The sequence below is a fragment of the Populus alba genome, chromosome 19, assembly GCF_005239225.2.
Source record: "Populus alba chromosome 19, ASM523922v2, whole genome shotgun sequence".
NCBI lineage: Eukaryota > Viridiplantae > Streptophyta > Magnoliopsida > Malpighiales > Salicaceae > Populus > Populus alba.
The window spans coordinates 12,643,439-12,715,085 of record NC_133302.1 but is presented as its reverse complement, the minus strand read 5'-3'; the positions used below and the strand labels follow the sequence as shown (position 1 = coordinate 12,715,085).

At 32.9% G+C, this 71,647-nt stretch overlaps 5 protein-coding genes across 14 annotated transcripts; 4 read left to right on the top strand and 1 right to left on the bottom strand.

Annotated features, from left to right (window-relative positions):
• Positions 1-12,914: 12,914 nt before the first annotated feature.
• On the top strand, positions 12,915-19,202 carry LOC118042922 (5-amino-6-(5-phospho-D-ribitylamino)uracil phosphatase, chloroplastic). Of its 2 annotated transcripts, XM_035050683.2 has the most exons (11): positions 12,917-13,142; positions 13,240-13,338; positions 13,421-13,489; positions 13,628-13,732; positions 14,384-14,438; positions 14,888-14,961; positions 15,925-16,008; positions 16,091-16,231; positions 16,656-16,721; positions 18,305-18,414; positions 18,864-19,202. In XM_035050683.2, the coding sequence occupies exons 1-11, from the start codon at positions 13,008-13,010 to the stop codon at positions 19,030-19,032; spliced, it is 1,107 nt and encodes a 368-aa protein (XP_034906574.1). In that variant the 5' UTR covers positions 12,917-13,007; the 3' UTR covers positions 19,033-19,202. The 2 variants fall into 2 exon arrangements, with proteins under 2 accessions (XP_034906575.1, XP_034906574.1); XM_035050684.2 differs by lacking the exon at positions 13,628-13,732 and having other exon boundaries at positions 12,915-13,142.
• Positions 19,203-26,875: 7,673 nt separating this feature from the next.
• On the top strand, positions 26,876-30,030 carry LOC118042921 (uroporphyrinogen decarboxylase). Its single transcript, XM_035050682.2, has 6 exons — positions 26,876-27,176; positions 27,315-27,436; positions 27,911-28,021; positions 28,274-28,462; positions 29,041-29,166; positions 29,291-30,030. The coding sequence occupies exons 1-6, from the start codon at positions 27,062-27,064 to the stop codon at positions 29,804-29,806; spliced, it is 1,179 nt and encodes a 392-aa protein (XP_034906573.1). The 5' UTR covers positions 26,876-27,061; the 3' UTR covers positions 29,807-30,030.
• A 3,326-nt stretch (positions 30,031-33,356) lies between these two features.
• On the top strand, positions 33,357-36,393 carry LOC118042918 (CBL-interacting protein kinase 18). 3 transcript variants are annotated; one of them, XM_035050678.2, is made up of 3 exons: positions 33,357-33,588; positions 33,799-33,852; positions 34,568-36,393. In XM_035050678.2, exon 3 carries the CDS (start codon positions 34,894-34,896, stop codon positions 36,211-36,213), a length of 1,320 nt encoding a protein of 439 aa, XP_034906569.1. In that variant the 5' UTR covers positions 33,357-33,588; positions 33,799-33,852; positions 34,568-34,893; the 3' UTR covers positions 36,214-36,393. The 3 variants fall into 3 exon arrangements, with proteins under 3 accessions (XP_034906569.1, XP_034906570.1, XP_073262925.1); XM_035050679.2 differs by lacking the exon at positions 33,799-33,852; XM_073406824.1 differs by lacking the exon at positions 33,357-33,588 and having other exon boundaries at positions 33,642-33,852.
• Positions 36,394-44,959: 8,566 nt separating this feature from the next.
• On the top strand, positions 44,960-49,957 carry LOC118042917 (uncharacterized). 6 transcript variants are annotated; one of them, XM_035050674.2, is made up of 13 exons: positions 44,961-45,193; positions 45,288-45,452; positions 45,579-45,686; positions 45,769-45,903; positions 46,027-46,095; positions 46,173-46,269; positions 46,362-46,464; positions 46,841-47,051; positions 47,839-47,952; positions 48,604-48,735; positions 48,973-49,053; positions 49,389-49,505; positions 49,699-49,957. In XM_035050674.2, exons 1-13 carry the CDS (start codon positions 45,050-45,052, stop codon positions 49,774-49,776), a joined length of 1,554 nt encoding a protein of 517 aa, XP_034906565.1. In that variant the 5' UTR covers positions 44,961-45,049; the 3' UTR covers positions 49,777-49,957. The 6 variants fall into 6 exon arrangements, 4 of the variants coding, with proteins under 4 accessions (XP_073262924.1, XP_034906565.1, XP_034906567.1 ...); XM_035050677.2 differs by having other exon boundaries at positions 44,971-45,085; XR_004686524.2 differs by lacking the exon at positions 49,699-49,957 and having other exon boundaries at positions 44,960-45,193; positions 48,604-48,776.
• Positions 49,958-50,540: 583 nt separating this feature from the next.
• LOC118042919 (phosphoglucan phosphatase LSF2, chloroplastic) lies at positions 50,541-53,914 on the bottom strand. 2 transcript variants are annotated; one of them, XM_035050681.2, is made up of 5 exons: positions 53,532-53,914; positions 52,122-52,327; positions 51,780-51,950; positions 51,341-51,553; positions 50,541-50,832 (listed from the first exon to the last, which is right to left on the bottom strand). In XM_035050681.2, exons 1-4 carry the CDS (start codon positions 53,827-53,829, stop codon positions 51,350-51,352), a joined length of 879 nt encoding a protein of 292 aa, XP_034906572.1. In that variant the 5' UTR covers positions 53,830-53,914; the 3' UTR covers positions 50,541-50,832; positions 51,341-51,349. The 2 variants fall into 2 exon arrangements, with proteins under 2 accessions (XP_034906572.1, XP_034906571.1); XM_035050680.2 differs by having other exon boundaries at positions 50,541-50,855; positions 53,532-53,912.
• Between the last annotated feature and the right edge of the window lie 17,733 nt (positions 53,915-71,647).

The window sequence follows — 71,647 nt, the reverse complement described above, 5'->3', positions numbered from 1 at the left end:
GCTTAACCTAAATACAAATAAAGTATATATAGGTTAAACTGAAAGTACTATTCTACCCTTAATAAATAAAACTACATAAATATTATTTAACATCTCCCCTCAAACTCACCATGCGGTAGCTACATGCATCGAGAGTTTGCCAACCAGAAAACAAAAAGGAGAGATGGAATGCGCCTTGGTAAAGAAATCTGCAATCTGTAAGGAAGAAGGAACAAAAGGCAAAGTAATGGTGCCATGCTTGAGTTGATGACGAGTAAGATGACAATTGATCTCAATGTGTTTAGTTTGCTTATGAAAAACCGAGTTGTGAGCAATCTGAATAAAACTCTGGTTGTCACAATACATATGAGTAGGATGAGAAAAGGAAACTCTCATATCATCAAGTAACCAACGTAACCAAACAATCTCTTTGGTAGTAGATGTCATGGCACGATATTCTGCTTCGATGGATGATTGAGAAACAATATATTGTTTCTTGCTCTTCCAAGAAATAAGAGAATCACCTAGAAAGATACAAAACTCGGTAACAGACTTGCGATCTGTGAGATCACTACCATGATCAGCATCAGAGTATGCACACAACTCCAAGGAAGAGGTGGATAAGATTAAAAGACTCTGAAAAACTATATCCCGAAGATATCGCAAAATACGAAGAACAATTGCCTAGTGAACAGTAGTAGGAGAAGCAACAAACTGACTAACAACATGAACATCATATGCAATATCTGGACAAGTAATGGAGAGATATACCAAACTCTCAATAATAGTGCGGTATAAAGTAGGATCTATCAAAGGTAAACCATCAGAAGAAGAGTACCTTGCATTAACCTCAATAGGAGTATCTACAGTTTTGTTATCAATAAGTCTAGCCTGCTCAAGAATATCTGCAACATATTTCGATTGAGAAAGAAGGTAACCTCTTGGTGAGTATGCTACCTCAATACCCAAGAAATATTGAAGATAACCTAAATCTTTTATTTCAAATCGTCTAGCCAACTCTGTCTTCAAAACTGAAATACCATCAATGTCATCACTAGTAAGAATCATGTCATTAACATATAAAGACAGAATGATATGACCTGTATCATTGTACTTCATAAAAAGAACATAATCATGATTGCTAAAAACAAAGCCAAGAAAGGAGATCACAATAGAGAATTTCTCAAGCCAAGCACATGGTGCTTGTTTGAGACCGTATAATGCTTTCTTAAGCTTACAAACATATCCAGAGTCATGTGAAATACCAGGAGAGGGTGTTATATAAACTTCTTTTTGAAGATCTCCATTCAATAAGGCATTTTTAACATCAAGTTGAGAAATATGTCATTGCCGAATCAAAGCTACAACAATAAGAGTACGAATAGTAGTCATTTTTACAACCGGGGCAAATGTCTCCTAATAGTCCATACCATATTGTTGAAAGTATCTTTTTGCAATCGGCCTAGTTTTGTATCACTCAATAGACCTATCAGAATTAGTCTTGATTTTATACACCCAACGACAACCAACAACACTCGTACTAGGAGGTAGAGGAACCAGATCCCAAGTATCTGTCTTATGCAAAGTAGAAAGTTCCTTATCTATAGCTTGCTGCCAAAGCGGATCAAGAATTGCCTCTTTATAGGAAGAGGGCTCAAAGAGACAATGAATAGAAGCTAAAAAGGAAGTAAATGATGAAGAATAACAAGAATAAACAAAATTTGGTAGTCTTGTAGACTTACGAATGTGGATGGATTGACATGGAGGTGATCCACAATCTCAGATGATGTTTGAGAGGCAGTAGATGAGAATAGAGCTTCAGGTGTGCCAGAAAAAAAAAGTACCAAAATTAAAATTATCTCAATACCCCTACACTTAAAACACAACATTGTCCTCAATGTTGAAATAAAAGCAAAGGAACATAAGAAAATGACAGAAAATAAATTAAAATGCGAAAAAATAAAAGATAACGAAAAAGAAAGCAAATCTATTTTTTTTTCTTTTTGTGTTGGGTTGCCTCCCAGTAAGCACTTTTGTTTTATGTCATTGGCTTGACATGTGGCATGCTCATTCTTCATAGATTGGTTCAACTAACTCTACAGAAGCAGTGAGTTCTGCCGTCCAACCTTCATAGAAAGGTTTCAAACGATGCCCATTGACCTTGAGTACTTTGTTGGTTTCTAAACTTATAATTTCAACTGCACCATAAGGAAAAACATTAGAAACAACAAAGGGTCTAATCCAACGGGAGTGCAACTTTATAGGAAAAAGTTTCAAACGCGAATGATAAAGAAGGACTTTTTCTCCAACATTAAACTCTTTTCTTGTAATCATTCGGTCATGGAGACTCTTAGTCTTTTCTTTGTAAATCCTTGCATTCTCATAAGCATAATTTCGAATCTCTTCCCATATAATTCCAATCTTTTTGGGCACCAAAAAGATAGGCGCCACCCATTCACTGTCCGTGATGGGGTAAATGACTCCTCCATCATGGAGGACAATTTGCAAAGCTTGTAAAGTCAATGTTGATTCATGTATGTTTTGGGGTACACATATATGCCTCTTCATCTCTTTTATCTTGGTAAAATCATAGCCATAGCTCAAAGCTACGCTTAATCCATCCTCACACTCAAAATCAAAAACTTGTTGCACATACTTATCAACTTGGTCATAGCATGTGATAGAATAAACATTGCTATAAGGATATTTCATTGCATCATGAAAATTAAATTCAATTTTTTTATCTCCTACTTCCATAGACAAAGTATCCTTACTACAATCAATCTTTGTATTGACAGTTTTCAAGAATGGTCTCCCAAACAATATAGGAGTGCTGTTTGATGAATCACAAGAATCATGTTTCATATCAAGAATATAAAAGTCGCATGGAATGACCAAACTATCAATCTTGACTAGGATATCTTCTATCACACCAAGTGGGTAAACAAAACTACGATCCGCAAGTTGTATTACAGTGCTAGTTTTATTCATAGGTTGAAGACTAAGAGAATCATAAACATGTTTGGGCATAACACTAATGGATGCACTTAAATCGCACAAGGCCCTTTTAAAACTAGCATTACCAATAACACATGGGATAGTAAACGCACCTAGATCTTTTTGCTTCAAAGACATATTCTTTTGAACAACAGCAGATACAACTTCACCCATACTTACCATTTCATGACCTTACAGTTTGAAAGCTCTCTTGGTAGTACACAACTCTTAAAAACCCTAGAAAACAGTGGAATTTGGCCTCGATAGGGCTAGTGGTATACCACTAGTCCTGTTTAGAACGTCGTTTCCCTTCAAGAAACAAAAGGCCGAAACCTAATTCCACCAAAAAATATATTTTGAACAGTACTGCAGCAAGGAAAAATTATATTTTTTTTTCAGAAAAAGAAATAAAAATCACAACAAATAAAAATAATAGCACAAGAATCAACTAAAATTACTTCCCCGGCAACAACGCCAAAATTTGTTACGATGTCGCGGTCGCACAAATTATTTACCCTAGCTTCAAACACAACACATAAGATAATATAGAGCAAGCAAGGGGTTGATCCCACGAGGAAGGTTCAAGTTAGATTTTTATGCTAGATGATATGTAATTTGGGGGGGGGGGGTTGGACGTTATCTAGGCTAAAGCAAAAAAAAAAAAAACAGAAAACTATCAAACAAAATTTAATAAAATCAGAAAAATATCAAGAGAATAAACCTTGGTCGCAAGCACACATCCACCTATAGAAATCAAAACTGATCCTTGAAATGAAACTCCAGTTTATATTCTGAATTTTTATCTTTTCTTAACGTTGGTTAATTAACGGATCCGTCGTATAACTAACCCTAACCAACAAATAATCACAGTGTCCACATAATGATTTAATCCAATGGCAGCCTTAAAATCTAGATAAATTCATTAATCTTAACAACCAAGTTGTCTGCTTATGTTGCTTTGATCGAATGTTCTCCCTAAGTTTAATAACATAGTTCAACTATAATTATCAAGCTTAGTTGTTTCATAAGTTTATATACCACAACTCCGGTTTTGATATCAAACTTAGCAATAGATTGTTCACAATAATAACTTAGAGTCCGCTCTAGCAAATTAAGATAAACAATCATAGGAAACATGCATAAGAAAACAAACATACTCATTCATAATACAAACTGAAAATAAATGGAAGAATAAATCTCACAGTTCTTGAAATCTGAAGGTTTTCGTGTCCTTGCAACCAAGAAAATGAGTTTAGCCTTGCATGTTTGTTGAACAACTAATCAAAAATATGGAAGAATGCATGATTTAGGGTTTCTTATAGGAGGGGGGGCGTTTTTCTCTTGTTGGCTGGCTCCCCCCTTTTCTTCTCTCATTCCTTTTATATGCTAGGAAACCCTAATCTCTATTTTACAAAATAGTCCTCCCTTAAGTAGATAATTTACATTTAAGTAGTTCAATAACTATTTTTCTAAAAAAGGAGAAATAGCTTTGCATGAAATCTTCAAGCTTTGACTTAGAGGAGCTAAATTTCTAAAATAAAAACTTGAATAGCGGTTTAGATGCTTCAGAACGTAATTTGGACTCGTTTCTTCACGAAACTTGTTTGCTAGCAGAATTCAGTTTTCATCTTTGAAATATCATATCTCCCTCATATGAAATCCTTTTTGGCTGAAATTTGGAGCGTTTATAGGAATATGAGTCAGAAATCCAAACAAATTGAGTTTGCATCAATTGGACTTTTGTAGCTTCAGATATTCAAGTCGGAATGACCAAAGGTCAACATTGGCAGATTGCGAGATTTCACTTTGAAAGCTGCGATTTCCATGCTCTTCCTTAGTTTATTGTCTTGCCTTAGATTTCCAGAAAGGTATGGATGTTAGCTTTTTAATTCCACTGGATCCCTTCATTTTGACCTTTAGAGCTCACGCTCTGCACAAAACATCGATTGAAGGTCAAATATGCCAATTACCTCCAATTACCTCATTTTTACATCTTTCATCCAAAAGTGCCTTCAAAACATAAAACAAAGAATATCAAGGCATTTTATATATAAAACACATGCAAAACACTAGTAAAATATGGGTGAAACTATCAAATAATATGGTTACATCAAGGTGGATCCACAATTTCAGATGAATCTTGAGGGGTTGTAGATGAGAATGGAGCTTCAGGTGTGCCAGAAAAAAAAAGTACCAATACCTGCAGAGTTATGAGTACAAATTGATCGAACATGGGGAGAGATATCATTACCAGAATCCTTAGAAAATGGATCTATACTAATAACATCAGATTTAGTCAGGTTATGAGTAGTGGATGGAATAGAAAAGAAAGGTATATGCTCAAGTAAGACAACATGACGAGACACATAAAGTTTCTGAATTATTGGATCAAAACAACGATAACCCTTTTTACCTTCACTGTAACCTAGAAAGACACAAATATCGGATCGAGAGGATAACTTACTTCATTCTACATGAGGACGAAGAACGAAACAAGTACAACAAAAGACTCTAAATGAGGAATAATTAAGGACATACCCATATAACTTTTCAAAAGGAGATAGACCCGGACTATGAGAAGATGGAATTGTATTAATCAAACTTACAACAGTAAGAACAACTTCTCCCTAAAGCTCACTGGGAACAAAAGCAGACAACAAGAGAGAACGAGCAGTTTCGACAATGTGCCTATGTTTTCTTTCAGCAACACCATTTTACTCAAGAGTATTTGTACATGAAGTTTGATGGATGATTCCATCTAGGGCAAGCAATTGAAAAAAATTATTAGAGGTGTATTCTCCACCCAAATCACACCTAAAGCATTTGATCACAACAGAATGTTGAGTTTTGATAAGAGCTTGAAAAGCTGCATATATCTCAAAGAATTCAGAACGATGTTTCATTAAATAAACCTAACAATAATGAGTATGATCATAAATAAATAAAAAAACATAATATCAAATGGTGAAGAAGAAATAGAAATACTTCGATTAAAAGGTAAGACGGAAAATTTTACCAATTTACATCCACTATAATCAGAAATGTCACAAGTTTTCAAATTTCCTAAAGCTCGCGTAGATGCCAAAAATATCAAATGAGAAGACAAAATATGACCTAGACAGGAATGCCATAAATAAAAACTAGAAGATGAAAGACTCAAACGAAAGGAAGGCGAATCAATGATAGTAGTAGTAGTGGCAGCAGCAGCAACTAACACTTTTAACTCATCTAAAATATATAGTCCATTCTCCCTACGGCCTGTCCCAATCAGCTTCTAAGACTGCAGATCTTGTATACAACAAAACGAACCAGAAAACATGACTAAATAATCACTAGAATCACATATTTGACCAACAGACGCAAGATTCAATTTGAGTTGTGGAATAAGATAAACATTAGGGAAAGACAAATGAGGTGTGACAACAGAACCAACACCTGCGAAGGACATAGGAGTGCCATCAGCAGTCATAATAGGAATGGAGGACAAAGGGGATACGGAGGTAAAAGATGAGGAATCTGGAGACATATGATGGGAAGCACCAGAATCCAAGACCCATTTAGAGTGTGACATACCTGAGGAACTATGAGGCAACTGGCCTATGGAAGAAGAAACGGACATTGCTTGTGGCTATAAGGAGAGAAACTTTTGAAATTGCTAAGCTAAAATATTAGGATCGGTAATAGAGTTTGGGGAAGTTACTACTGCAGTATTGTGGTGTGGTGGTTTATAACCCTGAGGTGGTCTATGAGAATTAGATTGTGACTAATTGTCAGACTTCCAAGCTTGATTATGTTGTCTCAACTTAGGACACTGAGCCTTCCAATGACCTTTCTACTTACAGAAACTGCACTCATCGAAACCAACCCTTGTGTAAGGCTTATTTTGATGATTAGAGAATGGGTTAGAAGGCACTGCTAATATCGAAGGATTTGAAGCAAAAAGAATTCCCTTTTCAAAATAAGACTGAAAATGTATTTCTTTAGCCAATAACTCACTAAAATAGAGTCAACAGAAGACAATGGAGAACGATACATAATTAAACCTCTAAGTCCTTCGAAATCACTGCGAAATCTTGTTAAAAATTGTATCAATCATTGCTGCTCTCTATGCTCAATATAGGCACCACATGCCTTTAATTCTGCCGATTATGTAAAAGCCAATTGATCCTAAAGATCTGTCATAGCAAAATAAAACTCTTGAATACTCATTTTCTTCCGATGAAGAGCTTGTATGTCATTCTCTAATTGATACTGTTTTGTAAAATTTGATGTGTGAATAACCTTTCCCAAACCTCTTTTGTTGTCTCATATTTCGCCAATTGTATACCTATCGAATGCTCAACAAAATTGTTGATCCAAGTAATGATCTTTGCATTATTTGCTTCCCATGTATCTATCAAAACAACATCTCCCTTTTCAATATTCTTAGGTATCATATACCCTTAAGGAAATTTTTCATTACATAACTCCAATACAAATAGTTCTTCCCATTCAACCTCACACTCATATATTGAAGTGAATCATCTTTTTCAGTAGTCATAATCAACAGTCACAAAGAACCAAAATGCAAGAGCAACGGAAAACAAAATACCAAAATAATTACAGAAACTAAACGCAAATACCAAATTGCAGAAACTGAAGGGAAGACGAAATACCAAAATAATTGCAAAAACTGAATGCAAATATCAAATTACAAAGGCTGAAGGGAAGATAAAATACCAAATTTTTGCAGAAGCAGAAGACAAAATATCACTCCAAAAAATTTGGATCCGTGAAGCTATGTTCGAGATTAAGCTTCATTCCATAAAACCAGCTCTAATACCATGTTGAAATAATTAAGATCAAACACAAAAAAGAGGCTAGAATTCTGAATAATCTGTAGATTATGAGTTCTTAGGCTTAACCTAAATACAAATAAAGTATATATAGATTAAACTGAAAGTACTATTCTACTCTTAATAAATAAAACTACATAAATATTATTTAACACTGATATCAAAAAAACAGAATTCAAAAGGAGAGGTTGTATCAAAGGGAGAGAAATAACGAGATTAGTGCTCTAAAAAAAAAATCAAAAGTCTATGTCGTATTCTAGGGGAGATGCAACAAAAACTTGATGTGTTAACGACATTAGTTGATGCCTAGCAAGCTTCATAAAGAGAGGAGCAAAAACGCCGCAATGATGATAGACAAAAAAAAAGGATGTTACCTTCATCCAAAGTTATTGGCGATGATTGTTGGTAATAAAAGAACTCCAAGAACTTCAAAAGGAGGCTAAAACTTTATCCCTTATCCCTGTTAATGATTCGAGGATGAATCATCTTAACAATCCGAACAATAAAAAAACAATAAGATTCGGATTCTGATATAAAATACACAACTATCCAGTTTCATGGCAACAATTATAATTCTTAATTCAATTATTGGATCGGATTGAAATTTTATGTAAAGTCTCTTAACATACTTTCCTAGCTTGTGGGTAGACGTGGGATGCTTATAGATGAGTCTAGAATATTCATGAATGGACTAACATCTCAAACATTATCATAATAAGCAATCTTATCTTCTTTAATACATTCAACCTCTCCAAATCACTTAAAACCTGTCATAATACAAATGAAGTGTCGCCTCCCATCCAGGCTTTCATTTAAATTTGCGTTCAAAACAACAAATTATAAAAGTTTAAATGAGCCGCCCCAGTACACTCATCACCCACTGAATCAATCTTAAAAAACTCAATTGTTAAGATTATTAAAGTATATTTGTCAACATGACAACTGATATTTGATTCAGGCTAATTAGATTCACGGTTTTTAGCATAAAAAAGAGAGAAGAAGAAGACGTGACAAAAGGGTCGTGGAATAGTACGCAAGCATGCATGCAGAGATCAGAATTGACATTCGATGCTGCATAATATTGTTGCATGCTTTTTTGGCGTAGGAATCCACTCTCAATGCAAACTCTCGAAAAGCTGACTTCTCTTATCTGCACTTGTAATTGTCTAGTTGCCAGATACATCTAGATGGTTCCAAGTGTTGTGTAGATGTGGCTGTTAGTACTTTTCCAAGACATGCCCTGCACTGGAGGAGCTTACTCTTTAACCAATGTCTGTCTTTCTGGACACAAGTTACTTACCGCGTACACAAGCTCGACTTTGAATTTTGATGTATTTCTTTTGCAATTAATTCCATCCTTTTGAGGTTTGAACATTATTTTCTTTTAGCAGATTAGTGCTACGAGGATACCATCACATTGCGATTGGTAATGCAGAAATAAAAAAACACAGGTTGATGCTCAGTGGCGGAGGTAGGGGGAGGCTGGCAGGGGCCAGGGCCCTGCAAGGAAATGTTTTTTCATAATTTTACTGCTTCTCGTGGGAGGAATCATTGAACAATAAAACCAACATTTTTTTTTTTGAAAAACTATGCAATAAATTTTAATTCATTAACATTGTTAACATGAATAGTTTTCCAGTTGCAATTAATTAATTTCACTCGCACTGTTTCAGTGAACGTGAATAATAATTTTTTTTTTTGTTTTTTAAAAATATTAATTTAAGATGAATTAAATTTACTTGTACTGTAATCTTAATTTTATTCCTAATAAAATTTTATCTAATTTTATTACACGCTTAAAAAATTATAAAAATTGTAGTTCTTCTGGATGAATTTTGTACGTAATGGAATTATGTAGATAATGGAACAATAAAAAACATTATATAAAGTATGATTTGTTTTATGATGTAATAGCAATAGTTAAATCTACAATATTTAAATTAAAAACCATGAATATATATATATATATATATTAAATTATTTTATAACATCAATTTCAAAAGCATTTTTAACCAAACATATTAAATTACTTTTTGTTCAACCTCAATTTCAACAACAGTTTTAACCAAACATATATTTTTCCAAACCAACCTTAACTAAAAGTATTTTTTATAAAAACAATTTTTTTCAAACCACAACAACAACAGCTATCGCAATACCAAACACAATATACTGGTAGACCACGTAAAAGTTATGTGTTTAAAATGTTTTTTTAATATATAAATAATATTTTTTATATTTTTAGAAAATTAATTTTTAATATTAGTATTTTAAAACAATTCAAAAATATTAAAAAAATTAATTTAAAATAAAAAATAGAATTTAGATAAATAGTATTTTGACTACAATGGTAAACATGCCTTATCATGACACCAAATAATACATCCTTTCAATATTAATCCAAATACTTCAATGTGATAATATATTTTAAACATCATAGCCATATATCAAAAGGGTAAACCAAGCATTTCAAACATAAAGATTCCTATCAAGTGCAACATTACTCTCAGCTACTGCTCATAGACTTCTTAGGTAACATCTCCCTTAATTGAACTAGTTGTGTCCATTCTTTTGCTTATCATCAAAAGACATTTGTTATTACGAGATGTTAATCATAACTTTGATGGATCTCACTAAATCATCATTTGATTATGTGTTTCTTTGCCCCTAATTGATATAAATATTGTTTGTTTTTCATTGCATTATCCATGGCTGCTCAACTTTTCAAGGACGACTAAGAAGTGTCGATATTATTTTTGTATAGGACTTTGCAAACTCGGTTGATGACTTTTTGTTTGAAAATTGCTTTCTTATTTTTTAATCAACTTTATGAATTTTAAGGGTCATGTCTATTCAAATCTAATTGTTGTAAAAAAATAAGAGAGATATAAATTTTGAAAGTATTTTGAAAATTAAGCTTCTTTGGTTAAAGATCTAACACACATCATTCAATACATGCAATTCTTTGATTATTTTGTATTTTGAAAACATAAATTGACTCCATGTAAGATTAAAGCATTTGTTTGGCTATTTTATGATTTTTTGTTTCAATTTTACTCTTATTTTTGGTATGTCATTTGATGGTACGTGATGAGGTAATTTTTTGTGAATTTCAACAGCAAGAGGCTTGAGTCAAGACTCAAGGCTTTATAAAAAAAGATTTTTTTTTAGCACTTATTTTATCAGCATACATAATAATCAGTAACTTAGTTCGTGAAGCTACAACCTTTATGGAAAAGCTTTTCATGTTTTGAGAGTGCAACTTAGTGGTTCAAATCACTTCATTAAAAAGAGTTTTTAAAAGTATATAATGAAGATATGACTAATGACTATGAAAAGAAAGAAAATTTATAAGCTCAAAAGTTGTTTGAGGGTTTCAAAAATATAAGATCACCATCAACTATTTACTTCAATCTCTTTCTTTTATTGTCTTTATAAAAGAAATGACATTTGACCATGCCATACATTTCACCAATAAATCAAGTTTTCTAAAATTAGATAAAAAAAACTCTATTTATGTTTCTTAATCATAATCAATCAATGATATAGAATCAGGCTTCACCATTTCTATGGAATATTCCCTAATTGAAATCAAACAATGACATATAATAATGTATCACCTCTTAATAAGAGTTTTCATCCATAAGAAACATTTAGTGCTGTCAATCAAAGTTAAATAAACATTGATATATAACCATACCGTTTTTTTTCAACTTCAACTCATTCAATCAATGGTTTTAGATGCATCGCTTCCTAGACTTGATAAACATTTTCCTACCTTTAACCTAGATTTGCCTTTAATTATGGGAAATTTCTACTTTTAGTTTTTTACTGTCTTTCTCAAAGTTATATATTATTATGATTCATCTTTATTTTATACTTTTTTTTTTAAATAAACATAGATGAAATTTATTTTTGCATAATATTTCTAATACGTGTAGTTTTTTATAATATTTTTTTCTTTAATTTTTTCTTAATTAATTTTATGCATGTCTGTTTCTATTATAATTTGATTTAATAAAAAATTATTTTAATAAAGAAACTCATTAAACATAACCTGGTATATGGCTTTTGCCACGAGATTAAATATCTTGATTTATATTTGTCTCTTAAATTTTCTAGTTTTGTTTTTAGTTATTATTAATGATTTAATTTTTACATTTTATACAGATGATTCTCGATTTATTTAATTAAATACATGCATAAGGTTTTCAATTTGTATAAAATATTTTTTTTATATAAAAAACTCCAATAAAAAAAACACCTGCAATAAAACACGAGTAAAATATAATTAGTAATTATTATAACTTGAACGTTATTTCACTAAAGAAAATTACCCGCTGTACAAACATCACGCTAAGACTAGTTAATTATTATTATCCAGAGAACTAGAAACGTCAGACGGTAATTGGTTGAAGTGTTTATATGAACAAAAAAACAACTTGATATATTATTTTAAGCGTTTAGTTAATAAACTTGTGTTGTAAGTCATTGGTTGAAGCATTCAGGCTCAAATCGAGGTAATGGGTTTGAATCCTAATGGAACCAATTAAATGCTTTTAAGTCATATTGTTTTCAAAAAAGAAAAGGGTAAATGACATTATATATATATATATATATATATATATATATATATTCTTTAATTTTTTTTTATTTTCTATTTTTTTTAATTTTATTTTTAAAATATATTTTTTAATTTGATTTTATCTTTTATTATTTTATTAATATTTTTTGGATCCATTCAATGAAGAAAGTCATGTGAAGTAACTTACAAACTATTTAATTTAAATTTGGGCTAAAAAAATAGTTATTCTAAAATATTTGAAATTTAAAATGTTATATGAAATTTAATAATAATATTGAAATATTTTTTGTTAATATAAATATTATTTTTTATATGTATTTTTCTTTTTATGAAAACCTTTTATGAAAACCGCAGCGAAAACATGCTCAATAAACTAACTGAAGCTAGTCAAAATGAGGAAAATCAACTTGGTTTGGATTTTATTTATTATGATTTGGATAAATATAAATTTGCAACACGCGGCGCACGTGATTCATTGGGAAGGCACGGCACGGCACGGCACAAACAGCAACATGAACCTCACAATTTAGAAAAAGAGCTCAGCAATCTGCTAACGATATTACTAGACTTTGGCTCCTCCTTCAAATTACTTGCCCTAAAAAAAAAAAAAAATGAAGTGCAGTTGCAGCAATTTTAAAAGCGTTTCATCAGCTTCATCTTCTACTTCTTCTCTGCTCCTTCCACCTTCACCCTCCTCTTCTGGTCTTCCTCACTCTCTCTTTTCCCACACTAAGCTCAAACTTCCGGTTTCTCCTCTTAACTCTTCCTCTCGTTTCTTTTTGAGTTTACAATATATATTATAACTAACTCGTGCCCTTGTTGTCTTCTCTTTATTATCTGCAGAAATTAAAGGCAAATCATCGTTTGGTGATCAAGAATGCTTGTGGGTTCGATAATAATGATGGGCTTCCCGTTTCTCCTAAAAAGCTCTTCATGCAAGAGGTACTTCTATTTTTTCTTTTTCTTTTTCTTTTTAATTTTAAAAGGGGTAAATTTTCCTTTCCTCTTTTGCTTTGTGTAATAGGCAATTGGAGCTGAATATGGAGAAGGGTTTGAGACATTTAGACAGGATGGGCTTTTAAAGGTTGATGTGGTAAGCTATATTTTTCTTACAATAATTCACTTTAATTTATCTCTTAATCTTTGTTAGAATTTATATTATAGTTTCTGAAGCAAAAAGATCATAGGTTATTGCTTAATCGGATTTACTTGTTTATGGTATTGGGAATAGGATTTTTTGAATGATAAACTGCAAGAAGGTTTCCTTCATCGGGTACGCTATGCCATGAAACCAGATGAAGCCTATGGTCTTGTTTTTTCTTGGGACAATGTTGTGGTAATTTCCTTTAACCATTTCCCTATGTGCTAAAAGCAAAGCTAAATGTTATCTTTGGTTATGCTTAGGTTTTTTATTTGGTCACATTGGGGGATGAATCTCCTGAAAAATGTCCTGAGCTCTAACGACTAATATCACACTTAAGCATTTTAGGACCGTGTTTTTTCTTCTTCCCCTCTACCTTGCACAAAAAGTGAGTTGTGATAACAGCTTGTTAACTTTTATTTAAAAAATTACTACAGCGATTTGTTAGTTCATTGTGCTGTGCTCATCCGCACTATCTCATTTTTTTTATTTGCTTAATTAGCTGCTCTAAGGTTGTGCAGCAAAGAGTTTATAAGATTGGTATCACAAATATAGGAAGATAATTCTAAAATGCCAAGAGTAGTCTGTGTGTGATTAAATAAGAGACTTGTGTGGCCTTAGTCTTCTGAGGAGAATTCAGCACCTGCATGAATAAGATCTCAGTGCTCTCAGGGATCAAAGGAAACCGATATTAGTTGGTATTTTGAAATAAAAGAACGTGGGCTTCATGCTGATTCAAATGCTGGTACTTTGGAAAGAGAGAAAGGGGAAGAGAGGGGTGGGGGAGTGAAGGGGGCGAAGGATGAGATTCATTTCCCATTATAATTGTGTGTTTGTGTGTTTCAGGCTGATACTCGATCAATAAAGTTGAATGTGTGGAAGCAGCTTGCAATTGAAGAAGGTATGAAGTAATACTTTCCCCTTTTAGTTAAACATTTATTTCCCTCAACTTCCTGATTGTAAATACTTCTAAAGCTCACTCTGTGGTTAATGTGCTGATTTTGTGGTCAACATTTAGGCTAAAATATAAGCAGAGGAAATGAAAGAATCAGCGTGCTAGTATCCATCATTTCTAAAATCAGACAATTGCTCATTTGCAGTACTGGAAGCTGTTTTTTAATGGTCTTGATCCCCAAGTTAATTTCAAACTTTGAATCAGCTGCATGTTGTTTTATCCTCATTATAAACAAATTGGTTCAAGTGGAACATCTCTTTAGGTTGTGTCTAGATCTCAAATTGATTTTTATATTTATGCAATATTGGTTTTACCTAATTGAAAATGGATACTAAGCCAGAAATTTATGTGACATTTTTTGTAATGTATGTGCTATCATTATGATTCTTGTGCAGGAAAGGAAATTCCTGAAGATGAGCTTGCTCAAAGACTGATGCTATATGCAGATGCGGATCACATACTGCACAAGGTTTTAAAACTTTTCACTTTAGGATTTGGTTGCTATTATGAATATATAATGTCTAAAAGATTAGCTTTCTTATTATATTAGAGATATTTCTCCATTATCAGATGGTTTGATGCAATGAATTCCTTTATGCCCTTGCTGATTGCCTTGAAAAAGCTTTGGAAATACAGGCTTTCAGCAAGGTAGCATTACAAAAGCACTTATTATTATTATTTTAGCTGTGAAAATTATGCATTCTGAGAATGAAGAATAGAGGAGAGAGAAATAAAAGTTCTACTGACAGGATAAGGTTTTGGTCTTTCATCTAATTACATCAGTTTGCCAAACTTTCAGAGCAAGTTCGTTCCCAGATTTGAAAAAAAAAGAAGTGGGGTTTTTTATTGACTATAAGCCTTCAACCATTTAATTAACTTTTGTGGTTATATGAAGCAGTTCTCACTCAAGTTCCTTTTAGAGAAGCGGGCCTAAGCATTCAGATGGTTAGAGAGGGAAATTTTAAACTTCACCCATTAAGAGAGTAGTGGTGCTTTTTGCAAATGTTTTATTTAATATGAAAGATGTGTGCCTGAATTGGTCTCAGAATAAGGTGCATCAAAGGGTCACATTTGTGTAGACGCACAGGGTTTTGGGGGTTCCTAAATTTTACAATTTCAGCTCCCTGTTTATAATTTTAGAAATGCATATATTTTGAGTTTCAAATTAATTGAATTGAAGAAAAGAAGTAATGGTTTGGGTTGACCTAGGCGATATGGTGACTTATAACTGATGTATGAACATAGAGTTTTTATTCTGTTTTATAAAATGATCCCTGAAGCATAGCTTCCTTAAATCTATGGCATGATGCTCCAATACATTTAATCTTCTTGGGCTGTTTTTCTTGTTCCACTGATACACTTCTTTTATTTTCATATTAACCATCATTCATATACCTTGTATTAGTTGCTTGATATGTCCTATAACTTTCAGGGATTGCTCTGGGAGACAGCAGAAAGTGAAGTGGTTAGATTGAAGTTACGACTATCCCAGTTGTATCATGCTAATCTACTTGGGGTGAGTGTCCTAGTCTTTACGTGGTTGCACAGCCTGTCTCTTTAACTCCAAAATTCACCTGGCTATCAATGTTTTCACCCAGCTTAGAGAACCCATTGAGGGGCTGGAAGAATGGCTGGATGCAGTAAGTAGAGCTCATATACCCTGTGCTGTTGTTTCATGTCTTGATCGAATAAACATGGTAGGTGCCCTGGAGCGTATGGGTCTCAAAAAGTATTTCCAGGTATATAATTTACTTTGAGTTTGCGCAACATTTTGAACAGATAACCTGCTAGATATCACACAGACAAGCTGTATTATTGAGGACATTGCAGCTCCTAAGCACCAAGGGCTCTTGGAATTTGGAGCTCAAGTGCTAAGTGATAGACAAAATTGTTACTGGAGCCATGCTCACTTTTCAAAATAACGAATTATGGTGGACTTCTCACATTTCAAATAGTATACGGGATACTTTTTATAATTTCTTTAGTAATTTGCATTATCAACTAATGATACAAGCTAATGAAGATTACATGTTACATCAGTCACACCTGATACGAGGGCCTTATATTATTCTTAAATAAAACTGGATGAGAAGTAAATTTCTATGTTTATGTTTTCAATATCAACCAACTTCCCGTGGGTAATTATCTTTTTTGGGTGTTCAGGCTATTGTGTCTGAGGAAGACGGCATGGAGTCAATAGCGCATAGATTCCTTTCTGCAGCTATGAAGGTATGGTCGAGAACTCACTCTAAAGTTGCTTGATAATATTTCCTCAGAGTAAGAGTTCTTGCCTTTTGATCTTCCAATGAACTCACTCTAAAGTTGCTCTGTAATATTTCCTTAGAATTAGATAGCTAAAGGCGTGCCATCTGATCTGCATCATGCAATAAGCAATGGTCTGCTTATACATGTCTAATTTTAAATTCCGATAAGCTTGAAATTATGGTTTTGAAAATATTTGGGTACAACAAACGTTCTACAAAGAGAAAGCGTTCAAGGATAGCAGGTGAAATTACAAGTGCAGTAATGACTCTCCCTATTTATTTTTTTAGTTTTGGAGACTGAAGGGTTGCTTGATTCTGGTTGATTGGAAAAGATTTCAAAATGAAATCTGTGGTTAATCTAAGGGTATAGGAAAGAACTTTCTTATAGATTATAGACCTACATGTGGCCTGTTGTTACTGCACAGAAAAGGCAGAATGAACATCATAAATGAAGGATTGAAATTCAGGTGGATGTGAATTATACTTGTGGAAATTGTATACTACAGCCTCATGTAAATCTTATAGATACATATAATTTTCATGGAACCAGCTTTAAATAGATATGCAAGGATTGTGAAATAGGACTTAAGAGTAGCCCAACTCGTATAAAATTCTGAGACAATGGAAAGAATGTCCATTCCTTTTACCAGCATGTTGACCTTGTTGCTTGTAGATAGGGAAAAAAAAATTCATGGCCTTGTTTCTTTTTTCTTCCGTTTCTTCTTTATTTTATTTTTATGAAAAGGTTCATGACCCTGCTTCATACTCCAAAAAGCAGCATATTTAGCAGCCTACAAACCCTTGTTATCATCTCACCTAAACTTATGTTTTCTGGTCAATCAATTATGCAATCAATCACATCTAATTTATACCCATGTCTTTGTGGACATAAATATATGTGCTTTACTTTATGCTCTCATTTTTTGTTGAATGTTCATTTCATTTGTAGTGCAACGAAGATATAAATGACACTCTTCTTGGTTGGTCATCTTCTTTTCTTTTCTTTATTATTTTCTTTTAGGAGAATTTCATTGGCTATCTTATTTGGGTTTATGGTCGTTGAATGCTAATCTACAAACAAATTACAAATAAAAATATTTCAACTAATTCATAAAAAAATTGTCTATTTGTGCTGTCATTTTTATTTGACTAGTGGCAATTTTAGGTAAATATATGTAATTGATGTATTCACTTCATAAATTTAAATAATAATTAAAATAAATGTAATTTAAATTGAAAAGGATAGCAATAATTTGTCAATATTAATCTTTATTGTATGTTGTAGACTGTACTATGAGAGCCATAATATTTGGTCACTAATCTGTAAGTTCCCCCCCTGCAACATTAGTTTTCAGGCTCTGCCATCTTGGAAAACAAAATCTCTCAGATGAGCAGTTGAACTTTAGAACAAAAGAATCAAGTTGGGCAGAAGATTAATGCATGCCTTGTATAAAAATGCATCTCATTCCCATGTTCACTCATTTTCTTTTTAATTGCAGCTTGAGTTTCATTTCTCTCTCTTGACCTTCTTGCATAAATTCTTTGCAGCTGGACCGCAAACCATCCAAGTGTGTGGTGTTTGAAGATAACCCCAGGGGCATAGCTGCTGCTCATAACTGTACTATGATGGCTGTAGGATTAATTGGTGCACATCCTGCGTGCGTACTTAAACATTTACCTATGGAATTTTTAGATGACCTAAACTGAGTAATTAGATTGGTAGTTTTTTTTTTTTTTTTATCAACTAAGCAATTGATTGATTTCTAATGGTTTCAATTTTTCATCCGTACTCAAAGAATGATTTGTCTTGAAGATTCTACCTTCACTAACTCAAACTTTGTTGTTTCTGTTGATCCAAACTGCATCTCCAAAAGGGATGCTGCTGACAGTCATTTCAATTCCTTATGATCTGTTTTATTGACCAAAAACACTTGATTTATTTTCTGAAGTGGACTTGGAATTATTACAGAAATTAATGCATTTTGATGTTCTTAACATGCATTTGTAATTTGAATACACGATTATTTGATCTATATTTTTGGTTGAAAAGCATCTATAATAACTCTACCCCCTTTACTCAGATACTTGTTAATGTTGAAACATGCAGGTATGATCTGGTGCAGGCTGATCTAGCTGTTGCAAGCTTCAACGAACTTTCAGTGATCAATCTCCGGAGACTATTTGCTAACAAGGGCTCTACTTTTATGGACCGGCAAAAGGAGATTGTAGAGAAATCTCCTCCGAAGAGAAAGCTATCAGTCGACACCATATACTAAATTCATTTCCATCTTGCCCCTCCTTTTCCCAATCCCCCCTTGTGATTTAGCATCATAGCATTTATAATCTTATTTTAAACTAGTTTTTCCCTTCTCCAGTTAGAAAATATGCTGTTTGACATTTTTTTACATGGTTGTACAGTGAGTAGATATGCAATTCTTATTTCATATGATCAAAATCTTATTAGATTTCTTTAGGGGCTAAAATATGTTCAGCCGTGCATTCTATTAAATTTCTTGTAAAAAGTAGAAAGACACTATCTTTTCAGCAGGACATGTTATTCACTTCGCACAAAAAAATTGTTAAATTTTTTCAAAACCAAACGAAGGGATTCTTTAAAATTCTTTGTGATCTTTGAAAAATGTTAGTAGTCGTTGGTAATGTTGTTTTCAACAAAAATTTGATTACTATTTTAAATGTATGTTCTCAAAAATTTGAAAAGATTAATATTAGTCATCAAGTAATTGTAAATATTATTATAAAAGAACTTTAATCTTATTTAAAAAGAATGAAATAATTAAATGACGTTTTAAAAATTATTGTAACTATTTGTTTAAAGAGAATTTTATTTTAAAATATAAAAAAATTAAGGTTGAAGCAAATGAAATTCATGTGACAAGGGGAGCTCCCGGCCAAGCTGGCAACCCTATTAATTTAGAAAACAGTGAATGACATGTTTGATAAAGTTACAAAGTTTATATATGTAGATGAGATGTTGTTTATTGAAAAATCAAGGTTTAAGTTTTTGAACTTTTTAAGATCTAAAATTTAACTTTTTTTATCTAAAAATATCTAAAAAATATGTTAGAAAGTTTAATTACCTCATTTTAAACCTAAATCATTCCTTTAAAAAGACTAAAAATAAAGAATCGAACCTAAATAAAACAATATTTATAAATCATGAAACAAAGACACCTTCACTGAACTCTCCTCTCCAAAACTAACTCATGGATACTAAGATGAGTTTTTTTTATGGCTGAAATATGAGAAAAATAAAGTTTTAGTATCGAAATGTAAAAATCTAAAACCAAAGATGCAAAAATTGAAAATTTTAGAGATCAAATTAAACTTTTACAAAAACTTCAAGGATCAAATTGAATGTCTTTAACATCTAGGGGATGGAGATGTGAGGAAAATAAAATTTTAGGATCAAAACAAAAACAAACTACATAAACTAAAAATGTAAAAATTGAAAACTTTAGGGACTAAATTAAAGACTAAATCAAACTTTTGTGAAAACTTCAAAGATAAATTGAACTTTTTTTTAACATACAGGGTTGAAATGCGAGAAAAATAAAATTTAGAACTGAAACATAAACACCTAAAATTACATGAATGAAAATTATAAAATTCAAAAAAATTATAGACCAAACTAATTCTTTTAAAACTTTAGATCAAATTGAACTTTTTGAAGATTGCACTGTAAGAGAACATATCAACCACAAAATGGCTTTGTGTTTTGGTGTATAATAGCAAAGCTAAAATAAACACCTAGATCTTTTAGGTCATAAGACTAGCCAATTGACTCATGTTTTATTGGGGGTCAAATCATATTTTTGTTTAATGCAAGAAAAAATATGCAGGCATTGCTAACATGTTTTACAACATAAAAACTTCTTAATTGTGAAATGAAAATTTCATAAAATAAATAAAAAATTATATACGAAAAAAAAAAGGTTTTTTTGAATGATGTTGTTTATCTAATAAAGACTTTGATGCGAATCTCGAGATCAAGTGGTCACGCAATTCACAACAACATTGATAATGAATCCCGAAAAGCCGAAACATGTCTGATTGGAGTGTGACATAATGTAAACATATCCTAAGACACCATCACTATTGGAATAAGAACCCCCACCCTATGAATACCAATTCATGAACGAGAAGTATGAGGAAGATATCACAAAGCCAGTTAATCTTAAATAAGTCAATTTAGTTCATTAGAGAACTAAAGAATAAGAGAATCTCTCTCACACAAGTTGAATAAATTCAGCATAAATAGTATTATCAATTTTGAATAATTTATCCTTACAAAGAGTATTTATACTTTTGAAAATAAAAACCCTAATGGATCTACTCTTATGGGTTAAATTGACCTAAAACCTATAATAATAAACTCAAAAGTATGGACCCAAACAAGCATTGACCCATAGCTGAAATCTAATTAATAATTAAGCTCAAACAAGCCTTAGACTTTAGCTAATTAATCAAGCCCAAAGATGTAAATTAAGAATGAAAAACTAAATGTTAAAGATTCTCTCTAATCTGCCATAACTTATAAAGATCTAAAATAAATAAAAGACAACTAAAAATAAAGTATTTATAGAGTCCCTAACTGCCATGTATCCTAAGAAAGAGAGGACTCCAATTATTCAATAAATCCAATCTACATTATAAATCCTTATAGCCCAATCTCATGCAAAATTTTAGAGCCTAAATAAGTCTCATTTAATCTTTCATTGCTATAAAAAACTAACCCATTACAAGTCTGGATTGATTAGGCTAAAAATAGCTAAGAAAGAACACTTTATGATGAATCTACCAACACAGTAACAATAAATTCTTCTAATTTGAATAATATGTTACCAAACTTCGATTGACTTGTAAGCTTATCACAATATATTTACACATATCTAATATCTTCTTAAAATTTTTTAACTAGATCCGATATACATTTTGAAAGGTATGTCTTATTACAATTATTTATAATTAATAACATAATGGTTATTTTTCAATATTTAACAGGTTCTCATGATAGTTAAATTGATGATTAAATTGTAATTGGACTGAAAAATAATATTTTAATTTTATATGATAACCATTATATCGGTATCAATTTGGTTATCAATTTAACTATCATGAGAACCATAAAAGTAACTAAACTCAATCATTTGGTTATTAAGTACAATTGAATTATAACCATTTTTTAATAAGAAAACATAAACATTTAGCTAATTATGAGTGGTTAGTCATCGGTTTTGCTCATCATTGTTATCCCTACTACCATATAAGCACTTGAAAATAAACATATATGTTATCCCAAATAATCTAGACATGACCTCATAATACTAAAATTACTTATATATCCTTGAGTCATTGGCCATCTTATGTACTAAACTCTCGCGGTTATCACCCTCTCTCTATATCTGATCTCTTCTCTCTTAATCTCTCTCACAACCTACTCTCTCTCTATCTCTGTTCACTCTATATCTTTGTCATGTTAAGTTGGTTATTGAGAAGTTTTCTTCATATGTAAACCATAACATATTTCATAATCAAATTTTGCTTTTCTTTGTTCAATTGAATGAGCTTTCCCTTATGTAAATAATAATAGTTACACTGTTTAATTTCATCATCTTATTTTCTTTGTTGGCAGGTCAGAAAGGAAAAGATAATAGAAAAATGATAGTAGAGAGAGGGGGGAGGAGTGAGAATGAACGTGACATGGAAAAGGAAAGTGAGTGGGTTTTTATCTTTTGAATGTCTTTTAATATTTTCATTTATATTTGATTACTTAATAACATGAGATTGCATCATATGAGATTGTGCTCTACTATGAGTTAAATAATTTTTTTTTTAGTTTAAAAACATGATGATCATTCAACACAAGCGTGTCATAAAAAAAAAAAAAAAAATAGGTTATAAACCTGATTGAATCAAATAAATTACATTAATTTTAATAAGATGATAAAAAAAAATAACAATAATAAAGAGACGAAAACTTAATTATAAAGTGATGACAATAATGAAAAGAAAAGTTTTTTTTGAAAAAGGAAAATGACCCAATTAAATTATAAGCAAGCTAAACATGGAAGGATAAAATTGTAGGGGGAAAAAAAGAAAAAAAATCAAAGCAAAACATGCTACGCAAGCTTTCGGGTAGGACTGCATGCATGGCCCATTAAAAAAGAGGTTTGTTTTGCGGGCCAAGACTCTTTTATTTTATTTGTGTTAAAGGGTGAAAATTTAAAAAAAAAACTTTAATGCGAAAAAAAGCAATGAAAAAAATAAAAACTTGAGTTAATCTGAGTTAACTCGTCAAACATGTAATCTTGGACATGAAATCTTAATAATCACATAAAAAAAAAACTAAAAAAACTAATGAAGCTCAATCCACAAACAACACAATTATGGATGATGGAATAATAATAATAATAATAAAAACCGGCGTCAACTTAGGTTAATGTTTAAAATTTGTTATTTGGTATATGAGATTGAGATTAGTCTATAGAAGGCAAACATGAAAAAAATCATAAAACCAAATCCCTAATATAGAAAAAAATTGAGGGATAAAATTGAAAAAAAAAGTGGCAAAACAAATAGAATTCAAAAGAATAAAAATCAAATTCAATATAAAAACGAAACAAATTGTTTAGAAATTAAATTGAAACAAAGTCAAATAGTAAAATGAGGAAAAACAAAACAAATAGAAATAAAAAAGATGAGGGTAAAAATTGAAACAAAAATTAAATTAAATAAAATATTGAGAGATGAAATTAAAAGAAAAATTCAGCCAAAAAAGGATTGAGGATAAAGTAAAATGAAATCAAAATAATGAGTACCAAATTCAAAGAAATAGAATTGAATCAAATATAAGGGACACGATTGAAAATGAAAGGGTTCAAAATAAAATAAAACAATTAGCAATTCAAAGAATAAGAGCCAACTTGAAAGAAAAAATAAAGTCAAAGGATAAAATTCAAGTTTTGCAAAACAAAGACAAAGAAAAGAGGGAGAAGAAGAAGAAAAAGGTCAACCAAAGGCCAACCACAACTTTAACGACCACACACTCCATATGATCGTGAAGAGGACGGTTGTACCTTTTGAATGTCATGGAAGGTGGGGGATGACCATCATAAAATATGGCACGTGCCAGTCAAATGGCATCGACGAGGAAGATGCACTGTCGCGTGAATGCAACGTGTTTGACAGCTTTGCCTTTTAAGAATATCATATTTTTGTTAAAAGTTGAAAATGCCCCTAACTAACCATAAATATAACAAAAAAAAAAACAAGTAAATTTGCAAAAATATCCTTGAAGCAAAGCTAAACAAATTCTTATACCAAGGGTAATTTAGTATTTTTATTGTGCATATGAAAAGGAAAAGTCGAGAAGGCCTTTGGAGTATACTAATTTTTTTTTTGTTTTAAGAGTAATTCATTCATTACAACGTGTTAAGAAAATTCAAAGAACAATGTCCCACGTGTGTGGCGTTGTGACGATCGTCCTCTTGAGTCGGGATATTCTTGGTGATGGGTGGAAAAAATAATAAATTATTTTTTCTTATCAGTAAAAAAAGATGGAGTTGTCACTTAGTATTTTGGTGACTAGAAACTTTAATTTTCTCTGAGTCTAGATAAGAGGACTAGTTGTGTATAAAAAAGACGTATCACTCCTAATACACCTTACTTAGGATAAACTGCATTGTTTGTTCACCTGATATAAACTAATGTATTTGTTGTGTTTTCTAATAATTGGTCTATCTAAGGTTAAGAAAATTCCTTCTTGATAATGGGGTCATTATCTTATCAGGTTAAAAATAATTATTTTAATGTCAAAACATATAAATAAAAGAAAATATTTTTTACACAATATCAGGGATACATATATACGTTTATAATCTCATATATTTAAATAAAACAAAATGAATTTTTTGGTGTTTTAAAAAAGTAAGGCCAAGTTTAACTTTATTGTAAATAAATTTTAGAATTTGAGGGCTAGAATGTGATTTATATAGGGAACTATAATTTTAGACCTAGAAAAGTTAAGTAGGGACTTGATTGAATAAATTTCTAAAATTATCCTAAAATAATATATGTAATATTATTTAGGAGATAAGTTGATATTTTATCATTCATAGAGTTTTCAAGTTTTCCTATAAATAGAGTATTATGCCTTTTATTTGAAGTATGGTAAACAAAAATACAAAACACATGAAAAACATAAAAGAAAAGAGCTATCACTCAAAGACATCGCAATTCCTCTCTCTCCTAAAAAGGTTTAGGAGATTTATCATTGGTGATTCATGTGCATTATTATTGATGGTCTACGGATTAATGGGACAGATCAAGACTCAAGAGGAGGTCTGATTACACTAGGTTAGGCTAGCTTCTTAAAATTAAGATAACAGGAGATCCGACTATTTAACCGGGCTCAAATTTTTTTCCAGGTGATTCTATAGGCGATTCTGCTGTGGGAGCATTATGTTGCTTATTGGATCATTGGATCTTCCAGGTCCATAAATTGCTTTTTGGGTCAATTTTGTTATTTTCTTAGGATTTTTTAGATTTATTATTTTTATTTTGGATTTTGATTTTAATTTTCTTAATGTTTTTGGACTCTAGGTTGTTTTCTAGCATAGTTCAATATTTTTAGTTTATTTGAAGGTTTTATAAACTTTTTAAAGTTGCAGCCACCATATATTTAAATTTCAAAAATTAAAATTATGAATTTGAGTCCACATTGCAACCTTTTTTACTCATTAAAATTATTATGTTTTTTATATTATTATTATCCTATTAGCTTATGTCTGCATCAACCTAATTTAGATTATTTGTTATTTTCATCATTTTTGTTTGTTTTCATTGAATTTGCACATAATTTTAGTACTAATGATTTTAAAATTCAATTTTTTTATGTGAAATTAATCAAAATTACTATCATGATAACTTATTTGACCTGCATTCTTAAAATCATTTTATTAAATATTAAATTGCTGAAATGTAAAATATAAATTAACTTGTTGAAATGACAACACACAAAATACTATCATAGTCATGTAACAATCAAAGTCTTCTATTATTAATATTTTTATAATTAATAATAGATCGATTTATTATGCATAGTTACAAGGTATTTACACTTATTAGACTATTAAAGGTTAAATGATTTATTTAATTATAAAAATTTCATATAATAAATTGAAAAGTATAAATATTTTAAACTCTAATTAAATCTAATTGCAAAAATATTAATATTTTTACTCCAAGTTGTTAATTCTCTTTGAAAACTTAGATGCTTATGGCATTAATTTTTTTAAAATACATTATTGTTATTAATATCATCATTCATTCCTTCTTTTTTCTATCACCACCACAATTAACTTTATTAGTTATACTACCATCATTATTAATAAAATTATTATTTTAATAATTATTATTCATTTTAAAACAAAAACAATATAAATTTCTTTCTAGTTTCTTATTATTATTCTAAATACAATATTACAATTATAATATTATTTCGATTCCTTAATTGTTTTATTTCAATCCCCATTTCTATTTGAACCTTTCATTTTTTTTTCCTAACGAAACAATATCTTAGGACTTTGTCTTCATTGCTCTTGGTTTCTTTATATATATATATATATATATATATATATATATATATATATATATAACCAAAGAATATGAATATTATAATTTATTTATTTATTTATTATTTAAAAATAAAATAAAAAAAGAATTGAGTAAAATAATAATAAAAAAAATTATAAAAAGAGTGTTTTTAGAGCAAAAAGTTAATGAAAAAAATATCTACATAGATAGATAAAGACACTATAGAATAGCTAATTAATTATTTTAAATAAATTAAAGGGATTGTAATGTTTGGAATTGTAATAAAGATTGTTTTTTAAAATATTTTTATTTAAAAATATTTTAAAAAATATTTTTTTATTTTTTATTTTTTAAAATTTATTTTTTAATTTTAACATAATAAAATAATTTAAAAATATCTAAAAAAATAATTTAAAAATAAAAATAAAAACTTTTTGAACACACAAATAAACACAACCTATGAGGCGGGCCGAGAACATGAGGTGTTGGAAAAAAAGAAAAGAAAGAAGCAGCAGTTGCCCATTTGCAGGCCCCTTATCTACCTCTCTATCTGTCTATCTACAATAAAATCCACTCTCAACACTTCAAGGCAGGCAGGAATGAGAAAGAGAGAACAAGTCTAGATTTTATAAAGAAATGCGAAGAGGTTTTCAACAAAAACCTAAACTTTGAGCTTTGATTCCAACGACAATGTCTTCCATTTGCAGCTTTACTTCCTCCATTTCCTCAATCTCTCCTTTTACATCTCCAAGAAAGTCTCTCAACTACAACAAGTACACCCCAATCATCCACTCTTCCCTTCAAGGTAAGTAATCTCCTCTCTTTCTTCTTAACCTATGGACTTTATATTCAATTCAATCTCAAAATGGAAAATGAAATTCTTTAAAATTAAGTGGGTTTTGTTTTGATCTGAATTTCTATGCTAAAAAGAAATCTCTTTCAGGAACTGTGGCCGAACCTAAAGCATCCTCTGTTGCCGAGCCCCTTTTACTTAATGCCGTTAGAGGAGAAGATGTTGAAAGACCTCCCGTTTGGCTTATGAGGCAAGCAGGGAGGTACATGAAGGCAGGTCTATGAAGCTTCATTTTTCCATACTGTTCTTTTTTTGGTGTTCCATACTTTTTGAGGACTAAATTTGACTTTCCCTTTTGTGACTTTAACAATAGATGGCACCAAAACCCTAACTTCAGTATATTCTGCCGTTCAAACGTCATTTTATTTTCTAGCTTTTGTTAACTGGCCCATCATTTTCCCCTCAAAATGAGGATAATTTGGTTGTCTAATCCAGGAACTGGTTTACAAGCTATGCACATGTGAGCTTTAAAAATGGTTCAAATTTCTAGTAGCCATCGTTTCCTCTCTTTTTTTTTTCCTTAAACTTCTCTGCCTGGCTATGAATATGTCAGCTTACCAATACTGATCATGCAATTCTTCTAGATGAAATTTTCATACCCTTTACATCCAAGGTAGCTGCCATGAATAGCTATGCTTATGTTTTATTTATCATGGTTCTCATTGACAGACTGTTTTTTGTGACAGAGTTACCAAATCATCTGTGAGAAGCATCCTTCATTTCGTGAAAGATCAGAAAATGTTGATCTTGTAGTGGAAATTTCTCTACAGCCATGGAAAGTTTTCAGGCCTGATGGAGTAAGATAACTTTTAGAAGCTTCTGTTTTATGCAGAAAATGCTAATTGCTCATGAACTTCTGTTTTATGCAGAAGCTTGCATGGTGTCTTCTGTATCTCAATAATCACTATTATCGATTAATTTGGTGCTTTCAAACAGAGTTCTATATTCATAAATAAAACAAAGGACATAATAGTTTTATATCTGTGTCTCCTTTCGAGTCATATTCTTTGCTTTCTCTTCTCTGATTTTGTTATTGATTGTTGGCACAGGTCATTTTATTCTCTGACATTCTTACTCCACTTTCTGGGATGAATATCCCTTTTGACATTGTGAAAGGCAAGGGTCCTGTTATATTCAATCCTTTGCGCACAGCTGATGATGTTGATCAAGTTAGGGAATTTGTTCCTGAGGAATCAGTTCCATATGTCGGGGAAGCATTGACAATCCTGAGAAAAGAGGTTGAATTTTGTGTATGGAGCGTTTTAGTTTTTGATATTGCAAGCAAGCCTTGATTGTGTGCATTTTCTTCAATTATCTGTTTATATAAAGCCTCTACTACCAGTAATGGACCGCTTGGTAAGTTATCCTTTATTTATGAAGGTTTTTGCATTTGAACATCTATAACCCATCTGCTTCAGAACTTGAATTGGATCAAGGTGATGGTATTTCCATTTGTGATTCCTACCATGTGCAAAACACTTATAATAAAAGCTAGTGCAATGCTGATATCTTATAAAACAAATAGTGAAAGATTAGCACATTTTCAATTCCTAATTTGAAGAGGAACATTTACCATGATCAGTGTTAAATAAACCAATGGATTTCTTTAAACTAAGAGCCTCAGAAACCACATGTGCATGGCCAATCAGAACACTCTGAATCAAGTGTTTCCTGTTTTGAGCTAGATTTCATGAAGTAGCTGAGACATTTTATCCTGCTTTGAACATGCATATGCATGCATATGGATACAATCCTCATCTGAAATTCTAAATTTATATCGTTTTACCTCAGTCAAACAGTATCTTCCCCTTTCTAGGTAGAAAACAAAGCTGCAGTGCTGGGCTTCGTAGGGGCTCCTTTCACCCTGGCTTCATATGTAGTGGAAGGTGGTTCATCAAAACACTTTACTAAAATAAAGAGATTAGCTTTCTCCCAGCCCAAGGTAACTAACTTATCCTAATCTCTCATTTCTATAGTTTTCTGGATGTAAGACATGCAGCTGCCAATCCTTCTCATGGTGAATACAATGAAAATAAAATTCAATTCACCATTTTTTCCATTCCCAGGTTCTCCACGCATTACTTCAGAAATTTGCGACCTCTATGGCAAAATACATTCAATATCAAGCTGACAGTGGAGCTCAAACTGTTCAAATCTTTGACTCATGGGCCACAGAGCTTAGCCCTGTGGATTTTGAGGAGTTCAGTCTTCCATACTTGAAACAGATCGTGGATACTGTAAAACAATCCCATCCAAATCTCCCGCTAATCCTTTATGCTAGTGGATCTGGAGGCTTGCTTGAGCGGCTAGCTTTGACAGGTGTAGATGTTGTAAGCTTGGATTGGTCAGTTGATATGGCTGAAGGTAGGAAGCGATTGGGACCTGATGTAGCTGTTCAGGGGAATGTAGATCCTGGTGTTCTATTTGGGTCAAAGGAATTCATAACTAATCGGATAAATGATGTTGTCAAGAAAGCCGGTAAAGGAAAACATATACTTAATCTTGGTCATGGAATTGTAGTCGGCACACCTGAGGAGAATGTTGCGCACTTTTTCGAGGTTGCTAAAGGAATCAGATACTAATATGGCATGTGACTGGATGATTTTCTGCTAAACTGAGATCTGCTATCTTTATCAACTCCTTTCTGTTAGATCAGTAGTTGATTATTCAGTGTATTCGCAATACTGTTTATCTTAGGTAGTTTGGTCAATTTCTCAACATGAGAGCGTTGCATAAGCTTGAGAGCAAGACCATATATAGTAATATGGAGCTTGGAAATAATGGAATGTTGCAGATTGTTTTCTCATTGTTTTTGAGGTTTTGGCACCTGTAGTTTTCTAAGGCAGATTGGCAAGCTAGGGAGTTTGTGGCACTGGTATTCCTATGGGAAAATGTCCTTTGGCAAGGGCACGGTGATTGCAGGTGTGTTTGCATCATTGATTGTCCAAAACCATATTAGGTATGAGGTTATTAACGAGGAGGTTTAATTTCTGAGTTGAAGTGTTCCATCCGTTTCAGCACTCCTTTTTTCATGCCATGGAGATTGCTATATAGTTTTAAAAGTAAATGATAAAAAGTATCTGTGGTAAAGACTTGGTTATACTTAAAAAAAGAAGGATAAAAAGTCAAGTTCTTGTGCAAGTTATTTAACTTGTGAAGTGTGTTTATTTTTATATTAAAAATTAATCGATCCTAAACATGAAGTGATTTTGAATCTAGACCCAAGAAAAAAAAACGTAAAAAGCATAATACTCACTTGTTAACATTGATGAGAATTGTGCTTGATAAGACAATGTGGACGAGAATACCACAACTTACACTCAATTTAAAAGATAAAATAATAAACTTGTTTAACAAAACTCAAAAAATTTAAATAACAATAGAGAATCATGCAACGTTGAAAATCTTGAATAAAAAGAATAATATCTATATATATTAACATGTAAATAAATAATATTCTTTTTTTAAAAAAAATCATTTCTACTTGTGACCCAAGCAACAACTTAGATGAAAATTAGAGTAGTTTAAAAATATTATTGAAGGCACCTTTGAACGGACACAAAAGTTGTTGTTTGAATATTTTGACAATAAATCTTGTTTTATATTTTTTAATAGTTCTATTAGCATTTATCTTCATTTTGGAGATCCATTTATGACCTAATAGGTCATATCTTCTTGTTTCTTTAATTCTTTGACAACAAGTCTTATTTTGTATTTTTCAATAGTTCTATTGGCTTTCATTTTTTTTTTTTTAAGATCCACTTATGACTTAATAGTTTATTTCTAGGTGGAAGATCTACTAGTTCTTATATATGATTTTGTATGATGGACTTAATCATACTATTAACTATCTCCTTCCAATAACAAGCTTTAGGACAAGAAATTATCTCAAAATAGCTTTAAGGCTCATTTTCTAAGAAGTTAGAAAATCATAATTGAATTGTTTTTTCTTTTTTTTTTCCTTATGCATTCTATTCTCAATTTCATTATATTCGATTTGATGATGACTTTTTAAGCTTTTTTTATTCATTCTTTTAAGTGGATAAATTTCTTAAGCTTTCTTAAAAACAAACTAAATTGGAGTGAAGTGATTATGTCATTATTCACAGATTTAGCTGTGATACAATATATTCATAGTTTTTTTTTTTATTCTAATAGAATCAAATTTAACTATATATTGATACTAAGCATAAGATAACTAAGCGGAAAAGAAAAGGTTAAATGAGGGAAACAAAATATTCTAGGGGATATTTTTCTATTTGTTTTCTTATTCTTCAACACAAGAGGGGGGGCGAGTGGAAAATTCCTTTGCTTATATCAAAATAATAATGATTCTTAATACCATTCATCAAATATTCCTATTCTTTAAAGAAAGGAAATTTTTTTGAGCAATAGAACTTTATATCGGATAGATAGAAAACAATATATATATATATATATATATATATATTATATATATATATATGTATGAGAGAGAGAGAGAGAGAGAGATCCAAGAAAAAAAAATTTAGCAATTCCTTCTTTCTTCTAACAGTATTGATATATAAAATACTCGAGGTTCAATGACAATATTTATTAATTTTATTAATTCTATTATAATATTAGGATTAATATTCTTAATACTTGATTTGTATACAAGAAACTGATATGCATTAGTATTATAGACATATATAATTCATAGTTTTAGGTTATATCTCCTTTTTAGGGATTAGATATCACCATTTTTTACAAGACATCCCTATGCTTTAAAGTATTTTATAAAAAGTATCTCCTTCATTTTCATAACTCACATGGTGTCGTTTTCAACTTATTGTGAGTATTTTTTTTTGAATTATATAATTGATATATAAAATTATCTCTTCTTATAAATTTTTAGGTGTTCCTAACTTAGCAATATAATATTCATAATTTCTTTTAAAGTTGGTTTTTATATTTAACAATGTCATTTTATTGAAGTAAATGAAGCTACAATTTCATGCATATATGGCTTCTCCCAAGACTAGATGTAAAGGCATGTTTAGTTTCAATACACAAATGTTGTGACTTTTAGAACCAAAACAATAAAATAATTAATTATAATCTCCATCACATTTCATAAATCACTTGCAATAAATTAAACTGCTCACTAAGCAAGTGATTAATCTAATTATCAGGAAATTTTGAAAACCAAGAGAGATTTTTATATTCGTTGGAAAAAAAATGAATGACAGATAATAGGATATTGAGAAGGCGATTAATGTTAAAAACAGAAATTCCAACCACTTTAATTTAAAAAAAAAAAAAATCATTTGTTTAACCGAATACAACTTTACAGCGCAAAATGAATTAAGGAATCAAAACGTTATAATAATTTTGGACCCACATACTAATACCTTTTGTGCCTCTGTGTTTCCGGTGTCACCTCCAAAGTTTTAAATGTCCTAAAGTAGAGTTATTTAGCACCATGATTATGAAGGATATGACAACATAGCTCTTCCTGTTTGGAGGCCCATGATTCTGTTTAATATTAGGAGAATAATTATTTTTTAAAATATTTTTTTTTAAAAATATATTAAAATAATATTTTTTTTATTTTTAATATCAATATATCAAAATAATATAAAAATAAAAATTATTTTGAAGCTAAAAAAAATAAAATTTTAATTTTTTTTAAAAGTATTTTTAAAATAAAAAAACAAACGGGCTCTATATCTTGATCACTTGTTTTTTTGTTGAGAATTGATTATCATGCTAGAAAGTTTTAATTGTCATATTTTAAAGTGTTTTTTTATTTTTTTTTGCTTGATAAAATATTAAATTAATTTATTTTTAGTGTTTTTATGATTTTATATAATAATGTTAAAAGTTAAAAAAATCTAAAAAAACATATTAATCTAATGCATTTTTTTAATTAAAAAATACTTTTATAAAATCATCATACACTGCATTAACAAACATACTAAAAATTAAAATCTTCAGAGTTCCATTTCCGATTTGAAAGAAATCCATCAAACGTTTTTCACAAAATAATGATTATTCCTAAGCAAGAGTTAATATATTTTGAAACACAAAGAAAGGATTTGAAAAACTAGGGAGTAAAGAAGAATACTTCTTTCCATGCCAATACAAAATCCGGGGGGGGGGGGGGGGGGGGGTGGGCGCTTCTTTCCTTCTTTTCTCCTCCCACACTTTAATTCCGACGCGATGTCTCTCTCTCTGATTATAAAGCCACCACAACGGTATAATAATAGCCAAAAAGACAGAGAAAGGGCAGCCCATCGTCAACATCACTTACATACATTGCACTTGTCTCACTCATTTTGGTCTCCTCTCGAACGTTAAGATTTGCTAAGGCTAGCTGTTCCTTTCTTTCTTTGCTTCAAAGGTAATCAATGTTCCATGTATTCTTTTTCGTAATTCTTGTAAGATCTTTTGTCTCTTCATCTGCTTACTTTTCCCATGTTTATCCAAATGTTTAATCTTTTCATATCCTTGGATATGGGATTTGTTGTTTTGTTGATATCAATCTAACAAAATATGTAAATGGGTTTTGATGCTGTGTTCTTAACGTATGAATTTCTCTGTTTGAATTTAGGTTCATTCTGTTTCTTTCATTAGCGTACCACCATCTGTTTCTGTCAAGTTTTGGGTGAGTTTCAACGGTTCTTTTTTTTTTTTCCTTTTTCCTTGTTGTTTATGTTTTCTTTCCCTTTAATTTATGCATTTCTCTTGTTATTGTAAATCTTAATTATGATTTCTGAATAGTCTGCCATGTTTCAAATTTAATGGCAAATCTGCATTTAAGATTATGAACTTATTCACTAGATAGTTTAGGAATTCATTGCTTTTAATTTTGTTTGTTTATTATTTTCAATTTGGTACAGGAGTTGGTACATAAAAAGTCATGGAAAGCTAGCAATGGGGTTGGGTAGTTTTACTCTAGCTTGTTTTTTGTTTCTGATTTAGGATCTGCATTACAGCCTTTAATTCTTCCAATATATTGGGTGTATCTTTTGGATTTTGACTGGTTAATATTCTCACTGGATGAAACTATATATACATTAGACATGGATGGAAAATGAAGGGACCCTTAATCGGATCGGAAGTTTTATTCACTTATGCATTATTTTTTGAATAATTGCAACCTGGGCTTTCTGAGCAACCATGCATGCATTGATGGCACCATTATTCTATAAAAAGTACCTGACTTGTTAATTCATATTGTTTGTGGATTTGGCTGTTGACAATTTCTAGATCCCCTTTATGATTTTTTGATTCTCCAATCAAATGATTCCGATATGATATTCATTTCTTTTATGCCCGAGCAATGAACTTACGTTTGTTATTATTGTTCTTGTTGCTAGCTTGGTGTTCCATCTCTCCCTTCCAGCACCAAAAGAAAAACAACTGGGAATGCAGAAAAATGTGCTTGATCTCTGGTAATTCATGTTGCAGAGCTTGTGAAATTCAATTGCCATTTAGGTTGCGCTTATCCATTCCGTATGAGGTCGGATACTCAACACTTGACAGATTCACAGTTGGGATTCGAATGGACAAGGAAATCAGAAATAGAATTGCTGTTGTTTTGAAGCACTGCCTTGGCGCAGACGATTGAGTTTTTAAGCTCTAAAGATTCCCATTCTGTGAATTATAATTTATAAATATAGTCTATTAAGATTTCTTATTGACAATGGAAAATAAGGGGAATGTGTTGATGGAAAGGTATGATTTTGGGAGATTGCTTGGCCAAGGAAACTTTGCTAAGGTTTACTATGGGAGAAACCTGAAAACTGGCCAGAGTGTGGCCATCAAGGTCATTGACAAAGAGAAGGTTCTGAAAGTAGGACTGATGGATCAGATCAAGCGAGAGATATCTGTCATGAGATTGGTTAAACATCCAAACGTTCTGCAACTATACGAGGTTATGGCCACCAAAAACAAAATTTACTTTGTGATAGAATATGCTAAAGGTGGCGAACTCTTTAATAAGGTAGCAAAAGGGAGGCTCAAGGAAGATGTTGCTAGGACGTATTTTCAACAGTTAATCAGTGCAATTGATTTTTGTCATAGCAGAGGTGTTTCTCACCGAGATTTGAAACCAGAAAACTTATTACTGGATGACAATGGAGGTTTGAAGGTGTCAGATTTTGGTTTGAGTGCTGCTGCTGAGTCTAGGCGTCAAGATGGTTTGCTGCACACAACTTGTGGAACTCCTGCATATGTGGCTCCTGAAGTTATTTACAGGAAAGGCTATGACGGGGCCAAAGCTGACATCTGGTCTTGTGGGGTGGTCTTGTTTGTTTTGCTGGCCGGTTATCTCCCATTTCATGATGCAAATCTGATTTTGATGTACCGAAAAATAAGAAAGGCAGAGTACAAGTTCCCTAACTGGTTTTCACCTGAAATGTGCAGGCTGCTATCAAGGATGCTTGATCCTAACCCAAAAACTAGAATTTCCATCACAAAAATAATGGAAAATTCCTGGTTTAGAAAAGGATTCGATTCTAATGCTGTTACAATAAAAAATGAAGTTACTGGATTGGATCCTTTGGCTGCTGATGTGACATTTGACTCTTGTGAGAATGACAGTGCTCCTGCTGAAGCCAAGAAAGAGTTGAGCCAGCCTACCAGTTTGAATGCCTTTGATATCATATCTCTTTCATCTGGGTTTGACTTATCTGGTTTGTTTGCGAAAGATAACCAGAAGAAAGAAAAAAAGTTCATATCAATGCACTCTGCCTCAACCATTACATCCAAGCTGGAGGACATTGCTAGGCTTCTGAAGCTAAAAGTAAAGAAGAAAGATGGAGGGCTGTTGAAGTTGGAGGGATCAGAGAAAGGTAGGAAAGGGGCGTTGTCCATTGATACAGAAATATTTGAGTTCACTCCATCTTTGCATTTGGTAGAGGTGAAAAGTTCTAGTGGTGATACCCTGGAATACCTACAGATACTGGAAAATGGTATAAGACCAGCTCTAAAGGACATTGTTTGGGCATGGCAAGGAGAGTAGCGGCAGCAACACATACTTTCTTCCTAGTTATGCCAGCATTTTGAGTTATTGTTTCGTTATTTGAATTTCGAATTTTATTCATAAATTTATTTATTTGGGACCTGTCACGGCCTACGTGTGCTTGTAAACAACCATCATTCAACATTCTTAGTGGTTTTGGTGCTCAATTTATTTTCTTTATCATGTTTTCTTAGAATTTTGCTTTCATCATGGTTATTGCTGCTGCTCCTCGTGCTTCTTCAAACGACTATATTATATAGGGCTTCACATTATTGTCACCACTGCTTGTGTTAATGCCGAAATCGCAGTGTTTTTTGTTAAATGTAGGGTGGTTGTGACATGTATTCAATTTGGTATTATTTACATGAGGATGTGTTGACGGTTGTTTTGTAATCGAGGACTTGAACAATTGAGTAGCAGGCTGTAGCCTGTAGGGTAGCTTAACTGCTAGGATTCCATGTTTTGACACTCAAATACTTAATATTCTACTATTGTATGCAAAATAAAAAAATAATATGAACATGGAAATTAAGGCTGCAGACCTCATCTTAAGACATTCTTAAACTAACACAAATTGAACTGCATACTTACATTCATTACATGAGCATGCACATAAAATGGAAATTTTCCAGCCATTGGAAGCTACTGCAAATACAACCAAGCATACAAAGGACCTTATCTCCATGAAAACCAAACTAACCAAAAGGACCTTATCTCCATGAAAACCAAACTAACCAAGCCTAAGAAGTTGACAGTGTACTGATACAAGCCCTACTAAAAGTTTCAGTAGTTTGAAACAGGCTCCGAAGTGGGTTTTACATTTGTTGTTGTTGATGTCTTGCTTCCTTCAATCTTGGCTTTTATACTCCTAAATTCTTGGTGATCATGTAAATGCCTAGGTCTCCACTAACTGTCCTTCGTTCTATCTCTTCCTTGAACTTCTTGTCCATGATCGCTTACTGTTTTCTGGCACTGTAGCTTGCAGTGTGAGGGTCTAATTTAAGCCTTAATATTCTGTTTGTCAGATATTGTCATTGAAAAATGCATCAATAAGAAAATGTTGTTTAAATTAAAGAGAAGGGACGTATAGTTTCCTACTTTTTCAAAATTATTAAAACTTTTAAAAGAAAATATTTTAATTTCCTTTACTTTTAATTCAAAAAAACATGTTACTAATAAAATATATTTTGATAAAAAAAAATTCAAGTGTAAGAAAAGAATAATTTATTTGATAAAATATTTTGTTTTATTAAGAATTAAAATCATAGTATCACGTAAAAATATTTATTTTAATTATAAAAAATAAATAAAAATAAAATTTAAAAACTACCTAGTTATAAACTAAAAGAAGTCATTTCATTGCTTCTTTTTTATTGTTGACAAAGACCCAAGTTCACTATTGATCACTACAGTGCAATTGGCTTGGCTCTCTCTCATTTTTTTTTCTTTTTATCCTTTTGCACTTATTGGTTTTAGTCACTTTTTTTTTTAAAAAAACTTTTATCCCTTCATTTTCATGTTATATTCAACATGATTTAAAGTCTAATAATTCATTTTGGTTTGTGTATATATTGTATTTGTAGTGTCAATTATGTTTACTTTACAAAATAAAATAAAATTTTATTAATTAGAAAATATTAAAATAACAGGAAACACTTTAACATAGAAGCAAAAACAAAGAGGCAATCACTTTTTTTCTTTTTAATGTTCATGAGGTGCAAACAATTACCTGTGAGTCCTCAGATTTTTAAAATTCTTCATTTTATTCCTTATGTTTTAATGCTTTCTCGTTTTAGTATTAAACTTCATTTGTTTTCTATTTTAGTTCTTGAAATTTGATAAAAGAAAAACAATCATAAAAAATTAAAAGAGAAGAGAAACTGGTTAGTTGATCACTTTCTAGCAATAAAAAAGTTGATTTTAGTATTGACGAACTCTTTTTAACGAGAATAATGTCATTGAGGTGGTGTATATGTAAGCTTCCATCTTGTGAGGTGCTTTTCTAATATTAAATAAACCAGTTTTATTTTTTTAAACAAATAATAAAATCTTTCTTTAAAAAAGTACATTAAAATTTTAATTTTCATATAGCCAAATTCTAAATGTTTTCATGCATATTTTTTATATATAAAAAATAAATTGTGTTTTTATCATAGTTTGAAAAACACAAAACTAATTAATGAATATCATAACAAGTTTGTGATTATCCATTAAGATTTGACTAAAATATCAAAAACATCACAAAAATTAATTTGTTTAATTAATATTTGAGGTATGAATTTTACAATATAATGCATGTTTCCAGTATTAAATTAAACGAATTGACAAAAATAAAATGTTAGGAATTAATTATAGACTTTAATATTTAGGGGTATTGATTAGTACTTAATGTATTTTTATCCAGATTTTATATCATCATGTTGCACTTGAAGTATTAATAACTCCTTAACTAAAGCATGTTATATAATAACAAGTCTGATAGTATAAGATACCTTAATATATGGTAAAAATTCATCTTAAATGTAGGCCTATCACATAAATTAAATGATTGATTGATGAATTTAACTACTGAAATTGTGAAGATAAAGAGAGGGTGAAGCTTAGAAAAGTGATGCTGGTTTAGTCCAAACTGAAATACTGTTTGATAATTGGGGCATATGTGGAGCTGTAGATCTCGGATTTAGGTCTGCTTTATATGGATAGAAAGATAAGACATAGGCCTAAAACTTTCATGTGGAGTTCAAGATTTAAAAAGGTCGTTTTCAAGTCCAAATTATAGCAACAACGGAGAAGTCCGAATCTGTCCTACAACCCAGATACTGTTTAGTGTTCAGCCCATATCTCGAGTTCTAGAAGTCTAAATGACCTCAATGTTTTTTTCTAGAAAGCTGAGACAATTTCCTAGAACTAGCATGAGTAAAGGTGGTTCAAATTTTAACGTTAGCAATGACGTTTTGTTCAGACAAGAAGATAAGGATTGTCACCAAGTCAAGATGTGGCCACCCACTCAACAATTATTTATCAAATCAATAGTTCCAAATTTTCGCCTATAAAAGAAGGCATTTGCATGTATTTAGGCATCTTGATGTTCAGATTAAGATTATGCTCTTGCTCTCTTTTTCTGTATTTTGTAATGTTTAAGTTTTATTTTATGTTATATTAATATCTTATTTATGCATTTCATTTCCTTTCCTTTCCTTATATAATTATGTTCTTATCTTGTTTATTTATGTTTCTTTTTTTCATTATGTCAAGGTAAAAAGGTTATACTAATGGTGTAAGAATAAGTATAGTATAAACTCAACATGGACTTTAATGCTTGATACTAACATGTTTTACATTTATTATCTTGCTCACTCTTAATACCTTGCATGTTAAATGGTTAATCTAGATTCGTGTTGAACAACCCTTGGTACAACAAATGCTTGGCACTTTCATAGCCAAACCGTATTGTATAACCTACACATATGCTATGAAAGGAACTTGATTTGTTGTTAACACAAGCTATCACCATGAATACCTGATAATATTTACAAGTATTGGCATTACTCGAATAAGATAATTAATATAATCATGTTAACGATTTATAATCTGATTGGAACCTCGTTTGTGTGTGGTTTCCAGTTGAGTAATAAGAGTTTATACTATACTTTTTTGAAGTACCATTAGTGGATCCTCTAACCTTGACATTTGTTTTTATCATTGTTTAATCCTCACATTAATCTTACATCTCAAAGTCCTTTTTATTATTACTATCATTATTAGTATTACTACTACTACTACTACTACTACTACTACTACTACTACTACTACTACTACTACTACTACTATTTGTATTAGTATTACTGCTACTGCTACTGCTACTAATTATTATCATTGTTGTTGTTGTTGTTGTTATTTATTACTTCAACGCTCCTGCACTTGGGAGAAGACATCAATCTTTTGGTCGTGTTAAGTTTTAGCCTGATAAGATAAATATCTCTTTACTAAAGGGGATTTGTCTTAAGCTCCTAGAGATAAAGATCTCTTTACTAAGAAGGATTTACTTTATATCCATAATATATGAATCTCTTTACCGATGATGACCTTTCTTGAACTTTAGATAAACCAACAAATAGAAACATGATCTAGGAAAAAAAAACAATCAATCAATAATGCAACTTACCATAGGTAGGGATCACTAAGGGTGATACGTCTTTCTATGCACAACCAGTCCCCTTACTCGTACTCATACAAACTAGTAGATTTTCTTGTGACTATAATATTAGGTGGTGACTCCTCAACCCTTTAAATCATAATTTCATTATTAATCCCAACACATCCAAAACCCCCCCTCAATCTAGAAGGATGACTTACCATTTGATGTTGGCACAGTATGACAAGACGGTAACTCCACTAGGGAAATCTCTAGTTAAATTAAGCTTTGTTGATTGTTTGTTTGTTATTTATTTTTTGGTATGGGTGATTTAATTTTAACATGTATTTTTTTATATATTATCTATGCATAAGAACATCGAATATGAATTTATGCTTTCATGCATTTTAATTATAAGAGTGTAAACTCAATTATAGGTTAGGTGGGGGATTATAGGTCTGCTTCATGACTTTTAGTCAGGATTTAGATTTGTAAAAAACCTAACTATGATATAAGTATTTACTTGGTAATGATGATCATATTGTGCCTCAATTATTCCTTATAAACCCCTATATTGCCTTTATGAGAGGTAGTCATTGTGTAGGTCATAAACCCTTTTTAAGACTAGATAATATGCCTACCCCTCATGTAATGACTAGAACCTACCCTTAGGATGTTTGATTCTAGGTATAAAGTTACGTTGTAGAGTATATTCTCATGTATTCAAGATACAAAATAGAAATAAATATACAATTGAAATTAAGGCAGAGACCTCCTTACTAAGGGGAATCTATCCTGACCCCCCCAAAGATTGAGACCTTTTTATTGAAATCAATCAACCTTAAATCCATAAGATATGAACCTCTTTACTAAAAAGGACATTTCTCGAGTATTGTGCAGACTAATGAATAAAAACATGACTTGGGGAAAAAAATCAATCAATAATGCAGCTTATCATACGTAGGGTGCGGTGCACTTGGAGTGATATGTCTTTTCCATGCACAACTAGTCCCCTTACCCAGACTTTTGCAGACTAGTAGGTTTTTTAGTAACCATAATACTGAGTTATGACTCCTCAACCTTTCAAATCATAATTTCATAATTAATGCCAACACATCTAAAACCCCTTCGATTTAGGAGGATGACTTGTCATTTGACATCATGCATGCCACGAAAGGATACGACTCTACACAGGAAAATCTCTAATTGGACTAAGCTTTGTTGATTGTTTGCTTGCTATTTATTTGTTGGTCTAGTTGATTTAATTTTAGCATGCAAATTTTTTATACTATTCATGTATAAGTACATTGAATACAGATTTATGCCTTCATACATTTTAATTTTAAGTGTATAAACCAAATACTCTTATTTTAAAGATGTGCATCACTTTTTTTTCTTAACACCAATCCACTCGGGGATAAAATTTAAGTTCTTCATTCTCTCACCTCTTATAAAATAACTTATATACAATTATTAATGAGAAAATTAAAGCTAAATTGAACCACTTAAACTTATGTGTTTGCATTTGTGAATCTATTTTTTGAGAGAGTTATTATCTTGTAAATTAAAATGAATGATATTATTATGAAAACAAACACTTGAGATTATAAAAAGCTCAGAATAAGCTTAAGAATGGAATCTAAAGGGTTTTAGTCTTAAGTAAAAAAATATATATTTGAATTATAAGGGTTGTGATTTTGAGTATTTGAAAGGATTGTTATTCTAAAAAGGTGTAGTTTCACTCTTGAAGAAGATGAATAGAAATGCCCGAGCCTATAACATGGGAAATGGAATAGACAATTAAGTTGAACCATTATAAAAATCAAGGTGTTTAATATCTCTTTCATACCGTCCTTCATTCTTTGCTAGAAATTTGATTTGTGATTGAATTGTGTTGTTGGATGTTTGAAATGTATATTAAAGTTGTAGATTTTTAGGAACAAATCTTTTCTTGTCTATGTTTGATTGGTTTAAATTATAATTTGACTGCATATTTATTGTATCTTATAATTGAGTGAATTTAGATTTGGAGATTATATTTATTGAAGATTGAAAAAAAAAAGAATTTTAATTAGTCACCTGATTCATCCCTCTTCTTCTAGGTGTTTAGGACTTTATTATTAAGGTAAAAATATGAAGGGTAAGATGTTCGAGATGTAAATATTGTTGTGTTAGTGTTTTTGAAAGGCAATGGTATATCTATGTTTTTTAGATATAAATAGAGCTGAGAGTAGATTAAATCATGGAGAATGCAATGGTGTAAAACACTCGAGTTTGAGCAAGTTATGGTTAAACATAAGCAAAATATGGATTAGATTCCTTTGAATAATCGATCAATCATTGTTCCTATTAAGAGAACTAACATGTAATAATTAAGGTTAATTTTAAATCAGTTCTAGTAGTCATCTATGATTTGTTTGAGTTGAAATGTTAGTATTCGAAGTGTTGGAGTCGAGTCCATTATATTAAGATGGTTAAAGTCAATTCCAACTGTCATTTCTGAATAATTTAAAACCATAGTTTTAAAACCCGGCCTAGCTCAGCGAGTCGACCCGAGACTCGACCGACCTAGAGCTGGAATTGGGCCGAGTTTAATAAAAAACTAGCCAAGAATTTAACCCAGCAAAACTCGATCGACTTGAGACCTGGATGACCCGAGTAAACCCATATGATACCCGAATGTTGTTTTAATTATATATATATATATATATATATATATATATAAAACATCACCGTTTTAGCATTTTAGTTTTTACTGTCAATTTGTCAAACTATTTGCAACATGAAGACATAATTACAAAAACCTAATCTTTTCAATCTTCAATGCTATATCAATTACAAAGGAATTTAAACCACTCGTAAAAAACTTCAAGGTAAGCCAAACCAGATTACCAAGTTTCATGACTTTTATCCCCATCCCTTTTTTGGTTTTAATAACAAAAACCCTATCTCTCTTTTGGTTTTACAGAGGATTTTGCTCTTTTCAATTAAGATCTATAAATCAAGGTCAAATGAAGCTGATATTACTTGTTTCTTAAAATAATCCACCGCTGATCCATACTTGATGGAGTCTACCTTTCTTCTTTTTTCCACCTTAGTCCTGAAAAGAGGAAAGTTGATAGACTCACTTACTAATAGTTAATAATTGAGCCTTCAACTTAAGGCTGTCACGTGTTTTTCTTCTTCTTTATAAAATGGAGTATATTTATTTGAGTCTTCAAGCTTTTTCCTTTTTGTATTCATTGGTTTGAGTAAATGTTTAATTGCTTGTTTTTTATATGTCAATCTTTTGCGTTTGTTATGAATCCGGGCTCTGTTTCTTGCCCTGTTTTTATTTTTATTCCTGTTAACAACAAATTCAAATTTTGCTTCAAGTGCTGCATTGAAATTCTCTCTGTTTTTTTTTTTTGTTTACCAGGGTTCATACTGGTCAACCCATTTAACCTATGACCTCGTCATTGTACTAAATCGACAACCGGATCAGATCTTAAAACTATGTTTAAGATAAATAAAATATTAACTAAAATATATCATTAATATCTCATTTGAAACTAAATCACATGTTGAATTGAATTCAATTCATAAACAATTTATAATTCAATTGGTAACCTATTATGATTTTTATGTTTGAAATAAAATACTAAATCACATAATTGAATTTAACTATACTGTTTGAATATATGTGGAAATGATTTGAAATGACAATCTTGACTATTATGTCTTTATTTTATAAATCATTTTTGTTATAGAAATCATTTCTTTTTGTTTCAAGACCCTTATATTTATTTAAAATGACATAAAATATAGGTGTTTTAAAGAATATATAAATAGAACTATCTCATATTAATAGTTTATTAAATATTTGTTGAAAAGAAATTAAAAAAATATATATATGTTAAAATTTTTTTCGATCAAAATCTTTTCTAGACATATTATAAAAAACCTGTCATCCAGGTATAATTGGTTGAACAAAGCAAAAAGAAAAAAAGAGAAAAGAAAGGAAAGATTCGGGCAAAAAAATAAATAAAATAAAAGGAAACATTAATAACATACCTTACGAGGAATAAAAATATCTTGATGAGAATTGATGCGAAGTAGAGGAGGAAAAAAGGATATGCTCCCAAAGGTTTTTGAAAGAAAAAAAAGAAATGTATACGAGAGACAAAGCAAAAATAATGTTTGTGTAAGCATATGAATATTTTTAGAATATTGTTTTAAGAGTTAATTTCAAGAGGGATTACTATAATAAATCAGAGAGTGTCCCCTGATTTATTTTTGCAATTGTTTTTATAAATTAAATTCCATTTGCAATTCAAATCAATACATTTAAAAGAATTCTCAAACATAAAAAATAATTTAACCCTTTGAATTTACATGGTTACAACAAGCTATAAATATATACAAATAGGGGTGATGATTTTTGATTTGGTATGGTTAGAACAAGCTATAAGTATATACAATAATACAGGACAATATTCTAAGTTGAGCAACATTGATAAAAATCCAAAAGATTTTGAAACTCAATTGATAATAATGGAATATAATAGGGACTAAACTAAATGATTTCTTTGAGGAGATAATATGCAACCTCTAAGAGTAGAGGGGCATTATGTAATTAATATATGCTGCGGAAACAAAGGAAAAGAAAAATGTAGGAAAGAGGAGAAAAAAGAAGAAAAAGAAGAGAAGGTTTGGAAGTGAATGAAAAGGAAGAAGAAAATGTCAGTACTGAACATGGTAATGGATAGGTGGAGGCCTCAATTAGATGCGATCCTCTCCACCTTCGTGTCCATCTACCCTCACGAAACCTCACCTCTCCTTCACTCCTCTTCCTGCTTTTTCTTCGTAATGATAATAATTAAATCTTGTTCTTCTTTTGTTTTGTTCTTTAAATTAATATCAAGAATTCATAAATTAACTTTAGTGTTTCTTGTTGCAGATTTTGAGTGCATATTTTGTAGTGTTACCATTGCGGGATGAAGGTGCAATCTCTCTAGGTTTATCGAAGCTTCCAGCTCTCTTTATCGGATCCTTATTCCTCACCTTGATTGCTGCTCCTTTATCAACTCTCCTTTTCTCTTTCCCTAATTTCTCTAAATCCAAGGTTGGTTACCATTTCCCTTTTTTTTTTTTTTTCATTATTATTGTGATTGTAATAATAAAATCACTGAAATGGGTTTTTATTTTCAATCATTAATTCTTGAGATTTCATGCCCACCACCACCACCAGGCTTTGTTTTTGATACACAGGTTTTTTAGTGTCTCTCTTGTTCTCTTCTTCTTTCTATGGCATTTCTCTTCCTCTGCTTTTGCTGAGTTTTCGCTCTTCAAGTCAAAGGTATTTTTTTTTTTATTTTTAATTACCAACAGTTTTTTTGTCTTAATTTCTGAGTAAATTGTCTCTTTTTTTTAATGATTAGGGTACTGTTGCTATATCAACTGAATTGAAAGAGGGTTTGAAGGTTGATGTTGACAGAAACAGTAGTACATATTCTGGAAGTTGGGATGATCATGGATGGTTTTATATTTCTGTCAGAATTGGATTGTTTCTCTGGGTATGATGAGTTTGAAAGCTTCTATTGGTTTTAGTTATTTCTTAAATTAAATGTTGACTGATTGCCTTGTGATTTGACTTTTTGAGTTTCTTCTATGGTTGGAATTTTTTCTTTTTTTTGAAGGTTGCGCTGCTTAATCTTATTACCATATCGTCGACTTGGGCTAGGGTTATTGATGTGATGGATAGTGAGGTTAGCATGCTGCAACATCGAGACCTTAAAATCATCATGGTTTTATATTCTGCATTTGACATTTCGGTTGTATTCAGTCAGGTTCAAGATTGTTTGGGTTCATTGGTGCTGGTGCTACACTTGGTCAGCTATTTGGATCGTTGTTTGCTACATCAATGGCTTGGTTGGGTCCTTGTATGTATGCTTCGGAAAATGATATTGTTTGTCTGAGTTTCTGTTTGTTTGAATTTGGTTTTAAATGATTGGTTGGTTCAATGCAATTGCAGTTTTACTTCTATTTGCTGCTTTGTTGATGGAACTAGCTGCACAGTCATCAAAAGGGATCAACAAGGATGTATCCCATCTTCCTCATGAATTATCTCCCATAAGGTCAGCCATTAGTAGTGATGACTTGTTACTGCCTGTTAGTAGTGATGACTGATTACTGTCTCTTAGTTCATGGATAATCAATGTTCTAGTTTTGTACAAACTGTTCTTTCAGAGTGAATGCAAATTCTTGTTGTTTGTATCTGATACATTTCTTTTACCCTTTTCTTTTCTCTATGGAGCTTTCACTTCTAGTCAAAACATTTGAACAATCTGGATGATCCAATAGTACTTTTTTAGCTTCTTAGACTACATACTACTCACCTGTCAAGAAAAAAAAATGTATTCAAGTTGGTCATATTATTTTGCATCTCTGGAAGAGTGAAAGAGCTTTTCAGGTGCTTTTTATGTAGCTTATTGGGATGCTTTTGCTTTTTAGGAAAGTTGATGCTGATCAGCATAGTGAGGCTGATGGACGATCATCACCAGCTTTCAAAGTCTCTTCTCCAAAGTCTCCTTCATCCAGGATGAGGCCTCAGCTTTGGGCCATCTTAGATGGGTTTCGGCTTGTATTATCTTCAACTTATTTGTTGAATGTGTCTCTATTCCTGTGGCTGAGTGCAGTTATTTCGTCATTCTTCTATTTTCAGGTAAAATGGAACTCTGCTCCTGTTCATGTACTCTGAATTTCTAAATCACCCTTTCCAAACAGATTTTATGATTTGACTGAATAGGAAGTAAACTAATTTAGAGAACTATCTATAATTTATCTTGCTTTTTGTTGATTTTGTTGTTATTAACCATGAGAAAAGCAAGAGGGAAGAGGAAGAGTGGATTGAAAGTAAAAAAGAGACCGGACCATGTTTTTTATACATGCACTCTGTTTCTCAGTTGGTCAGAGATAACAAGATGCTTATCCTTATCGTATAACTCAGTGGTTCTCACATCGTCAATTTTTTCCGGTTATTTATTTATTTATTTATTTTGTAATCCTTATGGCTTAAAACTTAGCAACATAACTAAGTGTTGCTCTCTTCCACTTTAACCCTTCCGATCCTGGGTATGACTGGGATTTTAATCTCAGGTTTACTGTACGACGGTTCATGCCAAGTGACTACCACTATGATAGCCGGAATATCTGCCAATTTTGCTGTCATTTGCTGGCTAATTTGATTTTTTGATATCTGAAACTTATTTTTTAAACATTTATATACCTGCAAAAAATATGTACAAGTAACATGAACCAGAATAAGTAATTATTGGAGCTGGGATTCCACTACAAGTAAATTCAAATTTAGGGAGCTTAAACTGTGTAGGCTTGACTATTGATATAAAATGATTTGATTTGTTGCCATTGCTCTAGATATGATTTATCCTCAACTATATATGAATTATGCGTATTTTATCTCACTAATGAATCCTTGTTTTCTTTTGTAGAAAGTAACAGTAATTGCCATGACTGTTTCAAGCTCTCTTGGAAGAAGAAAATTGTTTGCCCAGATAAATAGCTTCATTGCTGTTTTTATCCTTGCTGGACAACTTACTTTAACAGTAAGCTAATTAACCAAATATATTTCTTCAATGTTTTGATGTTCTGACTAGTTGTAAAACCAAGAAAATAGATAATACTTACTGGAGTTCCAGTATTAAGGAACTCAGTTGCAGAATTATGATCAAATTTAACAGGCGTCTTGCTCTGATTAGTTGTTACTGAGTTTCCCCTGAAGCAATTTTAATCTTTGTATTTCCAAGCCTCAGAGAGGGTAATTTCTGAAAATAAAATAAAATAATCTCATGGTTTGTTTGGATGTGGTGGATATAAAGAATATGCATGGTACTTTTATGCAATTGAATCTGAAATTTGTCCACGTAAAAAATGTAAAGAAGGACTTTTTGTAGAAGAATTCTGGTACCAAATTGTTTTTAGAAATGATATTCTTTTACACTAATTCAATCTTGAATCTTTAACAAATTGCATGATCTGTAGCAGAGAAATTCATTATGTCAGGTTCTGGTGGTTATTGCTGTCTGTTCATTGGGATCTACAATTACTTTCCTTAATTCTGCTTGATAAATTTCTTCATGTAATATTTTCTGTGTTTGTGCATCTCTGGGGACAAAACTGCAGTGTTCATTGCATTTCACATTATTAGAGTTCCTGTTTATCATTTGTTGTGCTTTCGCTTATCAAATCAAACACAGGGACGCATCCTTACTTTAGCTGGGGTTACTGCAGCAATATGCTCTGCTCCGGTTGCTGCCTTCTCAAATTTGGTTGCTATTGCTGTTTGGCCAACTTGGGTAGCAGTTGCCATCTGTGAGACTGTACGGAAGGTTTGTCACCATCGATCCCTTGCCTGCAGTGAAACAGCATTGTGGGTTGTATTTCTTTCTTTCTTCCTTTCCCAGTTTTTCTATTTGAATATAATAATGCTTATGTATCCAATTATCTAGAGTATTATTTGGGTGAATGCACTTTCCTCTTAAATTGTTGAGAACACTTGATATGGTTGAGGAAGTGTGTCCCATTCATTTTGAGGCCTCACGGTTTGGTTTTACCCTTACTTGCAGGTGGTTACTTATGTAGTGACCAGGCCTGGAAGAGAACTTCTGTTTACTGTGGTCACTCAAGAAGAGAAATACAAAGCTAAGGTTAGTAGATGTTTCTGCACTAATAAGTTTTATGTATCCCTGATTGAATTGGGCTATTAATACCAGATTTTGTTAACAAGCAGTAATGTTGCTGCTTACATATTGATCTCCAATCTTTTTCTCCCCTTTTGGCAGAAATTTTGTTTCATGTCTAATGTCATTTTTATGAAATCCCTTGAGACTCTTTTAGGCATGCATGAGTATACTTACCTTTGCAATTGATGCAAATAACATGGATTTCACGCATTTCTTGTTTGATATTACCATTAGATTTTTAATAATTACTTGCATATCTTCTACTGCATTATTTCAACCAGCGCTATGTCTTACCACAGGTTTGCATAGATGTCATTGTCCAACGGCTTGGAGATGCTACAGCTGCAGGAATGTACAAACTACTATTCAGCACTCTTCATGGGAGGACATCAACTGTGTCTCTTTATGCTCTGCCTGTACGTATATAACCATCAAATTTTATAGATTAATTATTATGGTGGTTATTGATCCAACCTTGTTAATTCCTGAGAACCTTAACGTAGTTCTGCACTACATCAAGTAATGCTCTGAAAATGCCATTTCATTTGTTATGATTATGTTTTCAACCAAGAATAATGCAAGGTTTTGTTAATCGTCTTTGTGCTGCAGATCTGTTTACTTTGGATTTTTACAGCATTCCATTTAGGACAGCGGCAAGCTCAACTTGCAAAGCTCCAGGCCGTCTGAACTTTTTTAGGTTTTTGAAGAATGATTTTATGTACAGTTATTGAACAAAGGAAACAAAGATAAATAATTCCTTTGTATCATTTCCTCTTTGGGGTTATAATTTTATATGCTGATAGTTAATGGCTGGTAGAGCATGTCTCACCATGTCAAATGCATGTACGATGATGTTTCCTTGTGCTAATGCTGCTCCACTGCTCCAACTTTACTCGGTTCAAGGCATGGTAACTCGACTTCTTTAGAACACAATTCACCAGCAAAACATTGCAATTTTACTGAACGCTAAGTTGAGTTGCAGTTGGTTGATCTGTGCAGATCACAGGCAATTGTATCAGTGGGAAAAAAGTGCTGCTGTGAGGTGGTTACACAGTCGTGAATAAATTTGATTCTATCAACTTAGCTCAAGACACACGATCGCACCTCTGACATAGGGTTTCAATCTTTGTAAGAGCTGTTGTGAACTTCACCTGTTATCTTTTCCTCCCATCTAGCGCCAATTGGGGTGACCAAGAACCACATTATCTGTCATCATGGCGCAAAAAAATAAAATAAAATAAGATTTGTACCTAACACCCCTGAGCCGAGGCCATAAACAGAGATAGCGTGGACATTGTCCAGGGCGGTTTTCTGGTTCGATAGCTATTCACTGTAAAGCTCGAACATCGATTCTTTTTTATGAACAGTGAACAATACCTAAACAAGAGTGTGTCCCTACCCCCAGTTAACAATGAAGTAACATTTTCGGGGAGGGATTCTGAAGATTGATATTTGATAAATCCTCCAAGATTATTATTACACCTGCACTAATTCACGGAGTTTCCCAATATTAGGTACATAAGTACCATTATTGTACATTTGGATACAGGTAAAGCTTCCATTACTGCTCTTAAACTGTGCTAATCGGAGTTCCTCTGCCTCACTTTTTTTCATTTATTTTAACAAAGTGCACAGGTTCCAAGTTCATCTCTAGCCATGAGCTACCATTTGCCTCCCCTGCAAGTTCCCTCGTCCCATGAAACCAACCCTTTGCAGTTGATTGATTTGAGTTTCTCCTCGTAGCTGCTTTATCAAATGAAATTATCCTGGGTTAACATGATTCAAACAGTCAGAATGTACATCAGCAAGGTTCCACTTTCATATGATAAACTAAGGGGTAGTATAATTATATAAATTATGCATGCTTTGTTTTGGCAATGGCTAGAAGGATAACTGAAATTAGTCCTACCATGCATGCAAATAACTGACTTTTGTGCAGGATGATAGTTTGCCCTTCAGACTTTGAGGGCACTAGAGGGTGTCAGGGCTAGATGAATCTGTGTCTCCTATTTATTTCATCAGGTTTGCTTGCGTTTCACACGTGGTCAAGGCAGGTATAAGTAATTTCACCAGATTAAAATATAATTATTTTGTTATCACATTTTTATGGTTATGCTGAGTAGCGAGATGCGCTGCTAATCCATCTAGTAATGATCAGACAAAATAACCTCCAGGAGAGATCCCTTACTTTCTCATATCACAGCCTCAGAATCTTGAACTAGAATGCTTTGCAAGACAACAAAATGTTTACCTTAAATGCTTATGTTCCACGGAGGGAACGGACGCGATCTTGAATCAAGTGCCTCTCCCAATCTGCTATATCTTCAAAAGCATATTCTGGTAGACTCTCAAAGGGCTCCTTCCATGGATCATTCTTCGCTAGATCATAAGTAGCTGCTCGTATTGATCTCTTACTGGGTCCACAAGGTCTCTTCGAAGTTAGTGTATCATAAGCTGTATTAAGCTGTCCCATACCAGTAGCAAAAATGACAATCAGAAAAATATGCTCCAGTTTGCGAAACAATCAATCAAGAAATTGTATCAAAACAGTCACTCTAGAAGTCCGATAATATCACAATATCCATACCAAATATAGCCCACAGTTTTGTAAGAAATCATATCAATATAAGTCCGAAATTTAAAATAATAATTTTTGACAAAAATAAATAGTAGAAGAGTTGAGAACTAACATTCATGCAACAAAACCAGAACATGTAAGCTATAGCGACAGCAGGGGCTCTTCCCAGTCCAGCTGTGCAATGTAGGTACACTCTGCCTTTTCCCTCAGAAGTAGCCCATTCCAACGATGAAACAGCTTTGGGTAATGCACTTCTCAAGGAATCTGGATCGAAATCTGTAGCCTGAAGAAAGAATTATATTTGCAAATTCATCCAGTTAGCACCAAGAAAACACTGGTAAAAAAATAAAACGCGGGCATGAACACATGAAAAATGGTTGAAACATATAATAACTCATTTTGGAAATTGGAGTCTTCTACATGTTTCAATTTACAATGAGTAGCACTTTCTTACAGGCCTTCTCATATGACGGATGCCAAGTTGTTGACATCTCTGTATAATAGACTGCAAGTCAATACCCCAATACTCAATGTCCTTGTCCTGCTGCAAGTTTAGAATGTAGGCCACATTCTCCTCATGTCTTAGATGTTCTATATCTTCAGGTTTCTGAGGTTGGGATCCCACAATCACATTATCAGTTATCAATGTGTAGTTCATACCTGAATATAGCATGTCAGTTATCGACTGAATTAAGGAACACAACACACATGGTAAGAAAACTGGAATGCATTTAGCATAAATAGTTGGAGTACTAATGGTGGAACCTATACTGCAAGATACATAACTTCTTTGCAATCGTTTAGATTTTAGATTTGCGTTGGTGATGGTAGTAGCTCTATCAACAAAACCAAACCTCATTTACAAACTAGTTGATATGGGTGTCTACAGTTCACACTCACACACATCTTTATCAATGATTTCTGTAGCCATTCAAAAGAATACTTGTACAGTGTGGCTTCAGACTTTTCTATTTCCAAGTTAGTCAAAGGGTTAATGCAATTTCAAAACTTGAACCCTTTTATTTTAATCCTTGTACCTTTAGACCCATGTATGTCGGGCTGTAATAAATAAAACTGATACAATTTTTGGATCAAAAGTCTTTCTTTTAAAAAAATGGCTGGGTCGATCCCAGCCCTTTTCCATAAGATCTAGACATGTATAAAATGCTTTCATTCAGCTGAAAGCTAATATAATAGCGCAATGATAAGTCATCTTTCTCAAAAGTGAAACAGATCAGGATTATTTTTTCTATTGGAAATTTGAAAGCTTTTCCCTAAAGTGTGTCTATACAACTATTGATTTGTAATTCTCAATACCTGTATCCGAAATTAGAGGGTGACAGCGGAAGCATTGCCGGGAACATGGTCAACTCCATTAAAAGATAGAGAGTAAGAATTCATGGAAAAAGTAACAACCTTTTCTGTACTAAGCTTCATACTTACGATGAACAGACAACATAAAATTAAATAAATTGAGGATAAAGGGATGCCATCCAGATTCAGATGCTGCCTAAATTATATAGTCATTGACCATTTCAAAAAATTAAAAACCACAGAATGGGTTGTTATTGGATTACTTCAGAATTGAATTCAACAACACAACTTAAAGTATTTAGTATTACGGAAATTTCATTGTATGGCAAAAGCATGAAGAACCCAGAAAAACATATCCGCCAACGTGCACATTCTCCTTACTTGCAATCCATCAGAGAAAAACAAACTGAAAGTATGAAAGGAACACAAAACACTGACACACAGAAACGGATGAACAAACACAGTACCAAAATCTTAGATGGAAATGAAAGATGAAGATCAAGAGCAAGAAATAATTAGGAAAATGAAGGTAAAAGGGAAACTAACTAACCAAGATCATGATGATACTCGTATGGGTTCCTCATCATCCTTTTCATGGCAATATTATACTCTTCCATCCTGTTTGTTGAGCTCAATGATAAGTTTGTTCCTGTGGGGTTGTCCTCAACTCCACTCCCATGACTATGAGCTGGTAACTTACAATGGATTCCAGTTCTCCCCATTTTAAAGCAACTCTTAAAGACCATAAAATTGCAAGTGGGTTTCTTTCTCATCACCAACAAAATTCCATTTTCAAGTGGGTATGTCGAAACTGTAGAGAGGGAAATGTTGCTGCTAATACCAACCATATTTTCTCTCCTGATGTTTCTCCGAATAGGAATTCGTGGGCGTTAGATTTGCTACTATCAACTTAAGCCACTCGTGACTTCCTTCTGATATGAACTTTTTAGGAGGAAAAGGAAAAAAAAAAAGAGTATTGCGTCAATTTGGTACTCAGATTATTGTAAGATATGCAATTGAATCCTCATGTGTGTGTTTTTCCTTACCTTTTTGCAATCAAGTTCGTGTATTTGTTTGCAATTAATTTTTACCACAAGCACATGGCGTACAGTAACTACCCCTCTTATTTCAATTGTTTTATACTTTATCCAGCTAAATTTGCGTTAACTTATATCTATTGAGTGATTGCTTGAAAGCATGTCAATTGTTGTTTTTCTTCTCGGTTACAAATATTACTGTTTGGTACACCTTTTAGAATACGTTTGTAACTTAAATTGACGCAGACACCTTCTAGAATTTGATAAATGGATAGTAACTTAAGAACCTATCTTAAAGAATCAAAATTATACATTTTTGGTTGTTGATGCAGACACCTTCTAGAATTTGATTTAAATGGATTTTAAACGTTAACCCAGCAAAAATCTCTCTTGAAAAATCAGAGTTATACATAATAATCATCATCACTTTATGTTTATAAAAAATGCAAAAAAGTAGTATTAAATTACAACAAAGTTGATTAGATATTTGAAGAATTCAAGTTCAATAAAAAATTTAGTACGAGAATCACTCAAACATATAAAATAATAAGAATGCTGATTTTTTTTTTCTTAAAAATAATTTTTTTTTTAAAAAAAACAAGTCTCTACAAAAGAGTATTTATACTAAAAAAAACTCTAAGTCTAATAGGATATCCCTAATAAATATGGATAAACCTAATAAATAATAATAATTCAATGAACATAAATTTAAATAAAGGCTCTAATATCTCTAAAGGCCTAATAACAACTAAAAGATAAATAAAACTATAGCCTAATTAATTTAAATAAAACTAAAACCCTTTTTGTGGTGTATCTGGGACAGTTAAAGATGAACTGTCAAGGTGTTGGCTTTGTAAGTACTCTACTAAGTCAGTACTGCCTCATACCAACCTAGTCAAACAGATTAAGAAACAGGTCCAAACTATTCCTCTCCTCCATCTAGCTAACCCGTTAGCTCCTAAGATAGTTGAGACTGATGCCTCTGACCTAGGTTATGGTGGAATTCTCAAACAAGTTCAAGATTACAAAGAACAGATCCTCCAATACACAGCCGCCCACTGGAATGATTGCCAGAAAAATTACTCTACTATAAAAAAGGAGATCCTTTCAATTGTTCTCTGTATTACAAAATTTCAAAGTGATTTACTAAATCAAAAATTTCTTTTACGTGTTGACTGTAAATCCACAAAAGAAGTTTTGTAAAAAGATGTCCAAAATCTTGCTTCAAAATAAATTTTTGCCAGATGGCAAGCTATTTTAAGCATGTTTGATTTTGATATTGTCTACATTAAAGGAGATTCAAATTCCATTCCTGATTTTCTAACCCGAGAATTCCTTCAAAACAGGTCTTGATGCCTCTGAAAGCAAAGACCAAAGACAAGGGGAAAGCTCTTCAAACCCAGCCTACAAAACCAGAGAGCCCCAAACCCTCTACAAAACTCATGTCTTCAGCTATCTTAGCTGCCAAACCAATCAAATCTTGGTATGAGGCAGTTATTGAAGAAGAAGAAACTACAAAACCCCAACAGGACCAAACAGACGCAGTTCAACATTGGGTTGACACCATTTCCAAATCACTAGAATTACTCTTGGCACTACAAAAAGTGTCTCAATAGACCTCCGGTGATTCTGTCTCTTAAATAGGTAGTATTTCTAAACCACTTTCAAAACATCAAGGAGGCATTTCTACTTCAAAACCCCTCCTTTCTTTACAACAAACCAGTTTTCCAAAAACCAAATCCAAATATATTTTTAAAACTACTTTTCAAAATATTTTAACTATGGAAGAAGGATTTTATCATGAAAACCCTTTCATTGCTGCTTCAAAAATTTTCCCTTCAAATTGGTACTACAAACCTTGGAATCTAGCCAAACCACAGTCCTATTATGCCGCAATCCTTGAGATTACTAATTCTGTCAAGTTCAAACACTTTAAACTTCATTCTGATCACACTGAACCGACATATTCTACATGTATCATTGACAAAATCATTCACCCTAGAGACTGGGGACAACCCTTACATCAACCTTTTTCCTTCCCCATACATTTCCGTACAAACCCCCAAGACTTCAATACCACCTATACGTACTGGGATTACCAACATGCATGGTTCAATGCCTTCCTCCTACAAAATCCAAACCATAGTCATTCTTGGCTTTTCTACTTCCATAATGACATGAATACTACAAACCTCCCCCTCTGGTTCCTCCAATGATGGGACTACTATGGTTGTCATGTTGATTACCTCAAAGACCATCCTTTGGTTGAAAACGGCTACCTCCATTTCAAAAACAACTTCCAACCAGCCCCTTCTGAAAGGAAGTTCTCTTCCCTGCTCATTTTCTGTACAAAATTTTTTGTACAAAAAAATTTCAAAACTTATATATAGATGAATGTAATCACTTAGGTTTTAGATGAGTGTAATTCATTGGGGTTTAAGGGTAGCATATACTCTTGTGGGTTTAGAAATTTATAAATTTAAATCTTATGGTACGAAAATCAACAATCGTTGCATTGTGATTTTAAAATTTCATCATATTAACTTCTCTATCCACCTTCCATCAACTTAATACATTAGAATTGAAGTTTCTAAAACCTAAGCGAGACTTATTGTGATCCAAAGTAGTGTATTTGGGCAATAATGACTTTTGAAGAATAAGTTTTAGTAAATGAAATAGAGGTAGAAAAACCATCAGTCGTACTTCATTTTATATTTTCAACCCCGTTAAATAAACTATAAATAAAGTTTTCAAAGATCTTCAATTACTCCTAATGATTTTAAAATTAATTACTCATGTTTTTATTTTTATTTACAATTAGGTCTTTATTTTCAATTCTTTCTAAGGGTGCTTATAGTTTTTAGGTGTCAATCATTATAGAAGAACAAGTCAATAAGAACTTTTCAAAACCATCAGCAGAATCCTGAAACAAAGGAGATAAAGATAACAAGAGAAAATAAGATAACAAGCTTTTCAATTTCAAATATATATTATGCATATGCTATCTAATAGGATAGTTGTTGTATTTATGTAAAATGCAAAGTCTATTGAAAGACAACCAGAATGCAGAAGAATGTATTGAAGAAGAACATAAACAACAGTTTCTTTAAGTCTTTCTCTCCAATCCATTTTGATTTCTTTATGGTATCAGAGCTTCTAAAAAGACCAACATCTATTTACTATTGATTCACAATGACTTCCTCATCTTCCATCTTAAATAATTCTACTAATCCCCTTCTCACTATCCCATCCCTCTCCAATCTCCCATTCACTATTAGCATCAAACTCAACTCCTCCAACTATCTTGTTTGGAAGGCTCAAACACTACCCTACTTCAGAGGTCATGGTATTTTTGGTTATTTTGATGGTACAATCCCAATTCCCTCACAAGAAATTGATGCTCTTCATCCTAGCATAAGTGATGGTATTAAAATTCCAAATCCCCAGTACATTCAATGGCTTCATCAGGATTCTCTCATCCTTGCCACCATAAATGCCTCCCTCAATGAAAATGCTCTCACTCAAATCATGTCTTATACCACATCTCATGAAGTTTGGCTTGCATTAGAGCGCACAATTTCCTTAATTTCACGTGCCAAAGCTGTCCAAATTCACACTCAACTAGCAAATGTTCGCAAGGGTGCTATGTTTGCCAATGAATATTTTCTCTCCATCAAACGACTAGCTGAAAAACTTGCTCTTGCTGGACAACCTCTCACAGCTGATAATATCATCACCTACGTACTTGTAGGACTTGGCCAGGAGTATGATTCCTTAGCTTCCATCATCACCTCTCATTCAGATCTTGTCACTCTAAAGGAACTCTACTCACTTCTACTTACTAGTGAGTCCCGGATTAATCATAACAACCAGACACTTCAAGCCATTCCATTAGTCAATGTGGCTATAAAGCATCCTTTGCACCAACTCCCATCCTCTTCTCACATCCATGCAAACTTTCATGACTCAAATCGTGGAACTGGTTTATACCGTGGCAAAGGTCATCGTTTGTGTTTCAATTCCTGTAACCATGGTTCATTAACCTTTATTTCATGTCAGGTATGTTTTAAACCAGGTCATTTTGCTATGCTATCATCGGTTTGATCTTTCTTATTAGGATCAGCGCAATCCTAGAAACCAGCCTTAAGCCATGATTGTTGCACGTTACCACACTGCTGATAATGCATCCCGATACTGGAGCCACCCATCATCTAACCAATAATACAAACAATTTTCACTTGCTAAATGAAGATGACAACATCCAGGATCATATTCAGGTGGCTAATGGTATAGGTTTGAAAATCATTCACAATGGCACTTCCACTTTTTGTTCTCCTTTTATATCTTTTATGCTTAAACAAATTCTTTGTGTTCCCGAAATACAAACAAATCTTTTTTCTATTTATCGTTTTTTTCTAGACAATAATGTTTTCTTCAATTTTCATGCCTTTTTCTTCCTTGTGAAGGATTACTTGGGGAACATCTTGCATCGAGGTCCACTAAGTAACAGTCTTTACAACTTTTTAGCATCTTTTGCTCATCTTCAACCTCAAGGTCTATCTAGTATTCATGTGTCTGCCAAACTTTGGCATCGCTGCCTAGGCCATGCTTCTTTTTCAGATGATGTGCATCATGGGAATTATAATCCATCTCGTAAAGCTGAATCTAATATGCAAGAGGATTCAGATGGTCCAATGACAAGAGCGAGAGCGAAACAACTACAACGGGCCTTGACGAATCAAATTGCAATGATTGAAGCTGCGTCGGAGTTAAAAATTAGCAATCAGTTTGAAATTGGTTCAAGGGTACTTATTTGCCTACAATTGGAACTTGGAGATGGGAAAAGCCCTTAATGGTTCTTTTCATGCTGGGCTACTTGTATTTGGATTGATAATGCAAGTGAAGGAATTGATGCTGTTTACGGTCAGCACAGTAGATGGATTTGAACCCGAATTTGAAGTCATCCAATGCATGTGAAAACAAGATTTATGTAGGTAAAATTCAAGTTCAGAACGTGATCTTTCTATATTGTCCAACCATGAGTGCATTGGACTTTTGTGTCAAAAGTTATGGCTGTTTTAAATTTCGTCTGCATATGTTTTAGAAATGTCAACAAAAAACGTGTGTTAGTTAAATTTGTCTACTTGCTTTATTAAAAGTCTAGTTTTTAGGCTTGACTTCTGTCATGTTGAATTCACCTAACTTTGGAGGGATGTTCCAAAGATAAATATGTATCAGAATATGAAATAAACACTTTTGGCCAAGATTTGAAAACTTAATTCAGAGAATTAAGAGTTGTTCTTCCAAATTCGTTTTGTGAAGAACCCTACCTGACTTATCACTCTTCAATCACAAAGAGTGTGGCGTCGAAATCCTAGATTGATCTTTGTGGCGTCCAGATCGACTTATCAAAGTATCATTCTAGTTTATCTCCATCTTATTTACCTTAAATCACTACAATCCAGCCTAAATACCAAAAGAAAGACAACACAACCAGACCCATCCTTCATCCATTTTCATTATAATCATTGTTGCCGATTTTCAAATCATTCACGACACATCATCTGGTATCAGAGCATCAGTTGCGATCTAAGACAGGAGCCAAAAACAACAACAACAAGAAGAAAGGTTTGCTGGAACAGAGGTTGACAGACTTAACTATGGCTGGAGATAAAGAAGATTTGCCAAGAGGGTTAAGTTTGGAACAGGCACAAGTCATGGGCTTACAACGATCTCATGCTGAGATTCGGGATGAGATGACTGGAATTCGTGAACAGTTGAATACCCTTATGCAAAGGATGCAAAGAAATAATTTGCAACCCCAACCGAGGCAAGCACTTAGGGTGCCACGAAATGATATTATAGAAGCTGACGAAGATCCAGATGGGGATGACGAGGCTGATGATAGGGTCAGACCAAGAAGGCAGAATTATAATCCTCCTAATGGTCTCAAACTTAAAATTCCACCGTTTAGAGGAAGTAGTTCACCTGAGGAATACTTGGAGTGGATTCAGAAGGTTGAAAAGGTGTTTGAATGGTACGAATATTCTGAAGAAAGGAAGTGCAAGGTGGCAGCACTTGAGTTTACAGATTATGCTCTTTTATGGTGGGAAAACATAAAGATTCAGAGGAGAAGGGAAGGAGAGGAGGAGATTGCAACATGGGCAACTATGAAAAGAGTGATGAAGAAGAGATTTGTTCCTGATTACTATAAACAGGAGCTATACATCAGACTTCAGACTTTGCGACAGGGATCTTTGACTGTGGAAGAGTATGTGAAAGAGTTTGAATTGCTGCTGATTCGATGTGAATTGATGGAACCTCAAGATCAAACAATAGCTAGATTTCTTGGAGGGTTGAGGAAGGATATAGCTAATGTTGTTGAGTTACAACCGTACATCTTCCTTGAGGAAGTTATAAAGCTTGCAACCCGAGTAGAGAGGCAGCAGAGACGAGGAGGTGTCCGAACTAGTGTAACTACGTCAAGTGCGACAAGGGCTGTTTCTACGCCTACACGAACATGGAGCACACCTAAACGAGATGAGAAGGTGGAGTTTAGCAAGGGGAATACCAGTTCTGATTCTTTGAAGGGAAAGGAGAAAGTGACAGAACCTCAACACCCTAGGAGGTCTCGAGACATCAAGTGCTTCAAGTGCTTGGGACATGGGCATATTGCTTCGGAATGTCCAAATAAAAGGGTGATGATTTTGCATGGGGATCATGGAGAGCTGATCAGTGGAGATGAGGTTGAAATTGAAGACGAAGATGAGGTACAAGTGGCTGAACAAGAAGAGGATTTCGAACCAGTGAAGGGAGATTTGTTGGTTGTTCAACGGGTTCTGAATGCACAAATTGACGTTAGTGATGAGCAACGCGAGAACATCTTTCATACTCGATGTCAGATTCGAGATAAGGTGTGCGGGATGATCATTGATAATGGAAGTTGCACTAATGTTGCGTCAACTATCTTGGTGGAGAAATTGGGTTTAAATACCCTTCCACATCCCAGACCCTATAGTTTGCGATGGCTGAATGAGAATGGGGAGATTCGGGTGACAAAGTAAGTTCGTGTACCTTTTTCCATTAAAACCTATCACGACGAGGTTTTATGTGACGTTGCACCAATGTCAGCTAGCCATTTGTTGTTGGGTCGTCCATGGCAGTTTGATAATGATGTGACCTACAATGGACGGAAGAACACTTATTCTTTTATGCTGAATGGAAAGAAGGTGAACTTGTTACCACTGAGTTCTCAACAAGTTAGAGAGGATCAGTTACGAAGCCAACAAAAGGAGGTGACATCACGAAAGGGGCTGTTGTTAGCCAAAAAAGGAGACATCAAACAAACATTAGCGACAACAGGGATTGTTTTCATGGTCTGGGCAAAGCAACTACTACAAGTAGAAGGATTGGACTTACCACGACAGATTAAGGAATTACTTGAAGAATTTAAAGATGTGTTTCCAGATGAATTGCCTAAAGGATTACCACCTATTCGTGGTATTGAGCATCAAATTGATTTGGTGCCGGGAGCTTCACTTCCTAATAGACCAGCATACAGATGTAATCCAGAGGAAGCGAAAGAGATTCAAAGGCAGGTCGGTGAGCTCTTAGAGAAGGGCTATGTGCGAGAATCACTTAGTCCATGTTCCGTACCTACTTTGCTTGTACCGAAGAAAGATGGTACCATGAGGATGTGCATGGACAACCGTGCTATCAACAAAATAACAGTTAAGTATCGATTTCCTATACCCAGACTTGATGATTTGCTTGATGAGTTGCATGGTGCTGCATTGTTTTCCAAAGTCGATTTGATGAGTGGCTATCACCAAATTAGAATGAAAGAGGGAGATGAATGGAAAACAGCATTTAAAACTAAACAGGGGTTATATGAATGGATGGTAATGCCGTTTGGGTTATCTAATGCGCCTAGTACATTTATGAGGCTTATGAATCATGTTTTGAGGAAGTATATTGGGCTGTTTGTTGTAGTATATTTTGACGACATCCTGGTGTATAGCAAGACCTTTGATGATCATGTGAAGCATCTTAGAGTTGTGTTTGAGACTTTGCAAGATTCTAAGTTGTATGAGAAACTCACAAAGTGTTACTTTTGTAAAGAAAGTGTCGTGTTTCTTGGATATATTATCTCTAGCAGGGGAGTTAGAGTTGATGAGGAGAAAATTGAGGCAATTCGAGACTGGCCAAAACCTGCTAGTATCACTGATGTGAGGAGTTTCCATGGTTTAGCTTCTTTCTACAGGCGATTTGTGAAAGACTTCAGCTCTATTGTTGCTCCTATGACATAATGCTTGAAAAAAGGGAAGGAGTTTAGATGGAGTGAAGATGCGCAGAAAGCTTTCGAGCTAATTAAGGAAAAGTTGTGTACAACTCCAGTTTTAGCACTTCCAGACTTTGCTAAAACATTTGAAATAGAGTGCGATGCTTCCGGGGTTGGAATTGGTGCTGTTTTGATGCAAGAAAAGAGACCGATTGCATTCTTCAGTGAAAAGTTAAATGGAGCGCGTTTGAACTACTCTATTTACGACAAGGAGTTCTATGCTTTGATTCGGGCTCTGGAGGTATGGCAGCACTACTTGTTGCCTAAAGAATTTGTTATACATACTGATCATGAAGCCTTGAAGTATCTTAAGGGACAAAACAAGTTGAATCGAAGACATGCTAAATGGGTGGAGTTCATGGAGTCATTTCCTTATGTCATAAAGTACAAGAAAGGGCAAGTTAATGTGGTTGCTGATGCTCTTTCTAGGAGGTACGCACTGATCTCTATGTTGAATGCAAGGCTGATGGGTTTTGAACAGGTGAAGGATCAGTATGCCAATGATTCCTACTTTGCTAATGTGGTTGCCGAATGTGCAAAGGGAGCTTGTGATGGGTTCTTTATGCATGAAGGTTACTTGTTCAAAATGGGCAGAATGTGTATTCCTTCAGGTTCGTTACGGGAGTTGCTTGTGCGAGAGGCTCATAGTGGTGGTCTTAGTGGTCATTTTGGGGAGAAGAAGACTTATGAGCTGCTGAAAGAACATTTTTTTTGGCCTAGCATGTTACGGGATGTACACAAGGTGATTGAAAGATGTGCTATTTGCAAGAGAGCTAAAGGTAAAGAGAATGCGTATGGACTCTATATGCCACTGCCTATTCCAGAGCAACCATGGATGGACATTAGCATGGACTTTGTACTTGGACTACCGAGAACACAACGTGGGAAGGATTCAATAATGGTGGTGGTTGATCGATTCTCCAAAATGTCCCATTTCATTCCTTGTAGGAAAACTGACGATGCAGTACATGTTGCTGATTTGTTCTTTCAAGAGATTGTTTGTTTGCATGGAATTCCTAAAAGCATTGTCTCTGATCGTGATACAAAGTTCTTAAGCCACTTTTGGAAGACTCTTTGGAGGAAACTTGGAACAAAGTTACTTTTCAGTACGGCATGTCATCCACAAACTGATGGACAAACTGAGGTAGTAAACCGAACTTTATCTTCTTTGTTACGAGCTGTTATACATAAGAATTTGAAGAGTTGGGATACTTGTTTGCCGATTGTGGAGTTTGCATATAATCGTAGTGTGCATGGGGCTACAAAATTTTCACCATTCGAGGTTGTCTATGGCTTTAATCCTTGTGTTCCTATTGATCTTGTTCATATTCCAATTGATGAGAGGACATCTATGGATGGAATTAGAAAGGCAGAATTGATGAAGAAACTACATGAGCAGGTTCGACTACATATTGAGGAGAAAACAACAAAGTATGCTAAACAAGCTAACAAGGGGCGAAAGATGGTCAGGTTTGAACCTGGAGATCTTGTTTGGATTCATATTAGCAAGGGCAGATTTCCAAGCAAACGTAAGTCCAAGTTGATGCCAAGAGCTGACGGTCCATTTCGTATTATAGAGAAGGTGAATGACAATGCGTATAAGGTAGATCTTCCTGGTGATTACAACGTATCAGCTACTTTTAATGTGAAAGACTTATCTCCGTACTTGGATGATGATGACGATTCTGATTTGAGGACAAATCATTTTCAACCCGGGGCTGATGATGTGCATCATGGGAATTATAATCCATCTCGTAAAGCTGAATCTAATATGCAAGAGGATTCAGATGGTCCAATGACAAGAGCGAGAGCGAAACAACTACAACGGGCCTTGACGAATCAAATTGCAATGATTGAAGCTGCGTCGGAGTTAAAAATTAGCAATCAGTTTGAAATTGGTTCAAGGGTACTTATTTGCCTACAATTGGAACTTGGAGATGGGAAAAGCCCTTAATGGTTCTTTTCATGCTGGGCTACTTGTATTTGGATTGATAATGCAAGTGAAGGAATTGATGCTGTTTACGGTCAGCACAGTAGATGGATTTGAACCCGAATTTGAAGTCATCCAATGCATGTGAAAACAAGATTTATGTAGGTAAAATTCAAGTTCAGAACGTGATCTTTCTATATTGTCCAACCATGAGTGCATTGGACTTTTGTGTCAAAAGTTATGGCTGTTTTAAATTTCGTCTGCATATGTTTTAGAAATGTCAACAAAAAAACGTGTGTTAGTTAAATTTGTCTACTTGCTTTATTAAAAGTCTAGTTTTTAGGCTTGACTTCTGTCATGTTGAATTCACCTAACTTTGGAGGGATGTTCCAAAGATAAATATGTATCAGAATATGAAATAAACACTTTTGGCCAAGATTTGAAAACTTAATTCAGAGAATTAAGAGTTGTTCTTCCAAATTCGTTTTGTGAAGAACCCTACCTGACTTATCACTCTTCAATCACAAAGAGTGTGGCGTCGAAATCCTAGATTGATCTTTGTGGCATCCAGATCGACTTATCAAAGTATCATTCTAGTTTATCTCCATCTTATTTACCTTAAATCACTACAATCCAGCCTAAATACCAAAAGAAAGACAACACAACCAGACCCATCCTTCATCCATTTTCATTATAATCATTGTTGCCAATTTTCAAATCATTCACGGCACATCATCAGTCATAAAAAAACTATATCACTAGCTCCTCATAATAAAATTACTTCTATTTGTTCTGAATGTTAGTTGGCTAAAAGCCATGCTATGTCCTTTAAACATGTTCATGTTTCTGTTTTGAAACCTTTGCAATTAATATATTTAGATGGTTAGGGCCCAACTCCTATTTTATCCACCACTGGTGCTCGTTACTACATCAATTTTCCAGATGATGCAACAAAATATTTATGGTTATTTCCACTCAAATCTGATGCATATCAAACTTTTATCTATTTTCTAAATGCTATAGAACATCAATTTGATAAACAAATAAAAGCCCTGTTATCAGATTGAGGTGGGGAATTTTGTAGCCTCCATAAATATCTACACAGTCAAGGCATTAATCACCGAATAACCTGTCCCTATACCCATCAGCAAGCTGGTGCAATTAAAATACGTCACTGTCAAATTGTTGAAGTAGGTTTATCTTTACTTGCTCATTCAAAGTTACCATAAATATTTTGGGAAGATGCGTTCTTGACGACTGTTTATATTAGTAATAGATTGCCCACTCTAGTTTTAAACAATATTTCTCCTTACAAAATGGCCCACAAACATAAACTAGATTATAATTTTTTGCGTGCCTTTGGTTGCGCTTGTTGGCCCTATTTACGCCCTTACAATAGACATAAAATGGATTTTCGATAAAAAAAACTACATATTTATTGGGTATAGTACTGGTCATCAAGGCTACAAATGTTTAGATGTCTCTATTGGAAAACTTTTCATCTCCCGTCATGTTGTTTTTAATGAGTCTATCTATCCATACACAATTCCTACATCTGTTTCACTCACAACAAAATCCGATCCTGTTGTTCTCCCACCAAATCTTCAATTGTCATCCTCTAGTGCTCTTATCTCTGCAGGTACAATTAATCAGACTCCTGCACCAAACCAGCTACATATGATCTCACCGTCAAGTCCTTTAATTTATCTTCATGATAATTCTACCTTCCCTGCTAGCAACACTACTCCATCGCAGCTATAGAATAATACCATTCCCTCTCCAACACCTTCTCAACCTCAACAGCAGAATCAAACCACACACCCCATGATTATAAGAAGTAAGAATAACATCCACAAACCAAAAATCATACCTGATCACTATATTTGCTATCCAATTCCCAAAGCCCTTATGACCACACTCCAACCACACAACCAAGAACCAACTTGCTATTCCACTGCAATCAAGCAGCACAATTAGTATGAGGCTATGAATAAAGAATTTGATGCCCTATTAGCAAATAGAACCTGGATTCTGGTTCCCAAACCACCAGATGCTAATCTAGTTGGCTGCAAATGGGTTTACAAAGTTAAAAGAAAAGCTGATGGTAACATTGAACGTTTCAAGACACGTCTAGTAGCCAAAGGTTTTCATCAACAAGAGGGTGTTGATTTTGGTGAGACATTTAATCCAGTGGTCAAACCACCTATTGTCAGATTGGTGTTGTCTCTAGCGGTTTCACATGGCTGGTATCTTTGTCAAATCGATGTGTAAAATGCCTTCTTACATGGCCTTCTACACGAGGATTTCTTTATGACTCAACCCTCAGGCTTCATTCATCCATAATTACCTCACCATGTTTGCAAGTTACAAATATCTCTGTATGGTCTTCGTCAAGCACCAATAGCATGGTTCTCTCGGTTGACTGATCAGCTGCTGGCCATTGACTTCATCAGCAGTCAGGCCGATCACTCTCTATATATTTATCACCAAGGCTCCACACTTATTTATCTTCTCATTTATGTTGATGACATAATTCTAGTTGGGGCTGACATGAAAGCTATTAACCGTGTCATTACCTTGTTGCAACACAAGTTTACAATGAAAGACATTGATGACTTGACATTCTTTTTGGGAATTGAATCAATTAGAGACACCAATGGCTTGCATTTATCCCAGTGCCGTTACATTCCACAGCTATATGGATAAAGCAAAACCGTGCTTAACTCCCATGTCCACCTCTCAGTCATTAACAAAGTCTGATGGCATACCTTTTAATGACCCTCATCTATATCACATCATAGTTGACGGGTTGCAATACCTCTCTTTCACTAGGCCTGATGTTGCCTTTGCAGTTCACAAGGTTAGTAAATATATGCACAATCCGCTTAAACCACATTGGATAGCTGTAAAATGCATTTTGCACTATTTAAAAAGCACAATCACTCAGGCGTTGTTAATTCAACCAAGTACTACTATAAAACTTCATTCCTTCAGCGATGCAGATTGGGCATCTGATCGTGATGACAAACAATCAATTGGTGCCTTTTGTGATCATGGGGGTGTAAACAATAGCAAACCGTTGCCCAAAGTAGTATTGAAGCAGAATACAAAGCTCTTGCCAATGCTACTACTGAAATTCAATGGATCCAATCCTTGCTAACTGATCTTGATGTTCAGCTTGTCTAACCTCCAATTCTTTTGTGTGAAAATTAGAGCTGCATATTTGACCAGTAATCCCTTATTTCATGCTCGCATAAAACATATTGAAATTGACTTCCATTTTATTCATGATCAAGTTCTACGTGGTCAACTTCATGTTCAATTTGTGTCTAGCAAAGATCAATATGCAGATGCCCTCACTAAGCCGCTGTCTTCCACTCGGTTTCTTCTCCTGCATGACAATCTTAATGTTCATTCCTTACCCTTTTGACTGCGGGGGTGTGTAGAAGAACTAGTCAATAAGATAAAAGAATAGGTCAATAATAACTCTTCAAAACTAGATGCAGAATCTTGAAACAAAGGAGATAAAGATAACAAGAAAAGATAAGATAACATGCTTTTCAATTTCAAATGTATATCATGCATAGGCTAACTAATAGGATAGTAGTTGCATTTCTGTAAAACTCAAAGTCTATTTAAAGACAACCAAAATGCAGAAGAATGTACTGAAGAAGAACATAAACAACAGTTTCTTTAAGTCTTTCTCTCTAGTCCATTTGATTTCTTTAGTCATAAAGAGTAATGATTGTTCATTAGAAAAAATAAGAGGAAACTTGATGACATTGATTGTGAATAAGAATAATAGATCAAGCTAGAAGAGTCCTTGATCAATTAAGAGAGTTAAAGAATAGTCGACCAGTCAACCAAACAACTAAAATTCATGATTGATCAAAAGAAATTGATTAACCAATATATTTTGAACGTGCACAAATAATCAAATGATAAAATTTTATTTAGAGTGAGAGTCCTCAACAAAATAACTAATTAGAAGTCATAGATTACCCTATGATTCATATGCGTATCCCTAGGATAAATGCTTAGTTTGTATTAGCAGTTAATAAACCTCGATTATAATTACCTATATAAGTAGGATTCAAACTTTGAAATAATATAATACCACTCTGTAAAAAATAACAAATCCCATATATTTAATTTTAATTTTTCTTTTCCCTTATAGATTTTTTTTCTTTTTTGCTTTTATATATAATTTTCCTTTATCTTTCTAGTTTTAAATTTCTATAATTTATTTTCTTAAACTCCTATACTTTTCTATATGGTAGTGCTTCCTATAACATACATTCTATTTTTAGGGTTTGAGAATTAGAATCTTACTTGTTTGATAAAGATAGTTATTGCTCATCATAGGATAAGTCCTGAGTATATTAAATTAGCAATATATAGAATGGCATGCTTGGTTGAATACAAATCAATATTTGTTATAGAAGTCATTTTATAATAAATTATTCCATATTGTATTGGATGAATAGTTGAATGGAAGTTGAAGATGGAAAATGAAACAATTTTTAGTAGTTGAATAAGAAAGAGTTCTAATGGAAAAAAAAAGGAAGAAGTGAATAGAATATGAATACATATTTTTCTTTTTCTAAATAGTTGGATTTTTGTGTTACTATAGTTATTGTGATATTCATGTTTCAATAATATATATTTTATTTCAGGACCGTCGCATGCACGACGAGAATATATCCTAGCTTTTGTTCACTTTTTGTTATCTAATTCTAGGGAGTATATCCTTCTATTTTGTAATATTAAAATATTTATATAACTTAATTTGTATAATTAATGTTTAAACTTGAATAGATGAACTTAACTCTGAAATTCATATAATCATGTTCCATGTATGCGTGTTTATCTCATTTATTCCTTTATGATGATATTTGTTGTTCAATGTATGTTATAAAGATTATGGATAAGATGATGATAATGTTTATGGGATTAAGACCCAGAACGTTCGGGTAGTGATTAAATTATGAGATGTGAGATATTAGAAGTATAAAAAGGTTATATGTCGATAACTTGAGATATCTCGATATAAGGGAGACTACTGAAATTTCAGTTGACTTTTATATGAAAATTGTATAATAAAAAAATACCATGTTTTCCATTTGATATGTGAGGTGTTTTGTGTAAACCCCGAGAAAAATAAAGGTTGCTTAAATTACAAACTAACTATATGGGAAATAAAAGTGAAGAAATTCATGCATATGGTTCAATAAAAACAGGAATTCATAAATTTTGGAATATAAATTTCCGGGCGAAATAATTCGAGACATTATAAATAAACCTAGTAATGTCGAGGGTTGGATTTAATTGAAGAAAATAATACACTTAAAGGAAATGGGGCGTAAGTGAAAATAAGAGAAATTATAGAGTATAAATACTCCTCTCCTTACAAAAAATAAAATAAAATCTGCAGCAACATAAGGAAAGAAAAGGAGTTTTGTATCCATTCTTGCAAATCAAGAGAGAAACATCAAATTTCAAGAACCCATCCAAGATTAAAGGTTTATAGATAGAATAAACACTTAGGGGCAATGAATTAACAAGAAACAATTGAACAAAAGAGGGAGGGGAGTGCCAGCTATCCATAGGAAAAAGAGGGAGTAAAAAACCTTTAACTGGTTGAAGATCGAAACCTTGATTCTTACTGGGTAAGATGTTCAAATCATGGTCCTAGAAATTGTTTCAAATTTGATTATAAATTGATGCCTTGATGTTGAATTAGAGATTAGGGTTCTTATACTTGAATTAGGGAAAATTTAGTAGATGTTAAAATTAAGTTAATTCATGTGTTGTATATGATTAGGGACACGAAACAATGATGATTTACCCAAACAATATAGTTTGTGAATTGAAGGGGTGATGAATTTGGACAAGCTCATCCATCTCCTGACTTTCAATGAGATTTCGGGTAGGAGGATGAAGGAATTAGGAACAGGTTCCTTTATAGAAATTGTAGTTTTGGATATTAACTAAGGAAATTGGTCTTACTCAATTTGGAGCTATAAACTCTAGTTATGGGTCACCAACCAAGATTGGGTCATGACAGACCCTGTACGGTAAGAGGACTGATTCATTGATGAGTAATTTTGACTATCTTGGGGGTAGAACGGGGTTCTTCTTCCTTCAAAGAACTTGTAATCTCGTGTCTTAACTTTCTAACCAGACTAATCTTGATTGAAACAGAGTTCTAGAACTCTGGATATAGTTAAAAATCTAAGAAGAGGCCGAAGAGTAACGGTTGGACAATAATAGTCCAATGTTTAGATAGTAACAGTTCAATGTCTAGACAGTAATGGTTCAATACAATAACAATTCAAGACAGTAACAGTTGGACAATAACAGTTGGATAGTAAGAGTCCAATGTCTAGACAATAACAATTCAATGTTTAGACAATAACGGTTCAAGATAATAACGGTTAGACAGTAACAGTCCAATGTCTAGACAATAATAATTCAATGTCTAAACAGTAACGGTTGGACGGTAACAATCCAATATCTAGACAGTAATAATTTGAGATTTAAATAGTAACAATTCAAATATAAAAAAAGGAAAGATAACTATGGTTGGAAAAAAAATGATAATATTAATGGATGTAATGAGAAAAACATAAAATATAAAAAAAAATGATTGAAAGAAAGACTTATTGGCTATTGATATGGTTATTATAAAACATATCCTTGAATGAGGAAAATTTATGAGATAAACATGTGATTCGCAGGAGGGACCACAGGCGTGGTGCATCAACAATAGCAGGGGAGCACGAGTAGGGCTTTTATTAAGGTAAGTGATCCTCACTTATACTTCCTAGTTAAATTCCATGATTTAATATGTTATTGATGTGAAACATGAATTACCGAATTTTGGATATTATGTGAAAGAAGGAAAGTTGCGTAATGATGTTGATATTTTGGATAGTATTCTAAATGTATGTGTATTCGAGGTGAAAGGTTGTTGTGTGAATTGCTAAGCGATGAAATTATCATTGATAACGAAAATATGAGAAGTGTGATATGGGGCGTGGACTAGCATATATTTAGTGTATGTTAGGATTCCGGGTAAGGGGATCACCATGTATTGGTTAACATACATTTCGTGTATGTTAGGATCCCGGGGTGATGATGATACTATGTTAAGCGGTAATAATCATGGTTGATCTTATGAAATCTTGAATGGAGGTTGATAATGGAAGAGGAAATGATTTTTAGTAGTTAAATGAGAAAGAGTTTCCAATGAAAACCCAAAGGGAGAAGTGAATAAAATATGAATGCATGTTTTTCTTTTTAAATTATTGGATATTTGTGTTGTTATATTTATTGTGTAATTCATGTTTCAATAA

What these genes read in the sequence shown, in the direction of transcription:
- LOC118042922 (XM_035050683.2), top strand. Translation starts at nt 13,008, where the DNA reads ATGAAGTGCAGTTGCAGCAATTTTAAAAGCGTTTCATCAGCTTCATCT. An exon ending in GCAGCTTGCAATTGAAGAAG is followed by an intron (nt 14,439 to 14,887) that starts GTATGAAGTAAT and finishes ATTCTTGTGCAG; the next exon opens with GAAAGGAAATTCCTGAAGAT. An exon ending in ATCATGCTAATCTACTTGGG is followed by an intron (nt 16,009 to 16,090) that starts GTGAGTGTCCTA and finishes GTTTTCACCCAG; the next exon opens with CTTAGAGAACCCATTGAGGG.
- LOC118042921 (XM_035050682.2), top strand. Translation starts at nt 27,062, where the DNA reads ATGTCTTCCATTTGCAGCTTTACTTCCTCCATTTCCTCAATCTCTCCT. An exon ending in AAGCAGGGAGGTACATGAAG is followed by an intron (nt 27,437 to 27,910) that starts GCAGGTCTATGA and finishes TTTTTGTGACAG; the next exon opens with AGTTACCAAATCATCTGTGA. An exon ending in TAGCTTTCTCCCAGCCCAAG is followed by an intron (nt 29,167 to 29,290) that starts GTAACTAACTTA and finishes TTCCATTCCCAG; the next exon opens with GTTCTCCACGCATTACTTCA.
- LOC118042918 (XM_035050679.2), top strand. Translation starts at nt 34,894, where the DNA reads ATGGAAAATAAGGGGAATGTGTTGATGGAAAGGTATGATTTTGGGAGA.
- LOC118042917 (XM_035050674.2), top strand. Translation starts at nt 45,050, where the DNA reads ATGAAAAGGAAGAAGAAAATGTCAGTACTGAACATGGTAATGGATAGG. An exon ending in AATGGCTTGGTTGGGTCCTT is followed by an intron (nt 46,270 to 46,361) that starts GTATGTATGCTT and finishes ATGCAATTGCAG; the next exon opens with TTTTACTTCTATTTGCTGCT. An exon ending in TGTCTCTTTATGCTCTGCCT is followed by an intron (nt 49,506 to 49,698) that starts GTACGTATATAA and finishes TTTGTGCTGCAG; the next exon opens with ATCTGTTTACTTTGGATTTT.
- LOC118042919 (XM_035050681.2), bottom strand. Translation starts at nt 53,829, where the DNA reads ATGGTTGGTATTAGCAGCAACATTTCCCTCTCTACAGTTTCGACATAC. An exon ending in TCCGTCATATGAGAAGGCCT is followed by an intron (nt 51,951 to 52,121) that starts GTAAGAAAGTGC and finishes TTCTTTCTTCAG; the next exon opens with GCTACAGATTTCGATCCAGA. An exon ending in TCTGGTTTTGTTGCATGAAT is followed by an intron (nt 51,554 to 51,779) that starts GTTAGTTCTCAA and finishes GGTATGGGACAG; the next exon opens with CTTAATACAGCTTATGATAC.